This window comes from Haematobia irritans, chromosome 1 (genome assembly GCF_050003625.1).
Source record: "Haematobia irritans isolate KBUSLIRL chromosome 1, ASM5000362v1, whole genome shotgun sequence".
In the NCBI taxonomy this organism is placed as follows: Eukaryota; Metazoa; Arthropoda; class Insecta; order Diptera; family Muscidae; genus Haematobia; species Haematobia irritans.
Genome location: NC_134397.1, coordinates 120981772 through 121053860, shown reverse-complemented (window position 1 = coordinate 121053860; position 72089 = coordinate 120981772). Strand labels below are relative to the sequence as shown.

Genomic DNA, 72089 nt, shown 5'->3' with positions numbered 1-72089 from the left:
AAATGATTAAAAAAACATACATCAACATAACTAGACAATTAATTTTTAATAAAGCAACTAATAGTAGTTCCACACTTTTTCCCAGCAAAAAATTGGGAGTTGTTCTAAAGGCACAACTTTAAAAGAACTTCCAAAAAAGTCCTCTCAAAGAAGTTAATTATTTTAACTACACAGGAAATTTAACTAATTAAATTTTTTATAGCTCGTTTTGTCATATTTTAATGTGTATTTTTTTTTTCAAATAGTTTAAAAAGAATTAATAAAATGGTAAAAATTATTCAAATGCCGAAGAATGCTAGATTGCCGGAAGAATGCTAGAAGAATCGATAATTTTTGAAAATATTCCAGAACAAACGTTTCAGACAAGCATTGGAATGCATTAAAAATTATAAAAATTATTTATTCGGGAAAATATCACAAAATTTTTTAATTCACATTCAAAACACTGAATTCGGACCACGCCTTAAGAAGTGATGTAAATTCAGTACAACGGCTGCTGAAATGGTGGACATCCTTCCTATGACAGTTCCTATTACAGTCATCGCTTCTCCGCCAATTTTGCACCACTCCGAGACCCAAAAAGAACTTTTTCACTAGTTTTTTGGCGACGCTTTGTTCAGGCATTATTAGTATGCGCATTTATGAAAGAATAGTTTTAATCAGGGATCCGGAGCGGAGCGGAGCGGAGCAAGCCCTTTTTTTGCCGGAGCGGGAGCGGAGCGGGAGCGGCATTTCTAAAATCCGGAGCGGAGCGGTTTCCAAATGAAAAACCGCTCCGCTCCGAATAAAATGTTATGAAATGTGTAACTTTGAAATTACACTGTGTAGGTAATTTCAAATTTAGCTAGTACTTAGCGTAGTGTGAGTAAACGTTTAAAATGTACGATATGTATTTTTGTACGTACGTACATTGGGGAAAACACAACGTGTTTTTTAGTAATTGTTTTCAAAAACGGCAAATGTCAAAATATATATCTAGTATGTGTTGTAAAAGTAACAACAGTACTTTCGATCAATTTCATCCCGTATTACTACAAAGATGTTTGTAATGAACGTCAAATAAATGCAATTAAACGATCTTATTTATATTTAATTTTTTAGTTTTCTACACTGAAAAAAATATTGTCGTGAAGTCAAAGATTCCATGTCCTTAGAATAAGAATGCAAATTTTGCTTAACATGGAAGACGCATTTCTCTAAAATAAAGTTTTTTTTCTTGTCCAAAAGGCAATAAACTTTTGAATGAAGTTGTAATGTCCTTATAATTAAGTGATTTTACTTAAAAATGTGTATCATAACATGAAAGATAAAATTTTTGAGGTAAGGTCAACGTGACTTTAATAATTAAGAAAAAGTCTTTAAAATTAATAAAATTGTCTTTAAATTTGTTTCCTTTTTCCTTTTTGCAAAGCAAAAAATCTTTAAAAAATAAGACATGTTTTTCAACACTTTATTTTAAAGACGCTTTTTACTTGAAACTGTGGTGGACGATATATTGTCTGACCATAGAGACATTAAATTTTATTAACAATCCCCTAAGCCCTTATATGGTAGCAATTTTTATAGTTTGTTGTGACGAAAGTTTGCACTCTTTAAAATTGGTCTCAGACCCCATATCTGTCCGTCCGTACATTCATATGTATTATGCTTGCTCAATAGCCTATATTGTTTGGTATTGATTCAATTTGTCTGATATTGACATAAAATTTGTTTTTGGTGAGCAGGAAAGTGTAAAGTGTCTTGTAGTCGACCATGACCGAATTTGGATTTATCTTTTATTTATTTCTGTTCATCTAGCTTTGGCAGCTTTAATGTTTTTATCAGTGGTATCGACGATATGATGCTGATGAAAGTTTTGCTGCACAGGAGAATTCCTACACATCTCTCTAAAACACATTTGAAAAACATTTTTTTTTCTTTTTCGTTTCTTTACTTTTTCGAAAAAAAGAATCCAACAACAAAATTCTCCATTTATTCCACCTCAAAAATAAGTTTAGCTTGAAATTGCTTAATCGTGGGAACAGCTGATTATTTCATTCATATTTTGTTTTGTCATACGCCGCAAAGCTCAGATGTGAGGCGTACTCACAAAGGTGTTTGTCATGGATAATATCATTGATAACATAACCGGTTCGTAAGACATTTAATATTTTCTTAGAATTTTGCGTAATTTCATTCATGAAATTTCTTGGGAATAATGCAAATTTTATAGCAAATTTGCCATTCATAAAAATTTGCCACATACTAGATACTTTTGTTGGCCAGAAATATTTGAGCCCGATTTGACTAAATTGGCAATGCGGAAAAGCTCTCGCAAATATTCTGCTTTTTTATAAATTTGACATTTTGCTTTGCTCTGGTTGAGAAAACTCAGGCTTGTCACCAATCTGCAGCCAAATTCAGGTTCTATTTCCTGAAAAACGTCGAAGAGAACAAGATCGTCTACTGTAAGAAAAAGACAAGAGAATTATATCCAAGTGGATATCTGAAATCCATAAAACAAAATATAGTCTGACAACATATTTATAAATTTTCAATACCATCCTGAGCCTCAATATAAGAATTTCAAAGGTAAAAACCATTTTAATAGAATTTTTGGTGGACAAATATGTGATTGGCTGAAAATAATTTCCAGATTATACACCAAGGGAACACGTTTTCTACCCGTCCCCACTTTTGTCCCTGGATGACAGTCATCAAACATTTTTCAAGTTTTCCGAACTGCAACATACGAATTTCCGATCACTCTACCCACAGGGTAGTAGTGGATCGAAACGTTTTTTTTGAGACATCTCCCAGCCTTGGAGTAACCGTTCATCCCGAAATACCAGAAGATTTAGTGCCTTCAACCATAAACTTTGATTTGAATTGACGCCTTGCGATTATACACTCAATTAGAAAATAATTACCTTTATTTGGACCAATTCCAGTACACCAGTGTGAACCAATTTTATCCCATAGAGTCGGGGAAACATTTTCCCACAACAACAGAATGGACCCATCGTCTTAAAATTTTTCCAACATTACACATTTTTTTCCAATCATAATTTTTCAAGCCACGTTACTGGACACAGCATGCAAACAATCTTGATTTCAGCATGCATTGCAAACATTTTCCATAAAAGGAACTAACAGAACATAAATCTAAACCCTAAAAATTATTAGAATTTAGAATGGGAAGAAGTTCATTTAAAGTTACGATCAAAATTAACTTTTTCCAATACGTCCAATTAACTATTTAAAATTTTATAATTGATACACAAAAAGAAAAATCAATCGCCTTGAAATAATATTATAAATTTAAAATGATTTTGAAAATCCAAATGATAATTGAGAATTACATCAATTTCGCTCAATTCTATTGCTTCAATTATCAAAGTTAAAAAATATTTTTTTTAAGGAGAAAAAAAATGGAAATTCAGTTTATTTTTTTCTTGCAAACAAATCCGACATTAGACTACAATTTTTTTTAAGTAACACCTCATTACATAGAGTTGGTTGATACACTGTGTATCTATTGTTAAAATGTTAAAATGCTAAAATGCTAAATATTTATAATCTGTAGTTTCGTGGCGAGAAAAATTCTCAAAATTCGTAAATTTCGTCAAGAGTAATAATTCAAAACATAACAATTTAATTTGCATCAAGAAAAAATAATATTTGTCGCATGCTACAAAACAAAGGTATCAATGAATGCAGAACATAATTTTATATCATTTTATTTACGCTACGTTTGTAAACAAATGTGGTTCATAACAAATCAACAATAATATCAACCAGCATCCAGATCAGAGTGAAGGCCTTCAACGGATCGAGGAGTGGTGGTAAGTTTTTACAACTTTCATTCATTATTGTTTTCTTGCATTCTTTATATCGTACTCACATGCTTTGGAGAGCCAGAGAGAAGAGCACAAGAAAATATCACAATGCTGTTTTGTTGCTATGATTTACTATAATTGTTAAATTTCATATTTTTTGTTATTCTTATTATTTATATGTGATCTCTCGCTCTCTCTGTATCTCTCAAGTATCTGAATTGATATTATTGACTATTTGTTTTGGTTTTTTTTCTTTCCTCATGATTATTTCGTTTAAATTAAAATTGATTAACCTTTTGAGGTTCGCAAAAAAACGCATACGTATGTTTTTGAATTATCCTTTTTTCCTGTTTTGTTTAGTATACATTTCTATATATTTTTTTCATAAATCTACTAAGGATGTTAAGGAATTATATTTATATTAGTGAATTATTAATAAACTTTTTGAATGAATATATATATTGAAAATAATTTGAGTTCTATTCAATTATGAATTGGTAAAAGGTTAAGGGACGTTTTCCTATTAAAAGGGATGGTTATATAAATTGGAGTAATTTAGATTTTGTTTTGGGGTCTTAATAAAATAGCCAAATTAAGACGAAGGCTGGCGTGGGTTTTGAGGCACTTTCTCAGAACATCCGAGAAAGATTTTTACCGCGGCATTTTAATAGCACATACATAATCATTATCCATTCCAGTGGGGTTTCTCTTCTGGAGTTTTTGTTGTATTTCATTTGTAGTTTCTGGTTCAATTTTTATTAAACAGATTGGGGTTAAATAAATAGGGAGTCTATTAAAATAACTGTGATGGTAACATGCATTGGCTTGAGAAGGACCGAACCCTCCCCAACGATTGAAGCTAGCGGAATCAAAGGCTCCCGCAGTCCTACCTCACACCAAGATTCAGGATGCTTCCTAAGTATTAAAAAATGTGCATCAACAGCGAATATCATTCGCGTACATTACAGTATTTGGCGCCCAACGTGTGGGGCCGTTCGATATAGTCCATGTCCTTCGGCTCCTTCCGGTATCTTATTAGTAGATTTCTATATTTGGAAAAGGATTAAATTTTCTTCAGTTTGAAAACTTTGTGTCTTGGATTTCGTGTAAGAATCCTTCTGGACTTTTCGGTTATTTGGAGTTAACTTCAAGTAAACTGACCGTTGGAATATTCTGCAGGTTTTTCACTACCAGCTTTTTTATATTGGGGAAATTTTATTTTCTTTTAGGTTTGGTCAATCTTTAATTTTAATTAGATAGACTGAGTTATCAGCACCTTTTGTCATACAGGATTTTGTTAATTTTGCCGCAGCATTTTGATAACCGTTGACTAAAGATGAGATATATGAAGGATGCGATTTTTCTAGGCTGGTTTGTCTATCGAAGTTTTAGTTAAAGAGGAGGCAAATCTCCATAGCCAGGATTTTTGTTTTTTTTTTGTGTTGTTTTAGAATGCAGCTTCTTTACTCCATTTATATTAACGTCACCTTGTAGGAAACGTCCATTTGCATATGATAAAAGTTTTTTTTTCAAAGTTCATTTTTTTTCTTGTTCTGTAAAAATTTGATTCTCAAATACCATTTACAAAACACGAAATATACTTTAAAAATTATAACAGTAAAGTTAATAAACTAATAAATATAAAAATTTGTATAAAAATATATCAGGAATAGAAATTAAATCACTTTAATAAATAAAAATAAATTATTTAAATAAATAAATACATAAAATAAAAGTAATTACAAACGAAGGAATAAATAAAACAATTATCTACTAATAAATTTGTCCATAAAAAGTTATTAAATAAATAACGAGCTTTTGGTGAAAAATAATTAAAAACACATAAATACATTAATAAAAAACATACAAGATAATTACAAACAAAAAATAATAATCTTTAATTAATTTGTGAATAAAAAGTTATGAATTAAATAACGAATTTTAAATAAAAACTTATTAGTAATAAAAATTTTTAACAAGCAGTTTAAAAATAAATAATAAATAATTGTATTCTATATCATATTTTTACGCATTTGAGAATTTGAGATTGAAAAATGGCTACTTCTTTGCCAATAGATCCTGCTCCAGAAGAACTGGCTGTTCAGACGGAAGCTCAAGAAAATTATTCTTCTTGTTCGATTTGTAACCAATCTATTAACGATAATCAAGACTGTTTAATAATTACTGGCTGTTCACATATTTTTCATAGAGCTTGTCTCGAATCATTTTTATCGTCATCCTCGGAATGCCCTGTTTGTAAACAGGCTTGTCAATTAAGTGACCTTAGACCATATCTCATTTCTACTAGGCAGCCCGTATTAGGAAAAACATCTAATAAACGAGGTAAAGGTAGAGGTGCTATGGCTAAGCACTACAATACTCGTAGTACTATCAGAAATTTATTTAATGATGTTCAAAATGCTCCACTTGATTCCAGTGCAGTTCAAAGCGATAATCTTGAAACCCCTAATCGTAATACCGAAAGTAGAAATAATAATTTTCTTATTTCTCCAATTCAAAACCCAATCGCTGACACATCGAATCGGTCTAATATTGATTATAATGAAATCCATCGCATGATTGAAAGTAGTATAACAAAAATACTCCAGGGTATGCAAATTTCACAACCTACAAATAGACAGGTATTAAATTCACCTATTAATCCCCCGAATGTCACATCGGAGGGTTACAATAATAGAAATGTCGGGAACAATATTCCCAGAGAAAAGGGTAGGAATGTGGGAGATGGCAATCCCAATTTTGGTAATAAGTTACGCAACCCCGGAAATACTCAACCAAATTCGAATGGCAATGGCCATCCTCCATTGGATTTTCCTTCAAATAATCAAGCTTCTCATTTGTCTTCTAATTCGTATTCGTCTTTTAATGGTACTGCATACGCAGACAAAGTAACTTCCATAATTCATAATTGGAACTTGAAATTTGATGGTTCGTCTAATGGCCTCAACATAGATGAATTTCTCTACAGAGTTGCTACTCTTACGAAAGAGACATTTGATGATGACTTTACTGTCATTTGTAAAAATTTAAATACGCTTTTAACAGGAAAAGCGCGAGAGTGGTACTGGCGCTACCACAAACAAGTGTCTATAATTGAATGGGATAGTTTTTGTACGGCGATACGAGACCAGTATCGGGATATGAAATCCTCGTTTGATATCCTTGAAGAAATTAGAAATAGGAAACAGAAACCGGGGGAAACGTTTGACAACTTCTTCGATGCTGTTTCTATGATAGCAGATAGACTGCCCAGACAAATGTCTGATGAAGAGCTTATAGAGATTATTACTAGGAATCTCAGACCAGAAATTCGTCAGGACCTTCTTTATGTTCCGATTAGATCCCTTCCACATCTGCGCAAGCTCGTACAGATGCGCGAAAATCTCTTGAACGACGATTATGTTAGAAAAACATTAGCGCAACGAAATCAAATTCCTAATTTTGGACAACGTCGTCATGTGGCTGAGGTGGATCAGGGATCTTTAGAAGATTTGGATGCCCGGAATTTTGTAGAGGTTGTTTCTAAAACGGATACGACATTCAAATGTTGGAATTGTGACAATCCTGGCCATCATTGGCAAGATTGTCTACAAGACCGTACTATTTTTTGCTATGGTTGCGGTATAAAAAATATTTATAAGCCACAGTGCATTAAATGTAATTCTCGCAATCAGAATCCAAAAAACTTGAAACAGATGGGTCCGTCGAAAGACGACCTATGAACTTGGCTAATGGAAATTCGAATATAACCGAATTTGACACTAACCCTGACGTGACAACCCAAAACGAAAATGTAACTATTTTGAAAAGACCAGACATTTCAAAAGGACTTTCCAATATTGATAATTCTCACATTATATACCCTCGATTACCCCTTCACAAGCGGTGGGAATTATATCTTCGCAGAAGAGATGAGATTTTTAATATTTCGGCTTTGACGCAAAATAGGAAACCGAAGAGGTCTACGATCCGTCTACGTAATTATTTTAAATTAAGGAAAATTTGTCGTAAAATTCAGGTTTCCACTGTAGTAGCAAATCCCCATGACAAACGTTATTATGCTAAGGTGTCCTTTTTGGATGTCCAAGAATATGGCCTCCTAGATACTGGAGCAAACGTGAGTTGCATTGGTGGTCAATTAGCTTTAAGGGATTTTTCTGAATACCCGAATTTTTTCTATTTAAAGTCGTTTGTAAACACGGCTGATGGAAAAGGACAAAAGGTCCTTGGATGGCTTAATGTGCATATTACTTTCAAGGGCACAAAAAGAGACATTAGGTTATATATTGTTCCATCAATTTCCCAGAGATTGATTTTAGGTACGGATTTTTGTAAGTCTTTTGGTCTTATCCAAAATCTTTTGGGATCTGTTGATATTGTGGCACTTGATAGTAATGGCATTTGTTCACCTGATACTTCAATTACTTTGACCATGAATGAAATTTCAAATGAAACGGATCACACACTTTTTAATTTGACTCCAGAGGAGCGTAAGCAACTGGATGCTGTTGTGGCACTATTCCCAAACTTTGAGACCCAAGGTTTAGGAAGAACTGGGATTATTAAGCACCATATCGATGTCGGTGACGCAGCCCCAGTGAAACAACGATTCTACCCCGTTTCACCGGCGGTGGAAAAGTTGATGTTCACCGAAATCGATAGGATGCTTAAGTTAGGTGTAATTGAGCCATCTACATCAGATTGGAGCTCCCCAATGAGATTAGTTGTTAAGCCCAATAAAGTTAGGCTATGTTTAGATGCTCGAAAGCTAAATTTAGTTACCAGGAAAGATGCATATCCTCTTCCCAATATAGAGGGCATTTTTTCTAGGTTACCGAAGGCGAATATTATTTCTAAATTAGACCTAAAAGATGCCTTCTGGCAAATTGGGTTGGATGAGACATCAAAACATTTTACGGCATTCACAGTCCCGGGCCGGCCTCTATACCAATTTGTGGTAATGCCGTTCGGGCTGTGCAATGCCCCACAGACCATGTGCCGCCTCATGGATGCTCTCATACCACCTGACCTTCGCCACTCAGTTTTCGGTTACTTAGATGATTTAGTGATAGTATCTGAGAATTTCAAAGACCATCTTGACGTTTTAATGAGGATATCTGCACAGTTCAGAAAAGCAAACCTTACACTGAATGTGTCAAAAAGCAGATTTTGTGTTACCAAAGTTTCATATCTTGGATATGTTATCGGTAACGGAGGTATCACGACAGATCCCGAAAAAATAACCGCGATTACCAACTGGCCAGTACCAAAGAACTTAAAGCAAGTTCGAGGTTTTCTTGGACTGGCTGGATGGTATCGCCGGTTCCTCCAAAATTTCTCGACCGAGACATTCCATATCACTGAAGTCTTATCTTCAAAGAAAAAGTTTAAATGGACAGACGAGGCCCAAAAAGCCTTCGAGAGGGTTAAGAGCTTGTTAACGTCTGCTCCCGTATTGAGTAACCCCGATTTTTCTCGCAAATTTTACCTTCATTGCGACGCGAGCGATTTTGGAATCGGGGCGGTCCTCGTTCAATTAGATGATGACGGGAATGAGCGTCCGATAGCCTTTATGAGTAAAAAGTTGAACACCGCGCAACGTAACTACAGTGTTACGGAGCGTGAGTGTTTGGCTGCTCTAGAGGCTATCAAAAAGTTCAGGTGCTACCTTGAACTCCATGATTTCGAGGTCGTTACGGATCATTCCAGCCTCCTGTGGCTGATGCGTCAACCTGACCTTAGCGGACGGTTGGCTAGATGGGTATTTAAATTACAACCCTATAGGTTCACGATCAGTCATAGGAAGGGCAAGGACCATATTGTTCCCGACGCACTGTCGAGAATTCCAGCGGAAGAAATTTCGGCGTTGGAAATTATTGATCCTGCAATAGACTTTGATTCAGCTTCTTTTGAAGATGTAGATTACAAGGATTTGAGAGACATGGTTATGAAAAACGAAAATAAATACCCCGATGTTAAAGTAGTAGATAAGTTCGTTTACTTCCGAACAGAACACTACTCGGGCGACGAATCTCAAGAACAACAATGTTGGAAGCTTTGGATTCCGCTGAGACTTCGTAGGGAGACCATATCAAAGGCTCATGATGTCCCTGAATGTTCTCATGGAGGCATGGCCAAAACAATAGAGCTTCTAAGACGTACATTCTATTGGCCTGGCATGGTGAAAGATGTGCGGGACTACATCCGTAATTGCGAGACATGCAAGGTTACGAAAGCTCCAAACGCAGTATTGAAGCCTCCAATGGGTAGATTACCCGAAACTGTCCGTCCGTTCCAGCGATTATACGTGGATCTCTTAGGTCCATATCCTAGAACTAAATCCGGATACATCGGTATTCTGATAGTTCTAGATCACCTGTCAAAGTTCCACTGGCTATGTCCACTTAAAAAATTCACCGCTTCTCCTATCCAAGAATTCTTACAAAAGCATATATTTCATATTTATGGAATTCCGGAATGCATAGTTAGCCAGTTTCGATCCAATGAGCTAAAAGCATTTTTGACCTCCTATGGTATTAGACATATTTACACAGCCCTTTACTCTCCGCAATCTAACGCTTCGGAGCGGGTTAATCGCTCATTGATTGCTGGGATAAGATCTTATTTGAAGGGTGACCATATACAATGGGACGAAAAGCTCAGCCATATTAGCTGCGCTCTTCGTAACTCCTTCCATCAGGCTATCAAATGTTCCCCATATCATGCCATTTTTGGCTTCGATATGGTCACTCATGCCTCACAATATGAAATTCTTAAAAATTTGAATCAATTGAATGAGCCCAGTGTTTCGTTAGCTAGAGATGACCATCTTCAACTCATACGCCAAGATCTTCGGAAGCACATAAAGGAAGCCTATGAAAGAAATCAAAATACATATAATTTGCGGACCAGACTACAGACTTTTGATATAGGACAGATTGTATATCGGAGGAACTTCGCTCAGAGCAGCGCCGAGAAACATTTCAATGCTAAGTTTGCCCCGGTTTTTATAAAGGCAAGAGTGAAGGAAAAACTAGGCAAACATTATTACATCTTAGAGGATGTGGATGGCAAAATAATGGGAACGTACCATGGGAAGGATATCCGTACCTGATCGTCCTTTTTCCATTTAATTAAGTTTCGTATAACTCACTTAATTATCCGGTTTTGTGGTGGACGATATATTGTCTGACCATAGAGACATTAAATTTTATTAACAATCCCCTAAGCCCTTATATGGTAGCAATTTTTATAGTTTGTTGTGACGAAAGTTTGCACTCTTTAAAATTGGTCTCAGACCCCATATCTGTCCGTCCGTACATTCATATGTATTATGCTTGCTCAATAGCCTATATTGTTTGGTATTGATTCAATTTGTCTGATATTGACATAAAATTTGTTTTTGGTGAGCAGGAAAGTGTAAAGTGTCTTGTAGTCGACCATGACCGAATTTGGATTTATCTTTTATTTATTTCTGTTCATCTAGCTTTGGCAGCTTTAATGTTTTTATCAGTGGTATCGACGATATGATGCTGATGAAAGTTTTGCTGCACAGGAGAATTCCTACACATCTCTCTAAAACACATTTGAAAAACATTTTTTTTTCTTTTTCGTTTCTTTACTTTTTCGAAAAAAAGAATCCAACAACAAAATTCTCCATTTATTCCTCCTCAAAAATAAGTTTAGCTTGAAATTGCTTAATCGTGGGAACAGCTGATTATTTCATTCATATTTTGTTTTGTCATACGCCGCAAAGCTCAGATGTGAGGCGTACTCACAAAGGTGTTTGTCATGGATAATATCATTGATAACATAACCGGTTCGTAAGACATTTAATATTTTCTTAGAATTTTGCGTAATTTCATTCATGAAATTTCTTGGGAATAATGCAAATTTTATAGCAAATTTGCCATTCATAAAAATTTGCCACATACTAGATACTTTTGTTGGCCAGAAATATTTGAGCCCGATTTGACTAAATTGGCAATGCGGAAAAGCTCTCGCAAATATTCTGCTTTTTTATAAATTTGACATTTTGCTTTGCTCTGGTTGAGAAAACTCAGGCTTGTCACCAATCTGCAGCCAAATTCAGGTTCTATTTCCTGAAAAACGTCGAAGAGAACAAGATCGTCTACTGTAAGAAAAAGACAAGAGAATTATATCCAAGTGGATATCTGAAATCCATAAAACAAAATATAGTCTGACAACATATTTATAAATTTTCAATACCATCCTGAGCCTCAATATAAGAATTTCAAAGGTAAAAACCATTTTAATAGAATTTTTGGTGGACAAATATGTGATTGGCTGAAAATAATTTCCAGATTATACACCAAGGGAACACGTTTTCTACCCGTCCCCACTTTTGTCCCTGGATGACAGTCATCAAACATTTTTCAAGTTTTCCGAACTGCAACATACGAATTTCCGATCACTCTACCCACAGGGTAGTAGTGGATCGAAACGTTTTTTTTGAGACATCTCCCAGCCTTGGAGTAACCGTTCATCCCGAAATACCAGAAGATTTAGTGCCTTCAACCATAAACTTTGATTTGAATTGACGCCTTGCGATTATACACTCAATTAGAAAATAATTACCTTTATTTGGACCAATTCCAGTACACCAGTGTGAACCAATTTTATCCCATAGAGTCGGGGAAACATTTTCCCACAACAACAGAATGGACCCATCGTCTTAAAATTTTTCCAACATTACACATTTTTTTCCAATCATAATTTTTCAAGCCACGTTACTGGACACAGCATGCAAACAATCTTGATTTCAGCATGCATTGCAAACATTTTCCATAAAAGGAACTAACAGAACATAAATCTAAACCCTAAAAATTATTAGAATTTAGAATGGGAAGAAGTTCATTTAAAGTTACGATCAAAATTAACTTTTTCCAATACGTCCAATTAACTATTTAAAATTTTATAATTGATACACAAAAAGAAAAATCAATCGCCTTGAAATAATATTATAAATTTAAAATGATTTTGAAAATCCAAATGATAATTGAGAATTACATCAATTTCGCTCAATTCTATTGCTTCAATTATCAAAGTTAAAAAATATTTTTTTTAAGGAGAAAAAAAATGGAAATTCAGTTTATTTTTTTCTTGCAAACAAATCCGACATTAGACTACAATTTTTTTTAAGTAACACCTCATTACATAGAGTTGGTTGATACACTGTGTATCTATTGTTAAAATGTTAAAATGCTAAAATGCTAAATATTTATAATCTGTAGTTTCGTGGCGAGAAAAATTCTCAAAATTCGTAAATTTCGTCAAGAGTAATAATTCAAAACATAACAATTTAATTTGCATCAAGAAAAAATAATATTTGTCGCATGCTACAAAACAAAGGTATCAATGAATGCAGAACATAATTTTATATCATTTTATTTACGCTACGTTTGTAAACAAATGTGGTTCATAACAAATCAACAATAATATCAACCAGCATCCAGATCAGAGTGAAGGCCTTCAACGGATCGAGGAGTGGTGGTAAGTTTTTACAACTTTCATTCATTATTGTTTTCTTGCATTCTTTATATCGTACTCACATGCTTTGGAGAGCCAGAGAGAAGAGCACAAGAAAATATCACAATGCTGTTTTGTTGCTATGATTTACTATAATTGTTAAATTTCATATTTTTTGTTATTCTTATTATTTATATGTGATCTCTCGCTCTCTCTGTATCTCTCAAGTATCTGAATTGATATTATTGACTATTTGTTTTGGTTTTTTTTCTTTCCTCATGATTATTTCGTATAAAATTAAAATTGATTAACCTTTTGAGGTTCGCAAAAAAACGCATACGTATGTTTTTGAATTATCCTTTTTTCCTGTTTTGTTTAGTATACATTTCTATATATTTTTTTCATAAATCTACTAAGGATGTTAAGGAATTATATTTATATTAGTGAATTATTAATAAACTTTTTGAATGAATATATATATTGAAAATAATTTGAGTTCTATTCAATTATGAATTGGTAAAAGGTTAAGGGACGTTTTCCTATTAAAAGGGATGGTTATATAAATTGGAGTAATTTAGATTTTGTTTTGGGGTCTTAATAAAATAGCCAAATTAAGACGAAGGCTGGCGTGGGTTTTGAGGCACTTTCTCAGAACATCCGAGAAAGATTTTTACCGCGGCATTTTAATAGCACATACATAATCATTATCCATTCCAGTGGGGTTTCTCTTCTGGAGTTTTTGTTGTATTTCATTTGTAGTTTCTGGTTCAATTTTTATTAAACTGATTGGGGTTAAATAAATAGGGAGTCTATTAAAATAACTGTGATGGTAACATGCATTGGCTTGAGAAGGACCGAACCCTCCCCAACGATTGAAGCTAGCGGAATCAAAGGCTCCCGCAGTCCTACCTCACACCAAGATTCAGGATGCTTCCTAAGTATTAAAAAATGTGCATCAACAGCGAATATCATTCGCGTACATTACAAAACATAGCATAATTTCTACTGGAAGTCGAGTCTTAATATGAAAAAAAAAAAAAATAACTCGTTAACTCGTTTTTAAAGGATTTTGATAACAACTGACGAAAAAATCTAAAAAAATGAAAAATTAACATTTGCTTCCTAGAAGCAAGTACATAACCCCCAAATTTAAAAGAGAATTACGTCTTTAAAGTATCCTTACTTGTATTCTCCGCTTCTTTGGCTCGGAATTAATACCCAAACTGTTAAAGTAAAGACAACATCTTTGGAACCGGGCATGCTTTTTTTCATTCACATTTGCTTTACTATTGTACTATATCCTAGCATTCTCTTATTTCTGATATTAGTTCTCGAAAATTTAATTAAAATTATGGATAGTTTCAATTTTGGTTGAAAAATGTGCACATATACATTTATTATACAATAAAGGGGAAAAAAGCGAAATTAGGTAACACTAGATCTGAGTAAGAATATTCGTAGGTATACCACGGACTGATGTCGATGGAGGTTGTTGCAAACATAAACATACACACACACATTACAAATATAACAAAACCTCTTCTCTACGTCTGTTGCAAAACAAAAAAAAAACTTTCGGAGAGTAGTTACTTCTACTCTGTGTATAGACTTTCAATTCCAATCAGCGTTGCCGTTTTGGTCCGATCGGACCAAAATTGGTCCAATCGGACCAAAATTGGTCCAAAAGATTTCTAATTTTTAAATTTGGTCCGATGGTCAGACCAAACAGAATTTGGTCCATTTTGGTCCATTTTCATAAATTTGGTTTCTATCACATATTAAATAGTAGATGGTGCACCGCAAAGAATATTGTCGGGAGGCCAAATATTTCACATGCTTAAAATACGAATACGAATTTTGCTTAGAATAGAAGACGTATTTCTCTGAAAAAAAGTTTTTCCTTGTCTAAAAGTCTCTAAACTTTTCAATGAAGTCTGTTTATCCTTATAGCTAAGTGATTCGACATAAAAATGTGTATCCTAACATGAATGCAAATTTCGTTTTAATGAAGTCAAAATGGATTTAATATTTCTGAAAAAATCTTCAAAATTAATAAAATATTTCAACACATTGTTTTAAAGTCATTATACCCTAAACCACATAGTGGTTAGGGTATAATAAGTTTGATCTGCCAAAAAATGTGCCTACAAGAAATATTGCTTTTAGACCACGTAAAATATATACCGATCGACTCAGAATCACTTCCTGAGTCGATTTAGCGCTTGGCGTCCGTCCGTCCATCCGTCCGTCTGTCCATGTATTTGTTGTTCACAGGATTTCGGTCGCAATTATTAACCGATTTTGATGAAATTTGGCACAGGGAGTTTTTTTTGGGCACAAGGACGAACGTTATTGAATTTGGAAGAATTTAGATATAGCTCCCATATATATGTATTGCCCGATTTCGACAAATGGGGTCACGTTGCACTTTTTTTACTAACCGATCGTCGTCAAATTTAGCACAAAATAATCTTCTGTATCACCCTTTAAGTCTGAAAATTTCATCGAAATCGGTTCAGATTTAGATATATAGGTCCCATATATATGTATCGCCCGATTTTGTCAAATTAGGTCATAAACCTTTATTTATCAACCGATCTTACTCAAAGTTGGCGAAATGTAATCTTCTATAGCACTAACTATATGTGCAAAAAATCATCGAAATCGGTTCAGATTTAGCTATAGCTCCCATATATGTACCGCCCGATTTTTCTAAATAAAATAAAACTCAATTGAACAAATAATACAATGTTTGTACTATAATTTTCTCGAAGAGGAGCGGAGCGGAGCGAAAAAAATGGACCGCTCCGGATCCCTGGTTTTAATTACTATTTATTTAATTAAATTGGCTAAAAATCAGACTTAATAATAAACTAAACTGTCACTGATATAAATCTGTCAGACGAGTAGTTTAAAAATAATAGCAACCATGTATTGGTTGCGGTGCATATCAACCACACTGTATTCCTTAATCGAAGCGGTACGAATAAAACCTCTAGAAAGTAATTCTCTCTCACACACACAATGTAATTCCAAAAAATATAAGAGGAAATTATTTTATTAACTATTTCATAAAAATTGAAATATTGGTTCGGAAATATAGATAAGGTAGATGAGTGGTAATTAAATATGTATTATAAATATTAATCAGTAAATGCATATAAATCCACTTTTATGGTCTTGGGAATAATCAGACCCAACTTATTCAGTTTTATTGTTTCAATGATGTTCTCTAATCGAAAGAGTAAAGATCTCAATTGAACCAATCCCATTTTCGGTAATCAACTTCCGATGCCAAAGCACTTATTGGAGTATGATGACTATTACCCACTCGCCAGAAAATTCGACGATTTCCCAATGGTTGTAACTGACGATAGTTGTCCACTAAAGCCCCCTCCTGAACATCGGCCAATTGGCGGAAACGGGAAATCTGAAAAAAAATATCGTGAGAACCAACAACAATGCACAACAAGTTCATTGACCACTATGAATGACAACTACTTTACCTGTTTTGGTGATATGGGTATGGGATCGGGATATAATACCCATGTTATGGCCTCTGAACATGGTGGTGTAGTTAGAGAACCTTGAAAGAAATCGTAACGTTTCATTAGTATTGTCCATAGTGGGGTTTGTCATAAAATGATTTAATGATTTATTGAATGGAAATTAAGTAGACATAATTACGATAAGAAATTGTGGGAGAGTTCAATTTGGTAGTTTTATTATCTAATTTTCTAAGAACAAACGTGTTTGTACATACCACCTATCAATCATTCCTAGAAAATATAAAATTACCATTACTCAACAAAATCAAACCGTAAATATACACTAATAGAAAAAGTTTCGTTATATTAACGAAATGTGTCATTAAAAGTGAGCCAATGAAACAAATTCGTTAATACAACGTAATTTTTCGTTATTCTGATGAATTTTCTGTTAATCAACGTAACGTTTCGTACTATTAACGAATATTTTCATTGTATTAACGAAAATTTTTCGTTATATCAATGAAAATGTTTCGTTGGCTCAATTTTAATGAAATTTTCTTTGTGTGTATTTCCAGACTAAAAACAAACGAACAAATATTGAAAAATAAATTTCGGAAGGGTGGTGTACTTTCAAAAATCTTCTACTTGAATGAATCCTTACCTTCCATTAAGGATTTTGGTACTGGTTCCGAGCCAAAGATGCCAGTTAGGCTTTTAATGTACACTAATAGAAAAAGTTTCATTATATTAACGAAATGTGTCGTTAAAAGTAAGCCAATGCAACAAATTCGTTAATACAACAAAATTTTTCGTTATTATAACGAATTTTCTGTAAATCAACGTAACGTTTCTATTAACGAATATTTTCATTCTATTAATGAAATTGTTACGTTATATCAATGAAAATTTTTCGTTGGCTGAATTTTAATGAAATTTTCTTTGTGTGTAGGAAACAACATTTAGTTTATTCGTTTTTCCGCCTTTTTTTCTTCGCGTGCCATCAAAGTCCTTCAAACCCGTCTTTAAAATAAAGTATCGAAACATCTATTAGTTTTAAACGTTTTTTACTTTGTAGTTAAGATACAACAAGTATATACGGCCGTAAGTTCGGCCAGGCCGAATCTTATGTACCCTCCACCATGGATTGCGTAGAAACTTCTACGAAAGACTGTCATCCGCAAATTTCAACTCACTCGGATGAAATTTGCTCCTCCAAGAGGCTCCAAAACCAAATCTCGGGATCGGTTTATATGGGGGCTATAAATGATTATGGACTGATATGGACCACTTTTGGCATGGTTGTTAAATATCATATACTACCACCACGTACCAAATTTCAACCAGATCGGATGAATTTTGCTTCTCAAAAAGGCACCGGAGGTCAAATCTGGCGATCGGTTTATATGGGAGCTATATATAATTATGGACTGATAGGAACTAATTCCTGCATGGTTGTTGGATACCATATACTAACATCACGTACCAAATTTCAACCGAATGGGAAGAATTTTGCTCTTCCAAGATGCTCCGGAGGTCAAATCTGGGGATCGGTTTATATGGGGCCTATATATAATTATGGACCAATATCGACCAATTTTTGCATGGGTGTTTGAGGCCATATATTAACATCACATACCAAATTTCAATTGAATCAGATGAATTTTGGTCTTCCAAGAGGCTCCGGAGGTCAAATCTGGTGATCGGTTTATATGGGGGCTATATATAATTATGGACCGATATGGACCAATTTTATCATGGTCATTAGAGACCACATACTAACATCATGTCCAAATTTCAGCCGGATCGGATGAAATTTGCATGTCTTAGAGGCTCCGCAAGCCAAATCGGGGGATCGGTTTATATGGGGGCTATATATAATTATAGACCGATGTGGACCAATTTTTGCACGGTTGTTAGAGACCATATACCAACACCATGTACCAAATTTCAGCCGGATCGGATGCAATTTGCTTCTCTTAGAGGCTCCGCAAGCCAAATCGGGGGATCGGTTTATATAGGGGCTATATATAATTATGGACCGATGTACACCAATTTTTGCATGGTTGTTAGAGACCATATACTAACACCATGCACAAAATTTCAACCGGATCGGATGAAATTTGCTTCTCTTAGAGGCCTCGCAAGCCAAATTTGGGGGTCCGTTTATATGGGGGCTATACGTAAAAGTGGACCGATATGGCCCATTTGCAATACCATCCGACCTACATCAATAACAACTACTTGTGCCAAGTTTCAAGTCTATAGCTTGTTTCGTTCGGAAGTTAGCGTGATTTCAACAGACGGACGGACGGACGGACATGCTCAGATCGACTCAGAATTTCACCACGACCCAGAATATATATACTTTATGGGGTCTTAGATCAATATTTCGATGTGTTACAAACGGAATGACAAAGTTAATATACCCCCCATCCTATGGTGGAGGGTATAACAATATTGATTTAGATTAACATTAATTAACAGATACAATGAATCTTTAAAGTTTTTTTGAAGGATTTTGTTACAATTTGGACTTATAGGGCTATTTTCATGCAGCTCCGTTAGGCTTTAACTACCAGTTAACAGAAAGTAAAATGGAAATATATTCCCTCCTGTTAACATTAAATGAAACAAGTAAGTAAAGTAGAAAGTCGGGCGGGGCCGACTATATCAGACCCTAAACCACCCCTACTGAAGTAGTAAACATAAGCTTTTGTGGGGTATCATTGGTATAGGTTTTGGTGTACATAAAGGGGGGGTACATGTTTATGGGTGTCTTGTCACAATCTGAGCAGAAATGTCTAATATTAGGAGCTATAGTTTATTTTGCACCAAAAGATATAGTATGCCACTAATATTGAGTCCATTATTAAAAAAAGAGGAAATCGGCCAATTAGTTGTGGGTAATAAATTCAAATTTCTGCAACTAGGGCCATAGATTTATGTAAGAGCTACATGTAAGTCTAAATACGATCAGCTAGTACATCAAAATTTGAAAATTGAATAAAGGGTGATACGGTCAAAATTTGGTCAATATAAACTTGACGTATTTCTTTCAATTTTGCATTTAAAAAACCTGAACACCCCTCATTTTGAAGGTGTGTGTGTGTAGAATGTTGCTCCTATTTTGATTTTGGAATTCACTCTTCAGTTGTCAAAATGCCGTCCAAGCAAGAAGAACAGCGTATCAAAATTTTGCTCGCGCATCGCGAAAATCCGAGCTACTCGCACGCAAAGCTGGCAAAATCGCTAAAAGTTGCCAAATCAACCGTTACAAATGTAATTAAAGTGTTTGGGGAACGTTTGTCGACAGCCAGGAAGTCTGGATCGGGGGGAAATCGAAAACCGGAAGCCGCTGAGACGACAAAGAGAGTTGCCGGTAGTTTCAAGCGAAACCCTAACCTCTCTCTCCGAGATGCCGCAAATAAGCTGGGTGTATCGTCTACAACCGTGTATCGAGCCAAAAAACGAGCCGGACTATCGACTTACAAGAAGGTAATGACTCCAAATCGCGATGATAAACAAAATACGACGGCCAAAGCGCGATCCCGGAGGCTACACACGACGATGCTGACGAAGTTTGACTGCGTGGTAATAGACGACGAAACCTACGTCAAAGCCGACTACAAGAAGCTTCCGGGACAGGAGTTTTATACGGCAAAAGGAAGGGGAAAGGTAGCAGATATTTTTAAGCACATAAAACTGTCAAAGTTCGCAAAGAAATATCTGGTTTAGCAAGCCATCTGTACCTGTGGCTTGAAAAGCAGCATTTTCATAGCTTCCGGGACTGTCAACCAAGAAATTTACGTGAAAGAGTGTTTGAATAAACGTCTGCTGCCTTTCCTGAAGAAACACGGTTGTTCCGTACTGTTTTGGCCGGATTTGGCATCTTGCCATTACGGTAAAAAGGCCATGGAGTGGTACGCCGCCAACAACGCGCAGTTGGTTCCCAAGGACAAGAACCCTCCCAACACGCCAGAGCTCCGCCCAATTGAGAAATACTAGGCTATTGTCAAGCGGAACCAAAAAAACTGCTAAGGACGAGCAGCAGTTCAAGGCAAACTGGCTTTCTGCGGCGAAGAAGGTGGACAAGGTGGCTGTACAAAATCTGATGGCAGGTGTCAAGCGTGAGGCCCGGCAATTCGGATTTGGAAAAGCGAAAGCCTAACTGAATGTTTTTCCTGAATTTTATACTAAGTGAACTTGAAAAAGAAATTTAATTTGATTTTTTAAATAAACGATTTCACCGATTTACACGCGTTTTCCCTTGACCAAATTTTGACCGTATCACTCTTTAACATAGGTTAATAAATAAGAGTATTATAGCCAAATGTGACAAAATCGAGCGATGCATATATATGGGACCTATATCTAAATCTGAACCAATTTGTATAATATTTTGCAGGTATGATTGATACCACAGAAGGTCAATTTGTGTAAAATTTGAGAACGATCAGTTAATAAATGAGGCCCCTATGGTCAAAAATAAGGTTATTAGGGGCAATTTTTCAAAATCGGGCGATACATATATATGGGAGCTATATCTAAATTTGAACCGATTTCGATGAAATTTTGCACATACAGTTAGTGCTGTAGAAGATTACATTTAGCCAACCTTGGTGATACATATATATGGGAGCTATATCTAAATCTGAACCGATTTCGATGAAATTTTGCAGACTTAAAGGGTGATGAAAAACTATGTGTAAAATTTGATGACGATCGGTTTGTAAAAAAGCGCAACGTGACTCCATTTATCGAAATCGGGCGATACATATATATGGGAGCTATATCTAAATTTGATCGGATTTTTTCCAAATTCAATAGCGTTCGTCCTTGTGCCCAAAAAACACCCTGTACCAAATTTCACCCAAATCGGTTAATAATTGCGACCGGAATCCTGTGAACAACAAATACTTGGACAGACGGACGGACACCAAGCGCTAGATTGACTCAGGAGGTGATTCTGAGTCGATCGGTATATATTTTATGGGGTCTAAAATCAATATTTCTGGCAGGCACATTTTTGGCCGATCAAACTTATTATACCCTGGCCACTATGTGGTTTAGGGTGTAAAAATGCATCAGTTACGTTACTAACTGGCATATGAAATAAATAGGTACATTTGGCTTAAAAGTTTGGTAGCTAACGGACCTTCATTAAAATGGGGTATATGCGAATTTTAATTTCAAATAGAAAATGAATATTCAATAAATGAGATCAGTATCCCATTTTAAATTTGATTGGCCATAATTTAAAAGCTAGATAGGTCCTCAAACTGTCTCTATTTTATAGGAACTGCATCTTTGAAACGGTATCGATACGAAAATCTTTAATGGAAAGTAAACATCTTTGGATGCAAGCTAACTTATTATGAGTATTGCTGTAGCTCTTTGTATGATGGAAATACATCAAAAGTCAAACGTTGCAACGTAAAAAGTCGACTTATCAATATTCGTAAAACTCAAATGGTGAGTTGTTTTTTTTTCTAAAAGAAAAATGTACTTTTTCAAGATTTGAAAAAATCCAAAAGTCGAAAAATCGACTTTATCAATTTTATTTATTTGCAATTGCAGTTTATCAATAAATAAGAAAAATAGTAAATAATAGAATATTTGATTTGATTTAATATTATACCTGATTAAGCCAATTCAGGATATTTACTTACCTTTGTATGTATAGAATTTATCCACATCCACACTTCGGATAAGAGATCCCAGAGAGAAAGTGACATTCAATGCAATTTCATTGTTAGCATCCGGTATCAAATGCAAATGACGGGCTATTGTTAGTAAACCATTGTCATCATCTTCATCCAACTATTAGTGAGATTCACATAAAATACAAGAAAATAAATGATAAATATTAAATTTATTTGAAAGAAAAAATACATACAACCTAAATTTAAGGACAGAAAAGTTAAACAAAAAAATATTTACGTGATATTAGAGATTACGAAACCTTAAATTTTAGGATGTTTACAAAATATTAAGGACAAATATCTTTAAAATAATTAAATTTTAATTAAAATAAAGTTTAAAATCTTTGCTTCAAAATTTGTTTTTATTAAATTTGGAAAAATTCCGTCCCTCCGTTATAGTCGCATGTCTTTAAACTAAGGCGATTTTTCATTAAAGTAAACTGAAATTTATTTGTACGTGAGTAGCTTTAATAAATTTAATTTTTTTTTTTTAATTTTTAATAATTAATAAAAATTCGACAAATGAGATCTATATACTAATTTTATTTTTATTGACCCTAGCCAGAGAAGTCACTATTTCAAAGAATTTATATAAAACTAAAGTTAGTATATAGACCTGATCAATCGAATCTTCATTTTCTTCTTGTGATACAATAATAAAAATATTCATATACATATATACATACACATAAATTTCAATTTAAAAATCCAAATTATAGCAGAAACTTTAAAGTAAAAAATGTTTTCTTACTTTCAAAAACACTTTAAAAAAATACAAAATCGTTAATATAGGTCGTGACCAATATTTGAATACATCAGTTAATTTTAAGATTATTTCTTTAAATCCAAAATGGCTTTCTTTACTTTAAGGAAAATTTGCCATACTTATTTATTTATTGTTTATTTTAATCATACAGTAAATGTATGATAAAAAGAGAAAAGTAGCATTGATTGCTAAGGCCATCAGCTATTGCCTTACTTTATTTTAAAGAAATTGTCCTTAATATTCTGCAAATTGCGTAACCCTAATTTTATGTTGCATAATCTTTGATATTAGGGCAATATTTTTTCAGGGTACTTAGTTGAGTGGAATAAACTTTAAATTATATCTTTGGACAAAAGTTTTTTATCTCATCTTATCTATTGAAGATCATGCATCATTGACTTAAAGTGTGTTAATACACTCAAACGCAATGATATCTGGATCCAAAGATTTACACTTTGCCCTAAGGATTGGCCAATGATTTTTATGGAGTTACATACACTGAAAAAAATATATACGTGGTATTAAAGATTACACAACCTAAATTTTAGGATGTGCACAATTAATAAGGACAAATTTCTTTAAAAAAATAAATTTTAATTAAAATAAAATTTGTAATCTTTGCTTCAAAAATTTTTTATTAAATCTGTTACAGCCGTATGTCTTTCAGCTAAGAAAAATGTCCTAAATCTAAAGCCAGATAGGTCGGGAAATAATGTCTTTATTTTTAGGAAATCTCATCATTATCTAGAATGAATACAAAAATCCTTACACACAAAGAAAATTTCATTAAAACTCAGCCAACGAAAAATGTTCATTGATACAACGAAACATTTTCATTAATACAATGAAAATATTCGTTAATAGTACGAAACGTCACGTTAATTAACAGAAAATTCGTTATAATAACGAAAAATTTCGTTTCGTTTCGTTGAATTTGTTTCATTGGCCGACTTTTAACGACACATTTCGTTAATATAACGAAACTTTTTCTATTAGTGTAAGAGAGGGCAAAAATCTTTGGAATCAAGTAAACTTTTTTTGGACCTAAGCTCTATAAAATTAAAATCAGGATGATTTCATGATGATATATTAAAATAATTATTCAGGTACAAATAAATGTTAATTATAAAAATCCAAATATTTGAAGATTTAGTATCTTTAATCCAAAGATTCAATATTTTAATTAATTTAAATATTATTTCTTCAAATTGAATATGTTTTTCTTTAATTTAAGGAAAATTCACCTTACTTCAAAGACATACGACTTTGGCGGAGGACCGCAAATTCCAAAGATTCGTGTCGTAAATTTAATAAAATTTCAAAAAAAAATTAAAGCAAATATTTCACTAGTTTACAAAATAAAACGTTTTTTCATGTACATTTGAGGAGAGGTGACATTTCTTATGTATTTTGATCTGGTGAAATCGAAAATGAAGGTTAATTTTTTTTATGGAACAGTTTTTGAGATATCCCGTTATTTTTAGTTTTTCGGCCTTTTGTCACTAAACAAATTATATGTCGAGCTAGAAATTTCCGATTATATCGTTGTTAGTACTTGAATGTAAGGTATTGAGATGACGAACGTGTGCAAATGGATCTGTATTAAGTTAAGTGGTTCACAATGTATCGATGAAAATAGGACGAGTTTTCAAAAAAATGACTCGACATATTTTGAACCACTTAACTTGTCACAGATCCAATTATACACGTTTGTTCATCTCAATACCTTCCATTCAAGTACCAACAATGGTATAATCGGCTCGAGATATAATAACGGGATATCTCAAAAACTGTTCCATGAAAAAATTTTACCTTCATTTTCGAATTGAGCAGATCAAAATACATAAGAAAAGTCACCTCTCATCAAATGTACATTTTCAGTGTAAACTAGTGTTATCAAGTATCTCTTAATTAAAATGTGCTCTTGTTTTCTTGTTCTGTGCATATGATAGCAACAAATATTATTCAAGGAACTCTTTGAAATGATGTACCAGAATATCAAGGAATTACAATGCAAATACAAATAGCCCCATCATTGGTCATATTGTAGTACTTCCCAAAGTTGGTTACCATAGTTGGCATGACTTACTTACATTGAAAAAGAATCCCAATACAGCTCCTCCATCTGCATAGTCCAATGCCTCGGTCAGAGTCTTGTATTTCTTATTCCGATGCACAATGTGCATCTCCATGGTATAACGAATGTCATTGACAACATGCTCTGCGCCACGATTGTTCTTATCGCCCCAATGGAAATGTATGCTCTCTACCTCGAATTCACCGGGTAACTTGGCTCCACGTATGTAAGGCATAAATTCACCATTCTCCTTTGCTTCCTCATCCAATTTGGGAATGGAAATAGATACTACAGGGATTAGATACGAGAAGGAATTACAAAGGCTGGGAATGTGATTGTGTGTATTGATTGAAAATGATAAGAAAATTAAATGCGAATGATCAAATGAACACAAACTTTGGTTTACGTTAATATGGACAATATCTATGTTACGACATCTTAATGTAACTAGCTTTGATACGAGTGTGAAAAGTTGAATATTGTGTAAATTGGAAAAATTAATTTTGTAAATTAATTCCATGCATATGTGATTTGAAGAATTTCCTTAACCAGCTTTGAGGTTTAATGATTTCAAATGCCAAAGAGAGTTAAGTTTCATCTGAAATGCAATTGACAAAACACAAAATAAGTAAAAAAGTTACTAAGTTCTGCCTGATCGAAGTTTACATAACACAGTGCACCATAGATTTGAATAAAATTTTCTGTAGAAAATCTTTATTAATTTATCGATCAGTTAAATCAAATGATCCAAATAGATCTATAAACCGGCTCCATATATATAAACAAAAATTACATTTTGAATTATATAAAATGGGACAGTTTTTGGATTGCTCAATCAGGAAATTTTAAATTCCCTAAATTACTAAATTACTTTCAAACATTTCATTTTTTATTTGATAACAACCAATTGACAGTGTAACTTATGAAATGAATATAAAACCAATTTCAATTCGGAATAAAAAATTATATTCAGTGCAACAAATTTATTCTTAAAAGTAGCATATATTAATATTAAATGTTTTCAACATAATGAAAAAGATAAGGCCAAAAAAAGTTATTAAACATTCCAATTTTTTAACGTGTAACCCTTCCTTTAGGGAGCCACCGTGGTGCAATGGTTAGCATGCCCTCCTTGCGCACACAAGGTCGTGGGTTCGATTCCTGATTCGACCGAACACCAAAAAGTTTTTCATCGGTAATTAACCCACCTCAGTAATTGGTGACATTTCTGAGGGTTTCAAAGCTTCTCTAAATGGTTTCACTGCAATGTGGAATGCTGTTCGGACTCGGCTATAAAAAGGAGGTCCCTTGTCATTGAGCTTAACATGGAATCGGGCACACTCAAAAAAAAGTGAACTCTCTATTTCACTAAAGCCATATTAACTTTATATTAGTTCATAGAATCATTATGTTTGAAAAAAGTTTATTTTAGTCAAATAATTTTTTGCGTATGTTAGTTAAATGAACTAAAAAACGGGAAAAGGTTATACACAAATAAAGCATAAAGATTTCCTAATTTCGTATTTCTTACAAAATAGTTCATTATTTCTTTAAATTTGTAAATTTTACCAAAAATGTGTCCATCATGAACTTCGTATGTCACTAAAGACATTCTTGCAATTTGGAACTCCAAGATTTCTCTTAAAACTACAAAATTTTCTTTAACTACTGAAAAAATTTAGTTATGTCTAATAAATTTTCTTGAATTTGTCGAAAAATATTTACTTATTTTTGTCATATCGGAGTGATGCCAGCGCTTGTAATACCGTTTAGTTAAAATTTTCTAAAAAAGTTCCAAATTTTCTAAAATTAATCGAAAGTTATCTTTCCTGGTGGGTTCACTGTTTTTTCAGTGCAGCACTCAGTGATAAGAGAGAAGTTCACCAATGTGGTATCACAATGGACTGAATAGTCTAAGTGAGCCTGATACATCGGGCTGCCACCTAACCTAACCCTTCCTTTAAAGTGTATTACTTCACTGAAAAAACAGTGAACCCACCAGGAAGAAAACTTTTGATTAATTTTAGAAAATTTTGAATAGTTTTAGAAATTTTTAACTAAACAGTATTACAAGCGCTGGCATCACGCCGATATCACAAAAATAAGTAAATATTTTTCGACAAATTCAAGAAAATTTATTAGACATAAATAATTTTTTTCACTTTTTAAAGAAAATTTTGTAGTTTGAAGAAAAAAATTGGAGTTCAAAATTGCAAGAATATATTTAGTGACATACGAAGTTCATGATGGACGCTGTTGTAGTAAAATTTACAAATTTTAAGAAATAATGAACTATTTTGTGAGAAGTACGAATTTAGTAAAATTTTTTACTTCATTTGCGTATAATATTTTCCCGTCTTTTAGTTCATTTCACTAACGTACGCAAAAAATTATTAGAGTAAATGAAACTTTCTCCAAATATAATAATTTCATGAACTAAAATATAGTTAAATTGGCTTTAGTGAAGATGTGAGTTCACTTTTTTTTGAGTGTTCTCTTAATTTTTATACCCACCACCATAGAATGGTGACGGGGGTATAATAAGTTTGTCATTCCGTTTGTAACACATCGAAATATCGATTTCCGACTATATAAAGTATATATATTCTTGATATAACGATGTCCGTCTGTCTGTCTGTTGTAATCACGCTACAGTCTTCAATAATGAAGCAATCGTGCTGAAATTTTGCACAAACTCGTCTTTTGTCTGCAGGCTGGTCAAGTTCGAAGATGGGCTATATCGGTCCAGGTTTTGATATAGACCCCATATAAACCGACCTCCCGATTTGGGGTCTTGGGCTTATAGAAATCGTAGTTTTTATCCAATTTGCCTGAAATTGGAAATCTAGAGGTACTTGAGGACCATCAAAAGGTGTGCCGAAAATGGTGAATATCGGTCCATGTTTCGGTATAGCCCCCATATATACCGATCTCCCGATTTTACTTCTTGGCCATATAGAAACCGCAGTTTTTATTCAATTTACCTGAAATTGGAAATCTAGAGGTATTGTAGGACCACAAATACGTGTGCCAAAAATTGTGAGTATCGGTCCATATTTTGGTATAGCCCCCATATAGACCGATCTCCCGATTTTACTTCATGGGCTTATAGAAACCGCAGTTTTTATCCAATTTACCTGAAATTGGAAATCAAGAGGTACTTTAGAACCGTAAAGAGGTGTGCCAAAAATGGTGAGCATCGGTCCATGTTTTGGTATGGTCCCCATATAAACCGACCTCCCGATTTGGGGTCTTGGGCTTATAGAAACCGTACTTTTTATCCAATTTGCCTGAAATTGAAAATCTAGAGGTACTTGAGGACCATCAAAAGGTATGCCGAAAATGGTCCGTATCGTTCCATGTTTTTGTATAGCCCCCATATAGACCGATCTCCCATCTTAGGTTTATAGAATCGGTAGTTTATATACAATTTGCTGAAATTGGAAATTTATAGGTATTTTAGGACCATAAAGAGGTGTGCCACAAATGTTGAGTATCGGTCCATGTTTTGGTATAACCCACATATAGACCGATATCCCGATTTTACTTCTTTGGCTTCTAGAAGCCGAAGTTTTTATCCAATTTGCTTGAAATTGGAAATCTAGAGGTATTTTCGGACCATAAAGAGGTGTGCCGAAAACGGTGAGTATCGGTCCATATTTTAGTATAGCCCCCATAAGAACGATCTACCGATTTAACTCCTTGGGTTTCTAGAAACCGTAGTTTTTATCCGATTTGCCTGAAATTGTAAATATTCTGGTATTTTAGGCTCACAAAAACGTGTATCGGATTAAGTTTTTATCGGTCCATTTGGTAATGCCCCTATATAGACCGATTTCACTTCTTGAGGGTATAGAAGTCGCACTGATCATGAAAATTGTTTGAAACTCAATGTAAAATTTCCGGGTGAAAATCTACAGATTTAAGATTTCAAATCAAGAAGTTATTTTATAATTTTCTTGCACACTTACAAGAGATGTTAATGATTCCTCTAAAACTCAAACAAAAATGGTTCTTATAAATCCAGAATCTGATATAGTCCTCATAGGTGAAATCTTTAAATTTATCTTCGGGAAGTGTCCAGGTCCTCAAGCCCTCCTGAAATTTCAAAGGAAACCCTAATATTTCGTTCATGGTGGTGGTTATTTAAGATTCGCCCCGGCCGAACTTACTGCTGTATATACTTGTTTTGTATATTCAGGATCAATTTTCTCCACTCTTCCTGAAGGAAAAAACAAGACTTGTTATTCACTGCAGAATGCCCTTACAACCTGTTTCTTAAAATGGAAACAGAGAGCTGAGTTTATAACCAAAAATCAGATGATGTGTCAGATGAATTTTTGTCGATCGATAGAGCTCTTTCGTAGAGAAACAGGCTGTTAGACTGTTCAGTCCATTGTGATAACATAACATACCACAGTAGTAAAATCATCTCTTAGCAATGGGTGCTGCCCTGCGTTTTAACTCAATGACAAAGGACCAGCCTTTTATAGTCGAGTAAATATCATCAAAAATTTGGTACATGATCTTAGTCTATGGCCTCTAACATTCATGCAAAAATTTTTCTATGTAAATTGATCCCAAGATTTGGCTAGGGGAGCCTCTTGGAGGCGCAAAATTCATCCGATCCGGGTGAAATTTGGTACGTGATGTTAGTCTATAGTCCCTTACAATCATGCAAAAATTGGTCCATATCAGTTCATAATTATATATAGCCCCCATATAAACCGATCCCCATTTAACTTGCGAAGCCTCTTGGCTTGCGGGGGGCTATGGAGGAACATTCGATGAGGTTGAAATTTAGTTGATGAGGTTCGAAAATTGGTTGATATCGGTTCATAGTTAACTGAATTGGCTTATATAGTATTTAATATGTTTTTTTCTTTTGTCTAAAATAAACTCCATATGGACTAACATACAATTTAGAAGACACTATTAAGAACTTCTAAGATACCTTGCCATCGGCAAGTGTTACCAGAACCCAAGTAGATTACAGTCTACGCAATCCATGGTGGAGGGTATATAAGATTCGGCCTCAACGACCTTACGGACATACACTGATAACAAAGCATGCCTGATTCCAAAGATTTTGTCTTTACACTAATGATTTTGTTATTGATTCCGAGCCACAGAAGCGGAAAATTGAAGTAAGGATACTTTTAAGATAGAATTCTCTTTTAAATTTGAGTTTAGCGTACAAATTTGAGTTTATTCATTTGCTCTGTTTTTTTTTTTCTTCATCTACTATTAAAGTCCTTTATAAATGTGTTAACAATTTAAATTTAATCAAATTCAGACCCTATTTCAAGCAGAAATTATGCTATAGTTCAATTAAAAATCGTCTTTATGATAAAGTGTTGAAAAACATCTCCTTGTTTTAAACGCTTTTTTGCTTTGTAGTCAAGTTACAAAAAGTCAACAAATTTAACCCTTTCACTACCGAAATAAATCTAATGTTAAAAACTTTAATTATACCCTTCACCACTACTGTGGTACAGGGTATAATAAGTTTGTGCATTTGTATGTAACGCCAAGAAGGAGTAATCATAGACCAACCTTTTAGTATACGGATCGGCTTAGAATTAAATTCTGAGTCGATTTAGCGATGTCCGTCTGTCTGTCCATCTGTCTGTTGGTGTATTTTTGTGTGCAAAGTACAGCTCGCAGTTTTAGTCCGATTGTCCTGTTTCGGCTCAAAGACGATCCCTATTGATTTTGGAAAAAATCGGTTCAGATTTAGATATAGCTGCCATATATATTTTTCACCGATCTGGTCATAATTGGCGTGTGTATAAACCGATCTTCCTCAAATTCCGTACATCAGAATATTTTATGAGTCTCGAAAAACTTGCAAAATATCTGCCAAATCGGTTCAGATTTAGATATAGCTCCCATATATAGCTTTCGCCCGATTTACACTCATTTGCCCACAGAGGCCAATTTTTTGCTCCGATTTAGTTGATATTTGGCACAGGGAGTAGAATTAGCATTGTAGCTATGCGTGCCAAATTTGGTTGAAATCGGTTCAGATTTAGATATAGCTCCCATATATATGTTTTTCCGATTTCGACATAAACGGTCAAAATACCAACATTTTCCTTGTTAAATCGCCACTGCTTAGTCGAAAAGTTGTAAAAATGACTCTAACTTTCCTAAACTTCTAATACATATATATCGAGCGATAAATCATAAATAAACTTTTGCGAAGTTTCCTTAAAATTGCTTCAGATTTAAATGTTTCACATATTTTTTTACTTTACTAGGGAGGAACATAGTGCATTAGCCGACCTCAATTTTGAGTCTATAGATTTTGTAGAAGTCTATCAAATTCTGTCCAGATCGAGTGATATTTAAATGTATGTATTTGGGACAAACCTTTATATATAGCACCCAACACATTTGACGGATGTGATATGGTATCGAAAATTTAGATCTACAAAGTGGTGCCGAGTATAATATAGTCGGCCCCGCCCGTCTTTAGACTTTCCTTACTCGTTTTTCTTCTGGGCTTGCTTTTACTAACATCATATAGAAAAAAAATTGTCATTTTGAAAACCTACCTTAATTACTTCAAGAGCTGTATGTGTTTCTTCTGAAAACTTGATTCTTGAATTGTAACTAAATGGCCTGACGAAATAAGCGCTGTTTGGTCTATCATATCTTTCGAAGTGTGAGAAAAAATACAGAGCCCGAAAAAATATCAACTGTAGTTGATATTTGTATGAATGTCCATTTACTAGAGACATACAGTAGAAAAATGGACTCAAAATTTCGTGTTTATTGTTAAAGAAGTTTATAAAAATGTATTTTAGTGCTCACCAATATGGAAAATATTTATAGCTTATTTAGATTAAAGTCTTTACTTTAAAATAACATCGAGAAGTAAATCGATACTAAGTGGGGAAATAGAATTTGGTGTCGTTTTCGAATGTCCTTCTGGGTGGACATCGGTAGTGAAAGGGTTAAAGACGATATGAAGAATTTTTCATAATTATCAAAGACAAGTTGACCTTATTCAAACAACATTTTCATGGAAATCGTCTTTTAAGGTTTGAATTGTCTGCGGATTTAATTTTTTGGAATGGGAAAATGTTCCATCATTTTTGCCGCAAAAATTTTGTTTTTATCCTCAAACATAAAATGTTTGTCTAAGTAAGAAAAAAATAACATGGTTGCTATAAACATGTTACACGTTCATTATCAAAAAATAACATTTTGGTCCAGGTGGTGACAATATTCCTGCTCTGGGTGTATGCTTTGGCCAATAGGACAACTTATGAAAGCCGCGAAATTGAAATGTAACTTCGAGAATCATCTCATTTGAACCTTCACGAGAAGGTTTTTTTTTCAAAAATAGATCCATGGTGAAGGGTATTTTAAAATTCTGACCGGCCCTATTTCCTTGTTTTCGAGTTTATTTATTTCTTTTATTTTCTCATAAGTCCTTTTGCATCTCATCTGTACTCGTATATATGGAATTTCTTCATTTACATACCTGTGTGGCCATTATTAACCATCTTCAAAGGATACGGTAGCAAATTATGGTAACCAATCATATCGACAGCAGGCATATGCAAAGGTATTGTCTACGAAGAAATCAAAAGTCAGAATCTGAAATGCATTTCCACGTCAGACATATTTACCTTTGAGATGTGAAGAGCAATGGGTGATTGAGTTTTACCGGCACAGTGTCCATGTCGTCGAGCCCAACGTCTTTGATTTGGCTCGGAATATCCAAAGATATTACCAAAGGAGACTGAAAATACAAACAAAAGGCATTGGGATATGTAATGGAATTTCAAACTTTAAACACATATTTTGCAAATGTTAAAATAAGAACAATTTTAGCAACAATTTTCTTTTAAAAATTTTATTTTACTTTTATTGTAGAGTCATTCAATTTAGTGTATATAAGACCTAACTTGTTACAACTGTTGTATTCAATAAATTTCGTTTATTCTTGCAAAAGCAATTTAATCCTCGTTGATATCAAATTTGGTTTCGGTGAAACGAATATAATTTTTTTTTGGAAAAATGTCGATTAATTCTCAAGATCTCCTTTTAAGCAAATAGTAGGGATATTCTAAAATTTAAAAAAAAGTAAACCCAAATTGAAAGAAAATTTTATTTTAATTTAGAAAACTTTTTGATTATTTTGCACGAAAAGATGTTAGATTCGGATCTGTAACGGGCTAATTTAAGCCAACTAAGCACCCAACGCTGCCTGTACTTTCCAGAGCAAAGGCATTGCAAGAATGTCTTTAGTGCCATACGAAGTTAAATATGGTCGCACTTGTAGTAAAATTTACGAATTTAAAGAAATAATGAATTATTTTGTGGGAAGTAAAAATTTTGTAAATCGTTATTCTTAATTTGTGTGTAATATTTTCCCGTTTTTAGTTCATTTAACTATCGTCCACAAAAAATTATTCGAGTAAAGGAAACTTTCTCCAAACATAATAATTCAACACTAAAAAAAATATTGTCGTGGGTCAAAGATTTCATGTCTTTAAAATACGAATGCAAATTTTGCTTAGCATAGAAGACGCATTTCTCTACTATAAAGTTTTTTCCTTGTCCAAAAGTCGATAAACTTTTGAATGAAGTCGTATTGTCCTTATAATTAAGTGATTTCACTTAAAAATGGGTATCATAACGTGAAAGAAAAAATGCTTGGGCTAAGGTCAAATTGACTTTATTAATTCAGAAAAATTCTTTAAATTCAATGAAATTGACTTTAATTTGATGTTTTTTGCATCTTGACTACAAAGCAAAAAAATAAGGATCACAACAAACAAGAAGCCACATTCATGGTTTTCAAAAAGACGACATATGTACCGGGGTTTTCCGAAAGGTTTGAAAAACCAAATATTTACAAAAAGGATTACTACAAATTAGCGCTAAAGTGTAACAGGGCAATAAATGACCTATTTAGTAAAACAAAAACCAAACAATTAATTTTGAAGAATTTTGTAATCATTTTAAAGCCCAGTAGACTTTACTCAAACAAAATTTTCATTCATATAAATATACCCATTTTTAAGCCGAATCACTTAACCTTTTCGACCCTAAAGTTGCCTGTGGGTAATTTTTTGTGTTTTGAGACTCACTGACAGTGTTGTTTTTGTTCATAAAACTGTAACGGTGTCGAAAGCTACAAGTGTTTTCTTCAAGTTGAATGAAAAATCAGTTAATTTGGTTGTCAATTAGCAAGAATTTTTCATTAATACACACGTGCCTCAAGAAAAAAATATTTGCGAATTTGGAAAACGTTTTTTATAAATTACACTTTTTTCAAAAATTACAACAAAAGTATTGAAAGTTTTTATTAAATCTGTTGTAATACATATCGAATAAAATATTTGTGGAGGTCAAATCTTAGAATTCCAAAAAAACAACAAGTGAGAAATTTTTAAAATTGAAAAGTCGCCCACAGGCAACTTTGGGCAATTGTGGTAGAAAATTACATATTTTTGGACATGGGACCTAGAGAAAAAAGGTTTGAAAAACAATGATATTAAACAAATTTTGAACTTCGATTGGGATGTCCCAGTGACGAGGAATGTGGCAATGATGTGGAAGACATATCTGCAGTGCTGAGGAGGAATTTGAAAGGAATCGTAAAAAGGGAAGAAGCCATAGATATCTGCCTTCTTGGCAACATACTGGTGGATTAGCACGAATATTGTCGCTTTACTAAACTTTGGTTTTTTAGACTGTTAAACTGGCATGGTTTCAGAACAAAAAAAAAAAAAAAAACAAGTAAGTAAAGTAGAAAGTCGGGCGGGGCCGACTATATCATACCCTAAACCACCATTGCAGAATTAGTAATCATAAGCATTTGTGGGGTAACATATAGGTCTGGGAGATAAACCGCAGTTGCATATTTAAGAAAATTAAGGGGTACATGTCTATGGGTGCTTTGTGTCAATCTGACTATAGCTCATAGTCAATGTTGCCAGGGAAAATGTTCGGTTTACCCTACAAGGACAAAAATTTTTTTTCTCTTGTTTCGTTATTATATTTTGTTGCCAACGAGCCTCTAAATAGCCGATAGGCGCTGAGGCTAAATTAAAATATGAATACACGAATTTTATAACGTTTTACGTTCAAATAAATAAATAAAAAAAAAATAAAAAATAAAAAAAAAGTTCCCTACTTTCCCATACATTCCCAAACAATTTTCCCTACTATATTTTTCTTTAAATTTAAAAAAATTGTACAAAACAAAAATGGTTCTAAGTACTTTATTATCTTAAAACATGAATATGCAACGTATATAACTTAGAATATAAATTTGTATTACCACCACGGTTGCCACAGTTGGTAGAATTCTACCCAAATTAGTAATCTTTTTTGTTAAATCACTATTAAAATAAAATTTTGGAAAAAGTTTCTATAAACAAATTTTTGTGAGAAATTTTCTATAGAAATAAAATTTTGACAATAAATTCTATAGAAATAAAATTTTGAGACAAAATTCCCAAAAAATAACATTTTGAGAACATTTTTTATAGAAATAATATTTTGAAAAAAAAAAAATTCTATAGAAATAAAATGTTGACAAAATTTTCTACAGGAATAAAATTTACCACACATTGTTAAAGATGAAGCCTTGCCGGCTTCTAATTTCCTCCTCTAGAGCCACCAAAATGTAAAAATTATTACAAATTGTATTGAGTGAAAATGTCCTACATTGTGGCCCTACGTCCCTACAAGACGCTAAATATTAGAAAAACCCTACATATAGGGAATTTTCCCTACTTCTAGCAACACTGGCTGTGTTGATATTGCACCTACGGAGTTAGTATGCCACTAATATTGAGCCCTTTATTAAAAAAGAGAAAATCGTTAAATTAGTGTGGGTAATAAATACAAATTTGTAACAATCGAGCAATATTCTTATGTAAGAGCTATAAGTACGTATAAGTACGATCGGCTAGTACATCAAAATTTGAAATTTGTGTAACATTGGTTAATAAATAAGAGTACTTTGGCCAAATTTGGGAAAATCGAGCGATGCATATATATGGAAGCTATATCTAAATCTGAACCAATTTGCATACTATTTTGCGGGTTTGATTAATACCACAAAAGGTTACCTTGTGCAAGATTTGAGTAAGATCAGTTAAGAAATGAGGCCTGTATGGTCAAACATTAGGTTATTAGTGGCGAATTTTTCAAAATCGGCTTATACATATATGGGAGTTATATCTACATCTGAACCGATTTCGATGAAATTTTGCACATATAGTTAGTACTATAGAGGACTGGATCTAGCCAACTTTTAGTAAGATCGGTTAATAAATAAGGGTTCTATGGCCAAATTTGGGAAAATCGGGCTATACATATATATGGGAGCTATATCTAAATCTGAACCGATTTCGATGATTTTTAGCACATATAGTTAGTGCTATAGAAGACTACATTTAGCCAAATTTGGTTAAGATCGGTTGATAAATAAGGGTTTATGGCCAAATTTTGAAAAATCGGGCGGTACATATATATGGGAGCTATATCTAAATCTGAACCGATTTCGATGATTTTCTGCACATATAGTTAGTGCTATAGAAGATTATATTTAGCCAACTTTGAGTAAGATCGGTTGATAAATAAAGGTTTTGTGGCCAAATTTGGGAAAATCGGGCGATACATATATGTATATATGAGAGCTATATCTAAATCTGAACCGATTTTGATGAAATTTTGCAGACTTGAAGGGCGATGGAAAAGATTACTTTTTGCCAAATTTGGTGACGATCCGCTTGAAAAAACGCGCAACGTGACCCCATTTGTCGAAATCGGGCGATACATATATATGGGAGCTATATCTAAATTTGATCCGATTTCTTCCAAATTCAATAGCGTTCGTCCTTGTGCCCAAAAAACTCCCTGTACCAAATTTCATCAAAATCGGTTAATAATTGCGACTGGAATCCTGTGAACAACAAATACATGGACAGACAGACGGACGGACACCAAGCGCTAGATCGACTCAGGAGGTGATTCTGAGTCGATCGGTATATATTTTATGGGGTCTAAAATCAATATTTCTGGTAGGCTCGTTTTTTTGCCGATCAAACTTATTATAGCCGACCACTATGTGGTTTAGGGTATAAAAACATTTTCGTGAATCACGCATGATTCACGCGAAGCCGTGAATGAAATTTAAACTAAATCTCGTGAATGTGCGCGAACGGGACTAAACAAAAATGTGTCGTGCATGAACAAAAATCAAATTGTGTTCGTGATTTGCGTGAGTAAAATTTCTCCGAAATAACGCTCACGATTAAAATTCATTTACGTGAATCACGCATGATTCACGCGAAGCCGTGTATGAAATTTAAACTAAATCTCGTGAATGTGCGCGAACGGGACTAAACAAAAATGTGTCGTGCATGAGCAAAAATCAAATTGTGTTCGTGATTTGCGTGAGTAAAATTTCTCCGAAATCACGCTCACGATTAAAATTTACGTTCACGATCCAATTCACGCTCACGATAAAATTGACGTTCACGATGAAATTCACATTCACGTTAAGACAGAGACAGAAAAAAATCACACTCACGAACAAATTCCCATCCACTATTCAAGCTCACCGAATTTAATCACCTTCACGGATTTTATCACGCTTCAGATTTCAATAGCGTCCGTTGCTCGATTGTGAAACGTATTTAAATTTTGCTAATGGTTGCGTCGTGAGATATGAATATAACTTACTGATCAGTAACTGCAGCTAGTCATGAGATTTGTCGTGAATCACGCCAATTGCCGTGTTCCGAAAAATTTCCAGAGTCACGAGATTTGTTGTGAATTACGAAAATTGTGGTGAATGATGCAGGAACGTGAGGCATAAACTTTGTTCGTGTGTGAGCGCGAGTATAACTTTTCGTTTCGTGAATTTGCGTGAACGTGAATTCCTACCCACATGTCGTGCGTGAGTATAAATATTTCTTCGAGAATGCGCGTGAGCGTAAGTGAAATTTCACTCACGCGCACATCTAAGTATATATTTACTGTAATAATAACAAAAAATGTAAGAAATCCAATAAAACTTCATTGAAAAGTTTACTTTTTAGACTTCATTGAAAAGTTTATTGACTTTGGCTTGAGCACAATATATTTTTCAGTGTACGGCGCAAAAATACAAAAAACTATACATTGCCCCAACTGTAAGACGAACTTCAAGTAACACAGAATTTCTTTTTTATTCAATCACGAAATTAATTGATCTAATTATTTTTTTGTTTGAAATATCTTCAATCACAGTTTAAATTGGACATCAAAACAAAATTACTTGATTAAACAATTGATTTCAATTAATTTTTTAATTGATTGCATTTTAATGCAAAACTCAATTAATTTTTTAATGAAAAACGTAATTACTTTCAAACACTTTCTTAACTGACTTAGTTTTTTTAGTTTGATTAAAAATTGATTATTTCATATAAATTTTTAATTAAAAATTTAAAAAAACATCCATAAAGTTTTTTAAACGGACTTAGTCTTCCGAGTTTGATTAAAATGTTATTTGTGTCAATTAAATATTTTAATTAAAAATTTAAAATTTTTCAATCATTGACATAATGTTTCTAGTTTGATTAAACAGTTAGTTGTATCAATTATTTTTTGTTTTAATTGAAAAAGTTTTCAGCTTTAATAAACTGTTTAATTGGAATTATTTTGGGGATATATTTTTTGTATACACAGAAACACTCCCCTCGGCCCATAGAGCATGCATATAATTTAACTACAGACTTTTTTTCGTGCACACGGATGGGCGGACATGGCTAGATAAATTCAGGATTAAAAAATATATATAAAATAAATATAACAATCGTTATCGTTGTAAAAATTTCATTCAGGGGACACCCGGGTTTGAACCGGGGACCTCTCGATCTGCAGTCGAATGCTCTACCACTGAGCTATATCCCCATATGTGGGTTGCTAGCAAAATTATAATATGAATCCTGTACACAATGCATCTTGAAATTTCACCTACTTTCAAAATGACGCATGCGCATTAAGGAATTGAAGGAATCCTCCCCCACAAATGTAAATTACACACAATATTCATTGAAGAGCTTTTCTTTTTATTTGCTACACTAACGAAGCTTTTAATGGATGAAATTCAAATTTTGGAATTTGGAAAATCTTGAAATTTTGCATTAACACTCTCTTGTGTATCATGTAAGGAATGTAGACAATGTGGTATTCTGTACATATTTATCTAAACTCGTGAAGAAATTTCCCAAATTTATTTCATTAAATATTATATTATTTTCTTTATTTTAAAGGAAATTTGTCTTACTTCAAAGACGTGTTTTAACGGAGGGACGCCAATTTCAAAGCTTCGTGTTCTAAATTAAAAAAAATATTCTTAAATCAAAGCTTACGATCTTTTAATTAAAATTTCTCTATTAAACAAAATTTGCTTAATATTGTATAAAATGCGCATTCTAAAATTTAGGTTGCATAATTTTTTATATTAGGTCAATATTTTTGTTCAATTACAAGCGAGAGGTATGCACGTGAGTATTATAAAATATTGTGACTCACGAATAATTTTATGAGTAATTTAAATTAGCGACGTGTCTGAAAACATGAACATGATGAAAAACGAGAGCGTTATTAAACTCTTAACATCCCAGGTGTCACTAAAATGGTAAACGAATTCAACTCGTAAGCGTTTTATTCCGTGAGCGGGATTATTTTCGTAAGTGTATTTTCGCAATTCGTTACTCACGCATACTCACGAAGAAGTTATTTTCGTGACTCATGCACGACATTTGGTTTGTTAATCACGTTCACGCCCACTCACGCCGTTGCCATCAGCGTGACCCACGATTCACGCGTGAGTCACGAACATTTTCGTGAGTCACGACAATTTCGTGTCAGGTGTACACCTCTATTACTTCGTAAAAAGCAAATCCGCTCAAAATTTAGTTCGAAATTTCGACAATAAAATATATATCTATGTATATATATAAATATCAGCAAAATTTACTTGATAAAGGGATTTTGAATAAAATATTAAAATGAAATAATAACATATTTGTTTTTTGATTTATTTATAAATCGTCTGGTTTATTTATAAATGTTCTAATTTTGACATGCTAGTATCATCATATGGAATAGGAATATAAATATTCGCAAAATTTACTTGATTAATGGATTTTGTACAAAATATTACAATAAAATATGTTTTTTTTCATGTTTTCTTACTTAAAAAATCTAGGGGACACCCGGGTTTGAACCGGGGACCTCTCGATCTGCAGTCGAATGCTCTACCACTGAGCTATATCCCCACATTGGCCGCCGCTGCAAAATCCCAATACAAATTTGCTATCAACACTATGACTGGCAATGTGTCCACTAAAAATAGACTTGAAAACAAATGTCGATAACACAATAGCATTAACCCATTAGAATGAAAATCACAAAACACCCACAAGAATGTAAGAATCGCATGATAACAAAACACAACACACACGAATATAGAAAAACTATAAATTTATGCGACACTCCTTATAAAATCTATGCAGACACATTACTTGGATTGGACAGAATACAATTATAGTAGGTTCATTTTGGTATTTTAATATATTTCTAAGAGCTGAAATACAATAATAAAACAAATACTTTATTTTGTTTACTTATATGGTTTCTGCTTCTATGTTAACATTACACTTTTAATTGTAGCTCATTACCCTTTGTCTAGTAAACTAAAAGAGTAGCTTAACCAACAGAGGAAAAATGTGTTTGTCAAATTGATTAAAGAAACCCTTTTGAACAGCAAAATGGTTATATGGACGATATTTCTTTAAAATTTAATTTGACTAAAAATCTGTCAATTTTGAACTTTATAAGAAGCAAATTAATTATTTCTAGTGAATTTTCTTGAATTTGTCGAAAAATATATACCTGGTCGGAAAAAACCAGACCCGCTTCGCTGCGCCTCCCTGAGAATATTTATTAAAAAATATGTATCGCATTTTCTTCAAAGTAAATTTTTAAGAAACATTTTGCGTTAACTTTGTCATCCATATCCTCACAGAATATTTCGAACGATGAGATAATAAGATAATCCTTCTGTAAACATTCCAAAGGATTTGAACTCTTTCAAAGAGTATGGCCTCCTTTTTCACACCATGGTTTACCTAGAAGTGTCCTTTATTATTATTAGTTTATTCAAAATCATAATAAATTATGAAAAAAAAATACAAAAAAATGAAGGTACTAACAACTAAGGTTTTCGAACTAAAGTGTCCTTTATATTTCAAACAAATCGGTCCATCTTAGCAAAAAGTCAGGGAGAGGATGGTCCTTCCTTCCTACCAATTTCTTTAAAAATTATCACTATATTCAAGTCGTTGGACCATCCTCCACAATTCGACTCAATTTCATGCGAGGTTCGTCAAGGGGAGCATCATATTTCCACTACACCCTCAAAAAAATCGATTCTGTAACATATACCCCAAACACATTTTGCTTCAAGCAAATATATTTTCAGGATTGGTCCAAACAAAATATTTTTTGTATTGTTCAAACATATTATGTTTCACCTTAGGGCATACACCGGTAGAAAAAATTTTAATGAAGTTTTCTTTGTGTGGGTATATTTTTAAGGCGCCAATTGGTTACTACCATTATTTTACTTGCAGCATACTCTCTAGGTCTTTCTTTCTAAACACATATATGTTTATAGGCTATTTCTAAATTAATATATGTTTGCATCTAAGCATATTATATTTACAAACATAATATGTTCTATCATAGTAACATATATGTCCCAAACATGTTATGCTAATTTATGAACATTAACACAAACAACACAATATTTTTAAGTGCAAGCATACACTTAAAAATATTGTGTTAAAAATTTGAGTTCCGAACATATAAATTTTACACCCAAACATATGAAAAACAGTCTTTTTCGTCCGTGTATATACAAACAATTTATGGTTCGTGCCAAGTTGTTAAAAAAATTAAGCATAATAACATTTTTAAAATGTCCCGATTAAGATGCCTTTACCAAACTTATACCGGTAAATGAAGCTTCGCCTATGTTCACGGTTATCAAAGTTGGTAGAATTCTACAAAAAGAATAGATTTGTTAGTGTTTGGTAGATTGGTAAAATTCTTGACATCTTGCTAAATTTCGCAAACTCTTCCTCTCAAAATAAGAGGCACTTCAGTTTTCCAAATTTTATATAGAAACAAATATTTTAGAAAATGTTCTATAGAAATAAAATTAAAAAAAAAATCTATAGTAATAAAATTTCTAGAAAATTTTCCATAGAAATAAAATTTTCAGAAAATTTTCTATATTAATAAAATTTTTAGAAAATTTTCTATAGAAAAAAAAATTTTCCATTTGTTTTGTTTTGTTATTGTTGGTTTTGTTCTTTAAGCATTGTTGTTATTTTTTTATTTCAGCTTAAAACCATACATTGACTAAACTACAAGAGTTGCTTAACCAACAGAGGAAAAGAATGTTTGTCAAATTTATTTGGGCAAAGCCCTATAGACTGCAAGATGGTTGGATGGACGCACGTTTCGGAATTACCACATTCCTCATCAGCATCCTCTACTTGCAGCAAAACTATCAACCAATTATCAGAATAAATTCAGGCAGTTTATTAAACCCAACAAAAACCACACTTGAACCCTCCGAAAAAAGGTTTTACATTGATAGCCGGCTTATGCCGAAATAAATTCGAAACAAACATATCTCTTTTTCTAAAAGATGTTTAGAAAATGTTCTATATACACTGAAAAAAATATTGTCGTGAGGCCAAAAATTTCATGTCCTTAAAATACGAATGCGTTTTTTGCTTAGCATAGAAGACGCATTTCTCTGATATAAAGTTTTTTTCCTTGCCTGATAGACGACAAAAATTTTGACCTTCCCTGGTATTCATTCTGAGCCAAAGATGTGGCTTCTTTAAAATAAATACATTTTTGGAACCTATCTAGCTTTAAATCTAGAATCACTAACATTAATATTAGAAGACAGATCTCATTTAGAGAATTTGTATTCTCTTTTAGCGATATATTATTAAAGCTATTCATGTTTTAAACTCGAAATCATAACAGATACTTCAAAGTAAAAAGTATTTCCTTAATTAAAAAACTTTAAACATTTCAGAAATTTTTGTCCTAAATTTAATAAAAAAAATTTTGAAACAAAGATTATAAACTTTCTTTTAATTAAAATTTCATTATTTTAAAGAAATTTTTCCTTAATAATATGTAAATTATTTAGGATGCGTAATTTGAGGTTGCGTAATCTTTAATATCACGTAAATATTTTTTTCAGTGTATACTTAAAAAAGTCGGGCAAAGAGGACCGAAATATAAAGCAGCCAATCTTTGTGCAGATGCAACCAAGAACATTCTCTGGAAATTTCAAGCAAATCGGAGAACATACAATTTATAGATATCTGTGTTTAATATAAAAACTCATTAAATTTAAAGAAAAAATCATTTCCTGGAAGTGTTCATAATTGACAAAAAAAAACTTCCAACATTGTTCGCTGTGTATCGATAGCTATAAATTCAAAAGACACGTGGACTCAATGAAGACTTTGAAATCTCGGACAGCTTCATATTAACATTTTGCCATATAGTTATAAAATAATAATAAAAAAACAAAAATATAAATATTAACATTCCCCTCCTGAGCCTCTGGCCCAAGTATTCCACAGTCCCAACTGTGATAAGAAACCGGTAAATGAGTGCTAATAAAATTTCTCGGTTTTTGGCACAACGCAGCACCACTATCACACGTGACTTAATGTGCAATTTTATGGTGTTAATAAATTTACTTTTCATTTATTATTTGTTTGTTTTATTAAAATTTTGATCGATTTAAATAAACATTTCTTTTTTTGCTCGCTCCGTGGTCAAGTTCATTCTCTGTTGTTGTTGACAGTTATCGGGGAATGTAGATAAAATGCTCCACAATCTTAGTAGAGACATTGTGGCCGGAGCAGGTGTAAAGTTGGAAACAGGTTAATTAAGTTATTTGTTATATATCTTGTGTCTTGATAAGCACAGAGAGTACTTGTGTGCATTCATTTATTGTTAAATTTATTATTTACAAATGGTTGAAAAGACTATGGCTACACACATTACAAAAGGGGAACACATACTTGATAAGTTTACATTTGTTGCACCTTTATTATCTAAGATTAGGATTGCAAACACTTTCCTCTTTAGCATATTCATGTAAAAATTATAAAATCTTACAGTTACATATCAAAAAAGTAGGTTTTTAAAAGAATTTCCATTGATAACATGTACTTCATATTTCTACTGCTGTAGAAATGCAAGCCGTAATTGATAGGGTTATCCTATGACTATGGTAGGGATTATTATCAGATTCAAACGTCAACTATTAGATTTTGTGTAATTTGCATAATGTCACAAGAGTCAAAAATAATCTACCAAAATTTTAAGAAAATTCTACCAACAATTTACCAAATTTAAAAGATCTTATCTATAACATTTTAATTAATTTGTGTGGTTTTTGTTATTGTTGGTTTATTCTTCAATTACACTAGTTTACCCTGAAAATGTACATTTGATGAGAGGTGGCTTTTCTTATGTATTTTGATCTGCTGAATTCGAAAAAAATGTTAAAAAATTTTTTATGGAACAGTTTTTGAGATATCCCGTTATTTTTAGTTTTTCGTTCATTTTTCACTAAACAAATTATATCTCGAGTTAGAAATGTCCGATTATATCGCTGTTGGTACTTAAAGGTATTGAGATGACGAATAATCGTGCACAGAAAAAAATTTCCAGAGTTAAACTAACGCTAAATCTAACTTATTTTTATTGGAAAAAAAGCTATTTGCTTGTAGTTGTTTTTTATTTTTATCGAAATTTTCCACAGCTTAATGAAATCTTACTTTTTTATGTATGTCTCAATTTTATGAACTAAACGTGAGTATAAAGTTCAATGACCGTACACATAAGATCAATATAAACGAAAACAAATGAACATTTTCGTACGATTCCCAAAAATAGTAAGAGTGAACTACTGTATGGTTAAAATGGTCATGATTTGGCGCCAATGATTTTCTTTTTTATTTTTAGTTAATTTTTTCTTCTATGAGATGATATAATTTTGTGAACTGTAGTTAAAAAGTACAACAGGGCATTAAAATTTCCTGGTTTTAACAACGCTTTGTGGAAATCTCAAAATGTGTTCATTCTTCCTATAAAACAGTTCACTTTTTTTCGGTGTGCAAATATGCTCTAAAAAAAAGCACGCGGTTCCAAAGATTTTGTTGTTACTTTAACAAGTAACAAATCTTTCAAATAAAGTGTCCTATTTTTAAACGATTTTTTGCTTTCTAGTCAAGATGCAAAAAGACAACATATTTAAAGACAATTTCATTAATTTTAAAGAATTTTCCTGAATTATTAAAGTCAAGTTGACCTTACCCCAAAAAATTTTTCTTTCATGTTATGATATCCATTTTTAAGTAAAATATTTTTTTCAGTGCAAAATTCTTTGGTTCAAAGACATACGGCTTTAGTGGAGGGACGCAAATTTCCCAGATTCATGTCCAAAATTTATTGAAAAAAATGAATGATGAAGTTAAGATTGTAAACTTAAAATTTTATTATTTTTAAGAAATTTGTCCCTAACATAATATTGCGTGTCTCATATTAGGTCAATATTTTTTCATTGCATACGTTGGCTAAACTACCAATTTATTCTGCTAATTGGTTGATAGTTTCACTGCAAGTAGAGGATGCTGATGAGGCATGTGGTAATTCCGAAACTGTCGTCCCTCCAACCATCTTGCAATCTAGAATCAAATAAATTTGACGAACATACGGTTTCTCTGTTGATTAAGCTACTCTTGTAGTTTAGTCTACGCAAACATCTATAACATTTTAATTAAATTAAAAACTATATTAAAATTTTTAATTTAAAAAAATATAATTGAACATTTTGATCGGTAATATATAGTTCATTAAAATTTGACTTGAATCTAAAGAAAAAGACAATTATAATTATAATCGGAAAATTCATAAAAAAGTATAAACTCTTAACTAATTCGCTGATTAATGATATCAATTTCAAGATTCACGTAATTTCAATTGAAAAATTAAGTGGATAAATTAATACAAAATAAGGATAAGGATAATAAGAAATAAGGATAACTTTCCTGTGTTAATGTGAGAAAATTGAGGTTTCTTACATTTGCGGATTTAGCAGCTGTTTTTTTAATTACAAACAGAAAAAGTAAAAATGCGATGTTTTTAGTTTACACCGTATATTATTATTTTAAGATAAAATTAAACACCTCTTGTGTGAGTGTCCTGCATTTTGTGTAAGGCGTAAGCAAATTTTAGGGGCATATAGCTTCAGATTACTAGCGGAACTGGAAAAGGTTAACTTAAGCAGTCTGCTAATGTTTTTGGAACAATCTGGTTGGTTCAACAGAAGAAAATAATCGAGAAGGTTCAACGGTTAAAACTAGAAGTGCCCATATGTAATAGGTACTTTTAGTTAATGTGGTATCACAATGGACTGAATAGTCTAAGTGAGCCTGAATCTTAATCGGGCTGCCACTTTAACCTAACCTAAGATAAAATTAAATGTTGGACATTTTATTTCTTGTGATTTAACTTAAGGTTGGAGTAAACAATCTTGCAGTTAAGAGTTTTGGATTTGTTACAAATTCCTGCATTTAAGAAGTCATTATTGTTTAAGAAAACAGGAAGGAGCTAATTACAAACGAAGACGACTACATTGGAAAAAAATAATTTACATTAAAAAAACCTGCTGTCTTTATTAATAGAGCAAATATCAAAGCTACAGAGGAACAAAATTTTGGACAATCGAAATTTCCCTTTCCATTAAGTATTTTCAGTGAAAGCAAATAAGAATTCATGACAAACGCTGCAACAATTGCCTCCAAACTGTTTTATTTGCTTCTGATGAAAATTGTTTAATATCTTTCTGTTTTAATTTTCGTCGGCGACGGAAGTTTCTGACACGGCTGAGCCTTATAATATGGTATATTTGGCGGAGTATAGTGAAAATCCCACTTTAAATATATTTCCAATTATACAGAGAGCTCTCCGGATGACTGAGAAATGGGCGAAAGATAATGGTCTTGGTGTAAATCCAGCAAAGACAGAAATAGTCATGTACTGCAAAGATCGCAAAACTCCCACGGTTAGGCCCATTTCCTTAGGGGGTACTGAAATTCCCTTTGGTGAGTGTGCAAAATACCTTGGCGTTATTTTGGACAGGAAGCTGAATTTTAGGCTTAATATTGAAGAGAGGGCGAGAAAAGCCACGGTAGCTTTGTACTCGTGCAAAAAGGCAATAGGGAAAAAGTGGGGACTAAGACCAAAATTTGTGCATTGGCTATACACGGCAGTGGTTAGACCTATAATGCTATATGGTGTTGTAGTCTGGTGGCCGGCACTTCAGAAACCGACTTGTTTAGATAAAGTTCAGCGTATGGCGAGCTTATGTATCTCAGGCGCATTTAGTAAGACAGGAACAGACTCCCTTAATGTCATGCTACATCTATTGCCTTTAGACATTTTGGCCAAACAGTCAGCTACAACAACGGCTGTGCGGTTGCGCGAGCTATCGCTGTGGTCGGAAAAAATGTACGGTCATAGTTCGGTCCTCAAAGTAATGCCAGATGTGCCTAACGTAGTGGATTACACCCTGGCAAAACCACTTTTCGACAAAAAGTTTGAAACTCTAATTCCCAACAGTGAGGCGTGGTGTACACAGACCCCGGGGAATAAAAGATATATATATTTCTATACTGATGGCTCCAAATTGAATGGACAAGTGGGGTTCGGAGTATATTCTAAAGATCTGGAAATTCGAATAGCGAAAAGATTACCTAATCACTGTAGTGTTTTTCAGGCTGAAATATTGGCAATAAGAGAGGTGGTGAATTGGCTGAGAAGTAATGTTCCAACAAATATTGGCATTAATATATACTCAGACAGTCAACCTGCAATAAAATCCTTGGACTCTGTGTTCCTTAACTCAAAAACGGCCATAGACTGCCGCAAATCTCTCAACGAGATGGCTGAGCAGTACAATATTCACCTAATATGGGTGCCTGGTCATAGGAACATACCGGGGAACTGTGAAGCAGATGTGTTAGCAAGGCTAGGAACTACCTTACATATTCCAGGGGAACTAGAATCTGTTGGTATGCCTCTGGCCACCTGCAAGCTCTTACTGCGTGAGAAGGCTGTTATGATGGCCAATATTCGATGGGAAAATTGCAAGGGTTGTAACGACACCAAGCAAATATGGCCCCATTTAAACTTAAACCGCACACTAGATATGCTAGTGTTCTCAAGGCGTCAGATAGCACTCCTAATATCTGCTATAACGGGTCGCTGCCTGATAGGCGAATTTGCAAAAACTATAGGTGCGAAGTATAATGACTATTGTATAAAGGCCGGTACTCTGTTCGGTTTTCGCGTTGAAACTCCATACAAAACCAAAAAATGCGAAAAATTTGCGAAATTTTTTCCATTTGTGATACTTTGTTTTTTCGTGTTGAAAAACTGACGTTTATAGCACGGCGCCATTTGCAATGTGAATTAAGAAATAATTTATTTATTAAAAACTATTTGTGCGGGTTTATAAATCAAACACGGACCATATTTTTGTTCCGAAACTATACAAAGGATCAAAGGAATAGCAGATCAATTGCCCAAGGAAAAATAAAATTTTATTTTGTAAAAACAAGCAACAACCACCAACTTAATCCAATATCGCTCCCTGTAAAATAGCGCTCCAAGCTACCTAAAAAAACGCCGCTTTCTATGTGCGAAATAATGGTTTCCATAAAAATTTTTCGCAAGAATGAACATAGTACCGGCCTTAAGCTGTCATGACGTGGAGGAAAAGGAATCAATTAAACACCTCTTGTGTGAGTGTCCTGCTTTTTGTGTAAGACGTAAGCGAATTTTAGGAGCATATAGCTTTAGATTACTGACTGGCCTGGAAAACGTTAACTTAAGCAGTTTGTTAATGTTTTTGGAGCAATCTGGTTGGTTCCACAAAAGTAAATAATGGAGAAGGTTCAGTGGTTAAGACTAGAAGTGCCCATATGTAATAGGTACTTTTAGTTAAATGTGGTATCACAATGGACTGAATAGTCTAAGTGAGCCTGAAATTTAATCGGGCTGCCACTTTAACCTAACCTAACCTAACCTTTCCAATAAGAAAATTTGGTTATGCAACGGAAACTATTCAGTGTTCTTTTCCAATGACAACCTTATAATGCATTTCTATTATTTTTTGCAATCGGCGTAATACACGAAAGAGAAATGGAAGAGGTGCCTGTTGAAATATCGCTCACTATAATTAAGCCAGTCAGAGAACAAAAAAACTGGATTTGTTTCAAACATTCTGAGGCATTTGTTCAAATAAATTTTGCTAAATAATTAGCAAAATCTTGCTAAAATTTTGGAGAATTATTCGTAGGAACACAAGATTATCTAATGAAAACAAAAACTATGAACAGTACAAACGATTTTAATATATTTTATTTTTAGTTTATTTATTTGAGTAGGTATGACTTCATTCATCAAATTTTCTTTCAATAAAAAATATAAAAAGTATACGTTTTTTAAATTTTCTTTCGAAAATTATTTTTATAAGTTTATAAGAATTTTTTTCTTATACACAATAATTCCATGTAAGAAAAACAACGCAATAAGAAACAAATTTCAAACTTTTTCAGAATAGCTTATATACATTTAAATTAGGCTTAATCAACACTAATTCCTTCTGAAAATATTGATATTGTTAGTAAATTCAAGGCTACATTTACAAACACGGCATAGGCTTATTTCCATGGATATTCGGCTTTGTCGACGAATAATACCCCCCATCCACCATAGGATGGAGGGTATATTAACTTTGTCATTTCGTTTGTAACACATCCAAATATTGGCCTAAGACCCCATAAAGTATATATTTTGGGTCGTGGTGAAATTCTAGCGATGTCCGTCCGTCTGTTGAAATCACGTTAACTTGCGAACGAAACAAGCTATCGAAACTTGGCACAAGTATTTGTTATCGATGTAGGTCAGATGGTATTGCAAATGGGCCAAATCGGTCCACTTTTACGAATACCCCCATACAAACGGAACCCCAGATTTGGCTTTCAGAGCCTCCTAGAGAAACAAATTTTATTGGACCCGGTTGAAATTTGATACGTGGTGTTAGTATATGGGCCCTAACATTCATGCACAAATTGGTCTATATCGGTCCATAAATATATATGGTCCCCATATAAAGAAAAAGCTTTAAGATACCTTGCCATCGGCAAGTGTTACGCATCCATCCTCAGAAATGTCACCAGCATTACTGAGGTGGTATAATCCACCGCTGAAAAACTTTTTGGTGTTCGGTCGAAGCAGGAATCGAACCCACGACCTTGTGTATGCAAGGCGGGCATGCTAACCATTGTACCACGGTGGCAATCCATGCTTTAGTTTAAATTGAACTCGACTTGTTCTATTTGCGGGGAGCGGCAATTTTTTTCCGCATTTATCATCGGTTTAACAATGGTATATAATTTTTTCGACGGTAGTCAAAAACCAAAAAAAAACACCATCTCTGGTGCTCCTAAAGTTGATTGCCACCGTTATTTTAGTCAAGTCACAATTTGTGATCCACAGTGTCCACCAGTAGAAGGGTAAATCATCACAGATGTGTACTAACTGCCTGTGTTTATATCATAGAATTCACAGTTTATCCATTTAGGTTTTCAAGATATGTGTTAAACAGTCTATTACTGCCCAATGTATCCAGAAAAATGCTAGATTTCTAAAATTTTCTATTTTGAAATCGTAAATCACTTTGATTGATTCCAAAACTAAAAAATTACCATTTACTATAAAAATGTGAAATCTCCCTGAATTTCAATTTGCAAACAATAAAACAACAATCAATCATGGTATGTGACACAATTTACTAATTAACTGTATAAATAGCCATAATGAATGAATACGCATGGATTTTTAAGAATTTTATCACACAACATTGCATTGGCCTTGAATACAAGATAAACTCAACATTTTGCAATTTAATTTTGGATACCATTTACCACATTGACCACTTGAAATGCCTTAAAAATCGAGTTCATCTTGAAGACTGATTCAGAACTCGCGTTGTTTCATAACCAGGAAATACCCAAACGAAATATCAATGGTTTTATGAAGTCATAGGATATATATAAAATTTTGAAATAGTTCGATATAATCCTTGAAATTGGTTTGGATGATAATAGCAAATGCAAATTGAAAAACATTGATATTCAGATATTGGTATAAATTATCCCAGTAAAATATGAAAAAAATTAACAACTCGTGCGATGTTTGAATTAAAATTATATTCCCGTTTTGAGATTTTCATAAGGAAAATCTAATTTTATTTAGCTACCATTTACGAAATTACTCCTTCTCATAAAAGTGGACTAGAATACACCGTAGTTCATTCTTACAATTTTCGGGTATTGCACGAAGACTTTCTTATGTTTTATTTGACATTGGACTAATTTGTGCCGTGTAAAGCCAAGAAGGGTCAGTCTAAGACCCATCGTTTAGTACACCCAAAAAACAGGGAACCTACCAGAAGGAAAGTTTTGGTTAATTTTAGAAAATTAACAGTTACAAATTTTACAATTGTTTTTATCACAATGGACTGAATAGTCTAAGTGAGCCTGAATCTTAATCGAGCTGCCACTTTAACCTTACAAATTTTTGTTAAAACTGTTTTTCTAATTGCAATTTTTGACCGTTGAAGTAACGTGTTTCAAATTTTATTATAATTAGCATTCTAACTATGCATGCCAAACTTGGTTAAAATCGGTTCTGATTTAGATATAACTCCCATATATCATTCACCCGATATTTATTTAATTGGCCACAGAGGTCAGATTTGCGCCTTGATTTGCTTCAAATTTGGCACAAATAATACAACTGATGACAAGTAGAATTAATATTGTAGCAATCAAGGCCGCATTCAGGGGGGGGGGGTGAGGGGGATCAAACCCCCCCCCCGAAATGAATGAATATTTTTATATAAATAAATATATATTTTTAGCTGCATAGAAAAATCTTATCGAAGATGTTGAAGAAAAGCTGAGGTTTTATTTTGAAAAACGCTTACCTGTAAAAATAGCACAAATCATAGAATACTAGTTGAAAAGCCCGTCAAACGACGGTCGAAAAAAACAAATTGTTTTTGTTCTCGCACCACAAATTTCATTTAAAGAAAATAAAATTTTGACAAAATTTTCTATATAAATAAAATTTTGCAAAAATTTTCTATAGAAATAAAATTTTGCAAAAAAATTCTATAGAAAAAAAATTTGCAAAATTTTTTCTATAGAAATAAAATTTTGCAAAAATTTCCTATAAAAATAACATTTTTACAAAATTTTCAATTGAAATAAAATTTTGACAAAATTTTCTATAAAAATAAAATTTTGCAAAAATTCTATATATATTATCAAGAGACTGAATTTTAAAAAGAAAATATAATTTTGACAAAATTTCCTATATAAATAAAATTTTGCAAAAATTTTCTATAGAAATAAAATTTAGCAAAAAGATTCTATAGAAAAAAAATTTTGTAAAATTTTTTCTATAGAAATAAAATTTTGCAAAAATTTCCTATAGAAATAAAATTTTTACAAAATTTTCAATTGAAATAAAATTTTGACAAAATTTTCTATAAAAATAAAATTTTGCAAAATTCTATATAGATTGTCAAGAGACTGAATTTTAAAGAAAATATAATTTTGACAAAATTTTCTATATAAATAAAATTTTGCAAAAATTGTCTATAGAAATAAAATTTTGCAAAAAAATTCTATAGAAAAAAAATTTTGCAAAATTTTTTCTATAGAAATAAAATTTTGCAAAAATTTCCTATAGAAATAAAATTTTTACAAAATTTTCAATTGAAATAAAATTTTGACAAAATGTTCTATAAAAATAAAATTTTGCAAAAATTCTATATAGAAATAAAATTTTGACAAAATTTTCTACCGAAATAAAAAATCGATAATATAGAATCGCATTCTTTTTATACCCTCCACCATAGGATGGGATATTAACTTTGTCATTCCGTTTGTAACACATCGAAATATTGCTCTAAGACCCCGTAAAGTATGTATATTCTGGGTCGTGGTGAAATTCTGAGTCGATCTGAGCATGTCCGTCCGTCCGTCTGTTGAAATCACGCTAACTTCAGAAAGAAACAAACTATCGACTTGAAACTTGGCACAAGTAGTTGTTATTGATGTAGGTCGGACGGTATTGCAAAAGGGCCATATCGGTCCACTTTTACGTATAGCCCCCATATAAACGGACCCCCAAATTTGGCTTGCGATTGCTCTAAAAGAAGCTGATCCGGCTGAAATTTGGTACATGGTATTGGTATATGTTCTCTAATGACCATGCAAAAATTGGTCCACATCGGTCCTTAATTATATATAGCCCCCATATAAACCAATCCCCCGATTTGGCTTGCGGAGCCTCTAAGAAACGAAAATTTCATCCGATCCGGCTGAAATTTGGTACATGGTGTTGGTATATGTTCTCTTATGACCATGCAAAAATTGGTCCATACCGGTCCATAATTATATATAGCCTCATATAAATCGAATCCCAGATTTGTCCTACGGAGCCTCTTGGAGGAGAAAAATTCATCCGATTCGGTTGAAATTTGGAACATGGTGTTAGAATGTCGTCTCTAACAAACACGCAAGAATTGGTCCATATCGGTCCATATTGGTCCATACCGCTAATATCCATGCAAAAATTGGTCCATATCGGTCTATAGTTATATATAGCCGATCCCCAATCACACAAAAATTGGTCCATATCGGTTCATATTCATGGTTTGCCACTCGATACAAAAATAATCTACCAAAATTTTATTTTTATGGAAAACATTGTCAAAATGTTATTTCTATAGAAAATTTTGTCAAAATTTTATTTCTATAGGAAATTTTGTCAAAATTTTATTTTTGTAGAAAATTTTGTAAAAATTTTTTTCTATAGAAAATTTTGTCAAAATTTTATTTCTATAGAAAATTTTTTCCAAATTTTATTTCTATCGAAATTTTTTTCCAATTTTACTTCTATAGAAAATGTCAAAATTTTATTTTGTCAAAATTTTATTTCTATAGAAACTTTAAACTTAATTATATACGTATTTAATCGGCCTTTTTTAGTTTAATATATACTACGTATGGACTACCTTGGAATTTAGAAGACGGTGTTAGGAAGTTTTAAGATACTTTGCCATCGGCAAGTGTTACCGCAACCCAAGTAATTCGATTGTGGATGACAGTCTTCAGTAAAAGTTTCTACGCAATCCATGGTGGAGAGTACATAAGCTTCGGCCTGGCCGAACTTACGGCCGTATATACTTGTTTCGACTAAAACTTTCTTGAAGTTCAATAAAATCCTGTTTTTGACTATGTCTTTTACAAAATCGAGATTTTCTTCCCACATGAACATGTCTGTTTTGCCATAGTTGTAAAAGACTATTAGCAAATAAGGTTGATAAAGACTTTCTCAAAATATTAAAATATTTTGTTAAAACTATTGTACCATAAATCTGATATCGACTCAAAAATGTCTACACAAAAGGTACTAAATCATTCGCGGGGGTACTACGGTACTGACCGGGGTGAAAAAGGTTTGAAAAAAGTACTATAGTACTGCATTTTCCATCCCTGCATTTACTACGTGCTCATCCGAACGTTAATTTTCAACAAAGAAGAGATTAAAGACGTATCTTAGAAATTCGACTAGCGAGAGCAGACTCAAAGGATTGGCATTAATGTCGGTTCATCGCCGAATAAATGTGCCGACTGAAGAAGTCATTGATTTATTTGCTGCCCTAAAAGCCCGTCGGCTCAATTTAATATTATAAAAATATTGTATATATACCTATGCATAAATAAAATTTTCTACACATGAGATTATATGAATATTTTTTTTTTAAGTTGAACCCCCCCCGAATTAAAATCCTGGCTACGGCCTTGGTAGCAATGTTCAATGTTTTGGTTCAAATCGGTTAAGATTTAGATGTATGTTATATTCACCTCCTATGGGGAAATAGAGTAGATTTCACTCCAATGCACTGAAAAAAAAACTACGTGATATTAAAGATGCGTAATCTTTAATAACCCAAATTTTAGGATACGCAGTTTACAAAAAATAAGGACAAATTTCTTTAAATTAATGAAATTTTAATTAAACTAAAGTTTATATCATTACATCAAACATTTTTTATTAAATTTAGGACACAAATTTGATCTAAGGCAAATTTTCCTTAAAGTAAAGAAACACACTCCTTAAATTAACTGATATATATAAGCTTTAGATTTAAGATGAAAATACTTCAAATATAGGCTAAGACTTATTTTGAGGATTTGGTATCTTTTGGAATTAAGAAACCATTTTTATAGCCTCCACCATAGGATGGGGGTATATTAACTTTGTCATTCCGTTTGTAACACATCGAAATATTGCTCTAAGACCCCATAAAGTATATATATTCTGGGTCATGGTGAAATTCTGAGTCGATCTGAGCACGTCCGTCCGTCCGTCTGTTGAGATCACGCTAACTTCCAAACGAAACAAGCTATCGACTTGGTCGGATGGTATTGCAAATGGGCCATATCGGTCCACTTTTACGTATAGCCCCCATATAAACGGACCCCCAAATTTGGCTTGCGGGTCCTCTAAGAGAAGCAAATTTCATCCGGTCGGGCTGAAATTTGGTACATGGTGTTAGTATATGGTCTCTAACAACCATGCAAACATTGGTCCACATCGGTCCATAATTACATATAGCCCCCATATAAACCGATCCCCCGATTTGACCTCCGGAGCCTCTAAGAGAAGCAAATTTCATCCGATGCGGCTGAAATTTGGTATATGGTGTTAGTATATGATCTCTAATGACCATGCCATAATTATAAATAGGCCCCATATAAACCGATCCCCAGATTTGATCTCCCGAGCCCCTTGGAAGAGCAAAATTCATCCGATTCGGTTGAAATTTGGTACGGGGTGTAATATATGATATTTAACAACCATGCCAAAAGTAGTCCATATCAGTCTATAATCATATACAGCTCCCATATAAACCGATCCCGAGATTTGGTTTTGGAGCCTCTTGGAGGAGCAAATTTCATCCGAGTCAGTTGAAATTTGGTACATTGTTCTAGTATATGACTGTTAACAACCATGCCTAACTAGGTCCATATCGGTCTATAGTTATATATAGCCCTCAGATAAATCGATCCCAAATCACACAAAAAATGGTCCATATCAAGTTCATAATTGTATATAGCCCACATATAAGCAACCCCCATATTTCAATTCTGGCTCTCTACGTATCGTGCAAAAAGTCCATATCGATTCGTAATTATTTGTAGACTTACCTATACATAACTTTTTTCTCTACTATATACCACGTATGGACTAAGTCACAATTTAGAAAACGATGTTAAGAAGTTTTAAGATACCACAACCCAAGTATTTCGATTGTGGATGACAGTCTTTCGTAGAAGTTTCTACACAATCCAAGGTGGAGGGTACATAAGATTCGGCCTGGCCGAACTTACGGCCGTATATACTTGTTTACTTTCAAGTATCTGCTTTAATTTGGATTTTTAAACTGTCATTTGTTTGTACGTGAATGGCTATGATAATATACCGCGAAAAGAGAATGGTAATTTGATAAATGAGATCTGTATCCTAATTTTAATTTTATTGATCCAAGATTTAAAGCCAGATAGACAGAACAGTTAAGATTTAGATAAGGCTCCGACTTGTGTAAATGTCACCCAATTTGATCAAAATCCCACAATTGATTATCTCTCTTGGCGGTATCTAGCCCATATCCTTGTACACTCGCCACAAATCTTTAAAATAATGAAATTTTAATGAAAACAATGTTTATAATCTTCGCTTCAAAATTTTTTAAATTAAGTTTAGGACAAGAATCTTGGAAATTGTCGAATGTCCGTTAAAGTCGAATGTCTTTGAACTTAGGAAAAATGTACTTAAAGTAAAGAAAAACATCTTTGATTTAACTAAATCGTCTTTAAATTAACTAATATATTGTTAATTTTTATTTTAAGGATTTTCTTGAATAGGGCATTTTACCCTCAAATTCATGGGATCTATCGATTTACATGAAATTTGGCAAAAAGTTTACATTTGTTAATGGCAACATCATCGCCAATTTGAATGTTATCGAATGGTGTTTATATCTAGCGCCTGTATATATAACCGTCTGATTTGAATTTATATCATACGTTATTTACATATTATTAAGGACAAGATTATTTTTGATTAAAGATAAAGAAGTTAAAAAATAGGCTAATACTTATTTGGAGGATTTTGCATTTTTTGTTTAAAGTTTTTGTTTTTAGAAATTAATACAACAGTTTGTGCTTTGAAACATCTGTTACAATTTGGATTTTTAAACTGAAATTCATTTATACATTAGTTCACCACTGAATAGTCTAAGTGAGCCTGATACATCGGGCTGCCACCTATCCCAACCTTTATACATTAATACCTGGAGATCGGTTTCCTAATTTTAAATTTATAGACCCTAGATTTAAGGCCAAATAGCACCATAAAAAGTGTCTGACATCTGGATCCAAGTAAACTTTTTTTGAGTGTATCAAAAATGCTTCAAACTTACCTTTATGAGTACTCAATGAATGGTGGGTCTATACAAAGACTATCTCCGTACAAATCTATCAATTATGTTTATACCCTCCACCATAGGATGGGGGTATATTATCTTTGTCATTCCGTTTGTAACGCATCGAAATATTGCTTTAGGACCCCATAAAGTATATATATTCTGGGTCGTGGTGAATTTCTGAGTCGATCTGAACATGTCCGTCCGTCCGTCTGTTGAAATCACGCTAACTTCCGAACGAAACAAGCTATCGATTTGAAACTTGGCACAAGTAGTTGTTATTGATGTAGGTCGGATGGTATTGCAAATGGGCCATATCGGTCCACTTTTACGTATAGCCCCCATATAAACGGACCCCCAAATTTGGCTTGCAGACCCTCTAAGAAACGCAAATTTCATCCGATCCGGCTGAAATTTGGTACATGGTATATGGTCTTTAACAACCATGCAAAAATTGGTCCGCATCGGTCCATAATTATATATAGCCCCCATATAAACCGAACCCCGATTTGGCTTTCGGAGCCTCTAAGAGTGGCAAATTTCATACGATCCGGCTGAAATTTGGTACATGGTGTTAGTATATGGTCTCTAACAATTATGCAAGAATTGGTCCACATCGATCCATAATTATATATAGCCCCCATATAAACCGATCCCCAGATTTGGCTTGCGGAGCCTCTAAAAGAAAGTTTCGTCCGATCCGGCTGAAATTTGGTACATGGTGTTAGTATATGGGTTCTAACAACTACACAAAAATTGGTCCACATCGGTCCATAATTATATATAGCCCCCATATAAACCGATCCCCCGATTTGGCTTGCGGAGCCTCTAAAAGAAGCAAATTTCATCCGATCCGGCTGAAATTTGGTTCATGGTGTAAGTATACGGTCTCTAATGGCCATGCAAAAAATGGTCGAAATCGGTCCATAATTATATATAGCCCCCATATAAATCGATCCCCAGAGTCCCTTGGAAGAGCAAAATTCATCCGATTCAGTTGAAATTTGGTGCGTGATGTTAGTATATGGTATCCAACAACCATGCAAGAATTGGTTCATATCAGTCCATAGTATATAGCCCTCAGATAAATCGATCCCCAATCACAAAAAAATTGGTCCATATCAATAATTGTATATAGCCCCCATATATGCGACCCCCATATTTCAATTCTGGCTCCCTACGTACCGTGCAAAAGTCCATATCGATTCGTAATTATTTGTAGACATACCTACACATACCTTTTTTGTCTAATATATACCACGTATGGACTAACTCACAATTTAGAAAACGATTTAAGATACCACAACCCAAGTAATTCGATTGTGGATGACAGACTTTCGTAGAAGTTTCTACGCAATCCATGGTGGAGGGTACATAAGATTCGGCCTGGCCGAACTTACGGCCGTTTATACTTGTTTATTTTGAAATATTTAATTAACATGTCAATTATGACAATTAATATTTTAATTAAAAACGTACAAAAATCAATAATTTTCTTAACTGAATTAATTTGATTGAAAATTTTAATTGTATCAGTTATCAGTTAAAGTATCATCTAATAACTTACAACAATAGTAAATTGCGGTAACCTATAAAATTTATTGTAATAACAAAAAAATCTATACATTTACAAATATTATTCATAATAATTTATAATCCATTAAAAGTCCAATACCAATATAGGTAAAAGTAGATATGATGAGGTTTTTCATATCGGTGTTTGTTGTTTGTTGGCCATAAACAAACTTGGCCTGTATAAACAAACGTTAGTGCGAATAACAAAAGTTAATAAATTTTGAGTTGAGTTAAAAAATTGTCACAATATATAATCCATTTAATTTCCAAAGTACATAAATATTACTACAAAATAAATATATGTACATATATAAGACATAGCATTTGCATCACATGACAAAATAAATCTAAATACTTTATTGTTATTATTATTATTTTTGTTTTGCAAACTTTAGGTAATAGTCCACAGTTAAGATATTTTTTTCACTGATAGAATGAAATGGCATTGTCAAAGGGGTTGTTTAGTGAGTGAATACCCTATGCATGTCATGATAGTGTAGAGCCTAGTTTAATATTTAAAAAAATGTAAAATGTATAATCTCGATAAATTTGGAACAGAGCAATATTTAATTTTTTTTTGCTTGCCCGAAAGTGGGCAATAAGAAACCATTCCAAATTGAGCAAACAAAATGATCGGGTTCGACCTCAAGCGTGGCTGATGTGGGCCGCGTAACGGCCGATGGTCGCTCCCCGCTCGTATTCATCGACAGTGAGGTCAAATTAAATGCCGAATATTATCGGGAAAATGTCCTAAAGATAGTCTTGAAGCCCTGGGGAGACAAATATTTTCCCGTAAACTATGGACATTTTGGCACAGGCCAAAGTACCACCGAGTCACTTTCGTGGAGGATGTGAGGCCATAATTCATTTTATTTTGTTACATTGCCATTACCATGTACTCCCTCAAGAAGGTCGGTTCAAGATCCCGAAGTTACATTTAAAATTTCTAAATCCATATACGTTACACTTATTTGCGGACCCAAAATATCTCAAAATTTCTAGTTTCAGGTAAATCCGATAAAAATTGAGGTCTCTAGAATCTCAAGAAAAACATCTATCTATGGAACCATATTTTGCACTCCAGTTGGTAGGCCTAGATTACCTCTGGATCTGCGTCAAATCTGATAAAAATTGCGGATTTGCGTTTTTATTTGCAAGAAGGTCAAGTTCGAAGGTGGGCTCTATATCCCTTCTATATCAAATTACCCCCTATAAACGAATATCTCAATTTAACATCTTAAGGACATAGAAACGCAATTTTTCATCAATTACTCCCGATTTGACTTCTTGAGGGCATAGAAGCCTCAATTTATTTCCGATTTTATTTCGGTCCATAAACACCGGTGCAAAATACTTCGGTTTATGTTTTGTAAATAGTTCCAATATACACCGGTTAACTTTATTGTGGTAATATATCACATGTGTTACGAAAAGTGTCCATTTTTGGGAGTGTCCAAATTTAGGAACTTTCATTTGGTTCATATATACAAAAACCAATATAAATAGTTAAAGGACATATATTTGTATGAAATTTTTTCTTCCATAAGGTCAAATCTGGTGGTCTGATGGTTGGTGCCTAGATGTAATAATGGACTAATATTTTAACTGGATCGGATGAAATTTGCTACTCAATGAAGTCAAACCTGGGGATCGATTTATATGGGGACTATATTTGACTATATTTGATTTATATGAAGGCATATACTGACATCAATAACAACACTAATGCCAAGTTTCAAGCCGCACCGAAAAAATTCCGTAGTTAAACTAACGCTAAATTTAACTTATTTTTATTGTAAAAAAATTTTGTTCGTAGTTAAATTTAATTATTTTTTTTCGAAATTTTCCACAGCCCAATGAAATTTTCCTTTTTTATGTATTCTCAAACATTTTATGAACTACACGTGGGTATAAAGTTCAATGACCATACACATAATTTCAATATGAACTAAAGCTGAAGAAAATTTTCATACGATTCCCAAAAATAGTAAGAATGAACTAATGTATGATCTGATAAAGTAGGGTCATGATTTGGCACCAATGATTTTCTTCTTTAGGTTTAGTTAATTTGTTCTATGAGAGGATGTAATTTCGTGAGTTGTAGTAAAAAAGTACACCAGGGCATTACATTTTTCTGGTTTCAACAAAGCTTTGTGGAAATCTCAAAATGTGGAGTATAATTTACTTCAATTTTCGCTATAATACAGTTTACTTTTTTCTGTGCGATAGTTAGCCTGATTTCAGCAGACTGGCGGACATTGCTAAATATATAGCTTATGAGGTCTGATATCAATATTTCGATGTACTACAAAGTTTGTATAAAAGGGGTATAAAAAGTCGACTTCTTAAAACTTTGAAAAATTTGATTTTTCCCTGTTCCGACATTCTTACTTTTCCAAATTACGAAATTTCGATTTTTCTACTTTTTCAAAAGCCGATTGTCGACTTTAACGATTATTGAAAAGTCGGTTTCAGACTACGCACAGTGGGGCAAAATCGCAAAAAATGGAGATTAATTAAACTACTTACCTGATTTTAAAAATTCTTTCACTATTATAATGCTACGTTATCACTGAGTGACATTGGCTACTCATCTTTTGGAAAAGTGGGCGGTGCCAATCCCACTATAAAAAATAGCTCTAGCGGTCATAGTAATGGACCGATTGTCATGAAACTTTCTCAATGTTGTACTGTTGATCTGGTAATAGTTCTTGGCTATACTTGGTTATGATTGAGCGTGGCACCTTTTGGAAAAATTAATAGAATTTTCACATAGTAATCAATTTATTTTTATTATAACAACGTTGACGAAAGGGGGATTGTTGCATCATATATGTAACTAAATTCAGGACCCGACGCAGATATTAAAATTGTTATAAAAATAGCTTGTTTCTTCATATATACAAAGTAGGAAAAAAGTTTATACATAAGTTTTTATACACAGAAAAAAATTCTTCCAATTAAAATTTTAATTGAGTTTTAAAAAATATTCAATTAAAAATGTAATTGATTCAACAAATTTTTTAATTGAAACAAAAATCAATCACAAAAATTAATAGTATCAATTAATTTTTTAATTGACCTTCAATAAATTTTTTAATTGACCTTCAATTAATTTTTTAATTGATACTATCATTTCTGTGATTGAAGACATTTCAATTAAAAAATTAATTGGATCAATTAATTTCGTGATTGAACCAGAAAAAAATTTTTTTGTGTGTATATATCGTTTTATATTATTAGACATATGTTTCTGATCTGCTATTTTAAAATATATGCCCAAAGTCATCAAACTTCAATACACTGTCCTCCATATAATCATCGTCGTCATCTATTTCATGATTTGTGCCTTCTGGTGCCACGTTCGTCAAAACTGAAGGCGAAACAAGTAGATCTACCACTGATTTTTAAGTGGGAACCTATTTAATATGTCTCGACGACAATCCTCTCGACTACATTTGCGAGAAAAATGTTCTCTGTAGTTCTTAAAATCTTTGTTTCTGGCAACTCAGGAACCCAATTACAAGTTTTACATCTTTTTCAACACTGACGTTTTCACATTTCAATACACAACGCATAACGCACAAAAACAAATACTCTTATCATTGTAACACACAGTTGCTAATGATATATAAAAACAACAATTATAACAAAGAAAACGAAGAAAAAGCTAACAAAAGAAAAGAACTGGTATTTTTTGCTTGAGTGACTATTTTCACAATTAATTTAATAAAAAAAATTCACGCAAAGACGCGCAACATTTTATTACTTAATATAAAAGCCTAGGAATTGTAGTTTATTAAAACATTAATATTTTAACGCCAAGTGACCCCATTCATATTTAAATATCCAAGAATATTTTCAAAATATTAATACACATTTTTTGTTTACACAATTTTTGTAGAACAACGCTAAAATACCTGAGGTTGAAGATTCCATAGTGAAAATATCACATTTGGCTTGCGAAATGCTATATATTAAGCTCCGAAATATACCGAATTTCAAAAAAACACTACTTTGTGCGAATAGCTCAAAAAATACGTAACTTTAACACAATGCAGCTTGACAAGTAAACAACATATGACATTGTAATTTTCAGTAGTAATATAGAATTTTATATACACAGAAAAAATAGTGTCTCGTAAATTTAAGAAGATTTTTACAATAATTTATTACAAGAATTTTCCAGAATTTTAGTTCATTTTTCGTATCTTCAACGAAAATTAACTACTCGAAAGGAAATTTTACAAATTCTAAGTAGCAATCGTTTAGTTCATGGCCTACAAAATACGATGGAAATTTCCTTAAAAAATTTCTTAACTGGTAGTTAAAAATTCGTTTGTCATGCTATAAAACTACTTGTGAAATGTAAAGTATTTTCTAAATAATAAGTGCAATTTACCATAAGATTTTTTTGTATGAGAAAATATATTTTTACGAAAAATGAACTTGAAAGTGGATAGCAATTTCTTACTGATAATTCCTATGGTTAATAATTGTTGGTAAACAATTTCCCAATGAAATATTTTTAGTTCACATGTAATTAAATTTATAGACATTTTCGTCATAAATGGGTAGATATCATTTCATGAAGTTTTTGCTAATTTTAAGTTAAACGCTTCATCGTTCTTATACTGATATGCATTTAAGAGTATTGTTTTTAGAGTAAATTGTGGACAGATGCGATGAACTAATGCATAGTACAGAGATCTTTCTCGTCAAAGTGGAATATGTTTAATGTAAAGATGATGTTACTTGAATTTTTTTTTTTTGAGAGTGAGAGCATGCAATGCAATAATGAGAAATGATAGCGAGTGATGAGGATGTTGTGTATATCTGAGCGTGGGGTTGTTTTTGTTCTTTCAGTTTATTATTGGCTTGTGTGTGTGTTTATTATTGGCGAATGGTTTATTTGTCTGGATGAGGTGTTGTTTTCAATGAAGGCACATGTGTTTTTTGTTGTAGGAATGTTTTGGTTTTGCTTGGTTTTGGTTGGCATGCTTCAGTTATATAGTTGGCGTTGGCGTGGGCTGTTGCATCTTTTTAGCAAGTATGTAACAAAGGAATATAAAGGTATGGAATATTTTGGTTTTTTTTAGACATATATTGGTGTTTGTTTATTAAAACTTTGAAATGAAAGTTATTAATATTTTAGCGATGAGATGTACGATGGCGAAGTGATGATCGGTAGCTTAGAAAAAAAGTTATTAAGAATGTTCAATATTTAGGAACAAATGCTGAAATGGAAAGTATATTGGAATTGTTTTATCTAATTTAATTTTTATTATTCAATGTAAAAAATAAATATTCAATTTCAGAGTAACTCTAGATGAATTTGGAAAATTGTTTGTTACACCTCAGCGTATAGTTTAATGATAAATAGGTAAGAGTTCTTTTTCAATGCGGTTTTCTTTTAAAAAATAATATTCTTTATGTATATTATTATTTGCTATTTATTATTATTATTATTTTTTTTAACAAGTTCCATGTTTTTCTTTGTTGTAAAAAAATATCTAAGTTAAGAGCAACCCCAGATGGATTCGGGCAAATTTTTATATTTCTCCTCAGCGTATAATTTAATAGAGAAGTGGTAAGTTTTCTTTTAAAATTTGGCTTTCTTTTCACTAGAATATTTAAATTTTTATGACCTTTTTATTATCAAAATTACATGTTTTTAATACCTTATTTTAGTATTACAATAAACAAATATTTTTGGAAACAAATTTAATATTTTGTATTGTAAAAAACAAATATTTAATTTCAGAATAACAATTTGGAAACATTTTTATGAATTGGTAAGCTTTCTTTAACATTCTTTTAACCAGAATATTTAGTTTTTTTATGCATATTATTTCTTTAATTAGAATTTTTGGAAACCAATTTAATGTTTTCTATTTAATCTAATTATACAATTATTTTTCGAGCTTTATGGACAGATATAGATTAAGGAACATGGTTAATAGAGCCATTGAAAACCATGTTCCTTAATCTATATCTGTCCATAAAGCTCGAAAAATAATTGTATAATTAGATATAATGCATTTGGACGTCAATTGCCTGTTTCGGTATCAGGCTAACATGTAATATAATAGTTTTCTATTTAATGTAAAAAATAAATATTTAATTTCAGAGTATCCCCAAATGAATTTCGATAACTTTTTAACCTCAGCGTACAATTTAATAGAGAATTGGTAAGTTTTATATTAAAACTTTGGCTTTCTTTTGACAAGAATTTTTATTGTATTATGTCCTTCACATCGATAACAACACAGTTTTATGAGTTAATATATTACTTAATTCATTATTTCTCTAATTGTTTCAGGTACAAACTTTATGAGGTACGTTTATCTAAGAAAAGTTGAATTCCTTACACCATTTAATAAAATGCCCCCAAATATGGTAAGTTACAAGCTAATTTAAAGAGATTAAAAATTACATTTTATTACATGTTAATTTTTAACAATTTTCAATATTCCTTCCATTTTTTCAGCAAGATATGTGAATATACTAACGATGAATAAAAAACTAAGGAAAAGTCAAAATGTCCAAATAGCGAGTTAAAATAAACTACTTTCTTGTTCCACGTGGTCATAATTTTTATTCACAAAAACATTGTATTAAGAACTCTCATCATAAGTTTTTATAATAAAGTACTTTTGCTTAAAGAAAGTTGAATTTTAATGTATGAAAATTTTCATAATAGTAAAACGGGTTGTTGTTCCTTTAATTATTTAATTTATCTGTACTGTGGAATGATTGATTTAAAAATAGTTTAGTCGTCGACATTTTAAGGAGACTGTTAACCACTTTTTATTATCGGGTTTCCCAAAAAATAAGCAGGTAAACCAAAATAATACTGACTTTTTAACTTGGTAGGGGTATATAAATCTTATGGTGTTGTAAAAATGAACTAAAATACAATGTTATAGATTAACTAAAATTTAAGAGAATTATAAACTAGACAAGTTGAAAAAAATCTTAAGGGCTAAATCATGGTCAATATTACTACAGTTTAGTTCATTTTGCAATGGAAAAGGGTTCACTGTTTTTTCAGTGTACTTTAATCGGATACTAAGTATTTTTCAAAAAAAATGTTTTTCAATTAATCTCCATTTTTTGCTATTTTGCCCCTCTTTGTGACGCTACGTTTTAGTGAATTTTCAACATAAAAAGATCTACATCACACACCTTTCAAGCACTAATTCGACTTTTCGATTTTTTCGTTAAAGCTCGATTAGTCGATTTCGATTAAGGTTGATTACCCAATTTGATTTGATTTTCAAAAAATACAAAGTCGATCGGCCAGTTTTGGAGGAAAAATAAACTACCTTGTGCGAAAATGTAACTATATTGTATTGTTTTATTTGAGATTTCCATAAAGCGTTATTAAAATAACGAGAATGTACTGTAAATGTTTAACTACCATTTACGAAATTATTCCTACTCATTAAAGCTTAATTTAAAACAAGTATATAAAGCAGTAAGTTCGGCCGGCCCGAATCTTAAATACCCATCACCATGAATCAAATATTATAGTTTCCTGTGAAATTTTCAGGGGATTTGATGACAAGCAGATCAGTTCAACCAGTACACTTCCCGAAGATAAATTCAAAGATTTTACCTACACTCAAAAAAGTGAACTCTCTATTTCACTAAAGCCAATTTAACCTTATTTTAGTTCATGGCATTATTATGTTTGGAGAAAGTTTCCTTTACTCTAATAATTTTTTGTTTACGTTAGTTAAATTAACTAAAACCGAGGAAAAAATATACTCAAATGAAGCATAAAGATTAACTAAATTCGTGTCTTCCACAAAATAGTTCAGAATTTCTTTTAATTTGTAAATTTTACCAAAAAGGCGTCCATCATGAACTTCGTATGTCACTAAAGACATTCTTGCAATTTTGAACTCCAAGTTTTTCCTTCAAACTACAAAATTTTCTTTAACAAGTGAAAAAACTTAGTTTTGTCTAATAAATTTTCTTGAATTTGTCGAAAAATATTTACTTATTTTTATGACATCGGCGTGATGCAACCGTTTGTTTGATGCAAAATGTTTGTAATACTGTTTAGTTAAAAATTTCTACAAATATTCAAAATTTTCTAAAATTAACCGAAAGTTTTCTTCCTGGTGGGTTCACTGTTTTTTCAGTGTATGAAGACTAGATCAGATTCTGGATTTATAAGAACCATATTTGTTTGAGTTTTAGAGGAATCATAAACATTGTGTGCAAGAAAATGAAATGAAAATGAAATAACGCCTTGATTTAAAATCTAATATCTGTAGATGTTTACCCCCATTATTTAAATGATTACCAGAAGTAAAATTTGGAAACTATAATTCAGTTTCAAGCAATTTTCATTATCAGTGCACATGGACCGATATTCACCATTTTCGGCACACCTCTTTATGTTCCTAAAATACTTCTAGATTTAAAATTTCATGTAAATTTGATAAAAACTATGGTTTTTATGAAGAAGTAAAATCGGGAGGTGGGTCAATTTGGGAGATAAACCAAAACATGGACCAATACACGCCATTTTCGGCTCTCATATTTAAGGTCCTAAAATACCTCTAGATTTCTCATTTCAGGCGAATTAGATCAAAACTTCGGATTCTAGAAACCTAAAAAATAAAATCATTTCTTATATTCCTAAAAACCTCCAGATTTTCGATTTCAGGCAAAGTGGACAACAATTACGGTTTCTAAAAGCCCAAAAAGTAATATCGGGAGATCGGTATGTCTGATGGCTATATCAAAACATGGACCTATACTCACCATTTTCGGCATACCTTTTATGGTCCTAAAATACCTTTAGATTTCCAATTTGAGGCAAGTTGGATAAAAACTACGGTTTCTATAAGCCCAAGAATAAAATCTGGAGATCGGTCTATATGGAGGCTATGTAAAAACATGGTCCGATACTCATCATTTTCAGCACACCTCTTTAGGGTTTTAAAATATGGTTTTAAAAGAGGCTATGTAAAAACATGGTCCGATACTCATCATTTTCAGCACACCTCTTTAGGGTTTTAAAATACCTCTAGATTTCTAATTTCAGGCAAATTGTATAAAAAGTACTGATTTTAGACGCCCAAGAAGTAAAAACTGGAGATCGGTCTGTATAGGGGCTATACCAAAACATGGACCGATACTCACCATTTTCGGCACACCTCTTTATTGTTCTAAAATACCTCTAGATTTCCGATTTCAGGCAAATTCGATAAAAACTACGGATTCTATAAGCCCAAGACCCCATATCGGGAGATCGGTCTATATGGGGGATATACCAAAACCTGGACCGATACTCACCATTTTTAGCACACCTCTTTATGGTCCTAAAATACCTCTAGATTTCAAATTTCAACCAAATTGGATAATAACTACGGATTCTAGAAGCCCAAGAAGTAAAATCGGGAAATCGATCTACACACAGAGAAAATTTCATTAAAATTGAGCCAACGAAAATTTTTCATTGATATAACGAAACATTTTCATTAAGATAATGAAAATATTCGTTAATAGTACGAAACGTTACGTTGATTTATAGAAAATTCGTTATAATAACGAAACATTTCGTTGTATTAACGAATTTGTTTCATTGGCTCACTTTTAATACACATTTCGTTAATATAACGAAACTTTTTCTACTAGTGTATATGGGGGCTATACCTAAACATCACCCGATAGTCACCATTTTACCTGTTTATGGTGCTAAAATACCTCTAGATTTCCAATTTCAGGCGAATTGGATAGAAACTACCGATTCTAGAAGCCCTAGAAATATAATCGGCAGATCGGCCTATATGGGGGCTATACCAAAACATGGACCGATACTCACCATTTTTGGCACACCTCTTTGTGATCCTAAAATACCTCTAGATTTCCAATTTCAGGCAAATTGGATAGAAACTAAGGTTTCTATAAGCCCAAGACCCCAAATCGGGAGGTCGGTTTATATGGGGACTATATCAAAAGTGGGACCGATATAGCCCATCTTCGAACTTGACCTGCCTGCAGATAAAAGACGAGTTTGTGCGAAATTTCAGCACGATTGCTTTATTATTGAAGACTGACAGCCAGACAGCCAGACAGACGGACATGGCTATATCGTCTTAGAATTTCTCCCTGATCCAGAATATATATACTTTATATAGTCGGAAATCGATATTTCGATGTGTTACAAACGGAATGGCAAACTTATTATACCCCCGTCACCATTCTATGGTGGTGGGTATAAAAAGAAATCATTGGCCCCAAATAATTACTATATTAATCAATTCCGTAGTTCATTCTTATGTTACTACTTTTGAACTTACTTGTATGTCCATTGAAATTTATACCCACGTTTAGTTCATAAAATTTTTAAGACAAATGTGGTAAAAAAGAAATTTTCATTAGACTTTGAAAATCTCTTAGAAAATTTTAAACTAAAACAAAATATAGTTTTTGCAATAAACATATGTTAATTTTAGAAGTAATTTGGAAACGCACTTTTCCCTTGTTCTTAGATTGAAATGAACATTAACTTTTTTTATATAGAATTATGTCAGATCCTATTTTAATTTATTTTATTATTTTTTTATTTTAGTGATCTCCCAGTGCTATATATCCGATATTAAATTTATTATTAAATTTTTGTTATCTACACTGAAAAACAGTGAACCCAGGAAGACAACTTTTGGTTAATTTTAGAAAATTTTGAATATTTTTAGAAAATTTTAACTAAATAGTATTACAGATGCTGACAAAAATAAGTAAATATTTTTCGACAAATTCAAGAAAATTTATTACACATAATTAACTTTTTTCACTTGCTAAAGATAGTTTTGTAGTTAGAAGGAAAAAATTGGAGTTCAAAATTGCAAGAATGTCTTTAGTGATATAGGAAGTTCATGATGGTGAAATTTGTGTACAATTTTTTCCCCGTTTTTTAGTTCATTTAAATTCGCAAAAAATTCTTAGAGTAAAGAAAACTTTCTCCAAACATAATAATTTTGTGAACTAAAATGAAGTTAAATTGGCTTTAGTGAAATAGAGAGTTCACTTTTTTTGAGTGTAATTTACTGTGCTTTTTCTACAGCAGGACATAAGGCTTCTTCTAATCAATGGTGGAGATTATTGCTTCAGCCCGGCGGAAGTCTGTGCCATTTTTACTATGAACGCACCCAAAAAGTAATAATTTTGGATCCTATTACAATTTCTCTTTTTGCTGAGTACTTATTCAAACTGAGTACGAAGATCATTAATTACAACAAAATAGTGCAAATCATCAATCTTCAGTCACTTTCAATTACATACCACAGCGTTTAAGTGTACCCTGGCTATAATGCAATAAATTCAAGTTCAATAAAAAATTTAATTTACATGAACTTTGGGTATGAAGAAATGAACCGCTTCTTCGAACTACATTGTTGTGGCTGAATACGTGATTGATACATTGAACATCACGTATATTCAATAACTTGGGTATTGAAATATTTATGTCGTCAAAAAAATCATTGATGATATTAAATTTCCGGTTTATTGGATCCGATAAAAATTAGTTTTAATTACCTTGACAGCTTAGAAAAATTGTAGTGAAAATTAGCAAAACTTTTGGCAGCATGATGATTTTCAACTATTTAACTTTCTCTTTATTTTTTGTTTTTATAGGACACAGACAAAGGATATTTTTGATCACTTTTTTTGAATTTTTGTCACTTTTAAAATTTTATGTAATTTTTTTTCATATAATCATTTCTTTTGCTATCTTTTCCTTTTCCGTCCAAAACTTAGTCGTTATTAAAACGAGCGTAATTATCACCGATTGCACATACGCCTGCCACTTGCCGGGGTGTTAAACAGACTGAACACCATCGAACATTTAGCACTAGCATGAAAACCTTCGCGGCTTTAGATGGCTATTTGAGTGTGTGAAGTCAGTCTAGGTAACTACCCTTTCCCGCGAAATCGATAAAAATCCCTCCGTCCAATTTTGTGATGGCGAGGGGTGGGGCTAATTTTGCTACCAATTCACTGAAATGTCTTCATTACCATGAGATGGGATTTTCTCGATAGACACCTTGTTTGATTTTCGATTAAAGAACTGAGTGGTGGATCGATCGTATACAGTTGTTACCAATTTTATCTTAACTACGGTAAACATTCATTCGCTCTCCCTGGTATATACGTCACTTTACACAGTGGTTGAGGCGACAAGTAATGGGGATTTAGTACTAGAAGTTTTTATTTGCTCTAGCAAGTGATGGGTGGTATAATTAGTTTGTCGGTCTATTCGAAATACCGGTTCGTGACTATATAATGTACTTCTATTCTTGATCAGCGTGAGTTTCTGAAATAGCTTCCATATAAGATGACGGAAATGTAAA

The 72089-nt window shown here is 32.8% G+C and overlaps 1 protein-coding gene and 2 non-coding genes across 3 annotated transcripts; all 3 read right to left on the bottom strand.

Annotated features, from left to right (window-relative positions):
* Nucleotides 1-16358: 16358 nt before the first annotated feature.
* On the bottom strand, nucleotides 16359-71544 carry CAH9 (Carbonic anhydrase 9). Its single transcript, XM_075291536.1, has 7 exons — nucleotides 71275-71544; nucleotides 33008-33120; nucleotides 32860-32950; nucleotides 25381-25652; nucleotides 22489-22639; nucleotides 16835-16914; nucleotides 16359-16758 (listed from the first exon to the last, which is right to left on the bottom strand). Exons 1-7 carry the CDS (start codon nucleotides 71324-71326, stop codon nucleotides 16582-16584), a joined length of 936 nt encoding a protein of 311 aa, XP_075147651.1. The 5' UTR covers nucleotides 71327-71544; the 3' UTR covers nucleotides 16359-16581.
* TRNAC-GCA (transfer RNA cysteine (anticodon GCA)) lies at nucleotides 39228-39299 on the bottom strand. Its single transcript has one exon. It is a non-coding gene; the product is annotated as a tRNA-Cys (tRNA).
* TRNAC-GCA (transfer RNA cysteine (anticodon GCA)) lies at nucleotides 40601-40672 on the bottom strand. The gene has a single exon. It is a non-coding gene; the product is annotated as a tRNA-Cys (tRNA).
* Nucleotides 71545-72089: the final 545 nt, after the last annotated feature.

Bases quoted from the DNA above. Each gene is read 5' to 3' on its own strand.
- CAH9 (XM_075291536.1), bottom strand. From the start codon at position 71,326: ATGCTGCCAAAAGTTTTGCTAATTTTCACTACAATTTTTCTAAGCTGT. The intron at 33,121-71,274 runs GTAATTAAAACT...TTGTATTTTCAG, and splicing joins AATTTTTCTAAGCTGTCAAG to TCTCCTTTGGTAATATCTTT. The intron at 16,915-22,488 runs GTAAGTAAATAT...ATTTCTTTCAAG, and splicing joins TAAATTCTATACATACAAAG to GTTCTCTAACTACACCACCA.